This window comes from Balaenoptera ricei, chromosome 1 (assembly GCF_028023285.1).
Source record: "Balaenoptera ricei isolate mBalRic1 chromosome 1, mBalRic1.hap2, whole genome shotgun sequence".
Taxonomy (NCBI): Eukaryota; Metazoa; Chordata; class Mammalia; order Artiodactyla; family Balaenopteridae; genus Balaenoptera; species Balaenoptera ricei.
The window spans coordinates 117,070,787-117,128,425 of NC_082639.1; the positions used below are offsets into that span (position 1 = coordinate 117,070,787).

Genomic DNA, 57,639 nt, shown 5'->3' on the forward strand with positions numbered 1-57,639 from the left:
GAAGGGCACCTCAGCAAAAGCACACACACACACAGACTGCCTGCTTTATTTTTTGAGTCAGCTATCTAGGGTACCTCTGAGTCTCGGAAGTCAGCAGGACCAGACTGGGACTTTGTTCTAGCCTTGCCGTCAGACTGCAGTTCTCTCTGTGGCAGAAACTTCTCCAATCATTCTCAAACCCAGAGACTGAGACTCGTGGATTCTCAGTTAGAACTTTCCTGAGGCCTTTGTGACAACAGGCCTGGGTGTTGCCTCGGTGCTGGGGGGCGCTCCCAGCGTGCCCTGAAGCCCACTGCACTTCCCACCTGCTCCGGCCCCTGCAGCATCTTCATCACTTAGGCACATAGTACTCTCCACACTTCATTTCCTGACTCCCTCTCTTCACCCCTCTCCTTCCTGTACCTCAGGCCCCAGGCTCCTCTCATCCCTCCGTGCCCTCCTTCCTGACACCTCCTCCTCCCCCATCTAGGGCTTCACCGCTGCCCCCCCGCCCGCCCTCCCTCTCTCTCTCCTTCAGTCCTTCCCCCACCCCTCAGCCATTCTTCCTCTCACCCCTCTCCCCCTCCTTCCACCTGATTCCCTCACCCCCCTCACTCTCTTTGCTTTCTTCCCACCAGTTGATCTGGGGCAGCCATATCCAGGGAAAGCCATGGGGCTTGGAGGGAGAAAAGGGACCGTGACACCTCATGAGCAGAATCCAAGCCCAAGACCTAAGGGTCCTAAAATGAGTAAAAGAAAGTTGAAGAGGAAAAACGAGAGATGGAGGAGCTGAAGAAGGAAGTGGTCATGGTAAGAACACCCAAAATGGGTGCTGACCAACTGCCCTCCAGAAATCTCTCTCAACCCTCAGGCTTCTAACATCTCACCTTGAAAACTGATCACAAAGGCCAGTGCCACCTCTCTTCCCCAAAATGTTTCCCCTAGAAATGATGCGCCACCCCCTGTCCCTCAATGACTCTACTGTCCCCTCAGGATGATCACAAATTAACCTTGGACGAGCTGAGCACCAAATATTCTGTGGACCTAACCAAGGTGAGTGAAGGAACTCCCTGAGGGAGGCAGAGGGTCTCCATTCCCGACCTTGAGGCTGCCAGGACAAAAGCAGGGCTAGAAATCTAACCCCTAAATTCAAGGTCAATGCTCTTACCCTTAACCTGCGCCCAGCCAAGGACACACACTCAGAAAAAGATGAAATGATAACTACCCAAAGAGAGTTCAGGATTAGACGAGAGAATGAGGATGGGTTAGGGCGGCACTTCTCAAACCTCTGTCCTCGGGACCCATCAAGGACCCCAAAGAGCTTTTGCTTATGTGGATTACATCTGCTTATATTTATCATATTAGAAATTAAAATTGGGAAAATTAAAAAGTATTTCCTAACTCATTTATAAACAGCCATTATATATTAGTACAGATAATATTTTTATGACAAATAACTATGTTTTTCAAAACAAAAAAATATTAGTGGCATTTTACATTTTTGCAAATCTCTTTAATGTCTAGCTTTTTAATAGAAGACAGCTAGATTCTCATATATTTTCAGCATTAACTCTATTGTGCTATCATGTGCCCTGTAGCCTTGGGAAAACTCTACCCTGAAAGGGTCTCAGGACCCCATGGGTCCCCAGACCACACTTTGAGAACTGCTGGTTCAACAGCAAAATCATTTATTACTGCTATTATCACTATTACTGCTGCTGCTGCTACTATAACCACTAATACAATGACCACAAATAAACTTAAATAAAAGCCCTCAAAGTGTAAGTTCCTCTTAGCTCTAGAATTTCTTCATTGGAGGGGCTTGGGATGACCATCTGGTAACCAAGGAGGAGCATGGGAGACTGGTCCGGTTTTTATTAAAATTGCATGTTTTTCCGGGGGAGGTTGGGCAGTGGCTGTTGGGAATTAAGGATCGTTTTGGTTTTCTTTTTTTACTATCCTCTGGTAGGTTCTACTCTCATTTTCACTAAGAGGAAAAAGCACACAAGCTTATGCACAAGGCTAGAGCGAGGATCTACACATTCATGTTGGATTTAGTTGGTATTTTTTTCCTATTTCTAAGTTAAAGAGTCAAAGTGTGGAGGTCCATATGTTATCAACATTATGTATCGTATCTCATCATTCCATTAGCCTGGCACACTATATTATAAATCGTTTATATGTATCTCCTCATTAGAGCTGGAGCTCCATAAGGGTAGGGATCATTCTTACTCGCTTTGGTACCCTACCACAGTACCAGGCCCAAGATAGGTGTTCAAAAGATTTGTGAGTCAACTCATAAACTAAAAAGTCTTCCTATGTAAGGAGACTAAATGAGATCCTTCTATAATGCAAATTTTAGAATCCCACTTATGTAGGAAGAACTTCCAGGATGACCTTCAGAGAACTTCACTGGTCTCTAGACTTATCCTAGCGCAATAAATGGCAGGCCTGAGTTTTGAAGCCAGGTTTTCCTTTGTTACAGTTGCTTTTCTTTTCATGGTTCTCCATCCATTCCTATTTCTTTTCCACACAGGGCCATAGCCCTGAAGAGGCACAGGAAATCCTGGCTCGAGATGGACCCGATACACTTAGCCCACCCACTACCACTCCAGGGTGGGTTAAGTTCTGTAAACAACTGTTTGGTGGCTTTTCCCTCCTACTGTGGACTGGTGCCAGTCTCTGCTTCGTGGCCTATGGCATCCAGTTATATTTCCATGAAGACCCTACCAAAGATAATGTGAGTCTGTTCAACTACTACTGCCAAGCCCAGTGTCTGCTTAGCCCTTGAAACTCTTCTGCTCAGCAACCTAGCACTCCTGAAGTCCTCTGACCCAAATCCCTATACTCCCAGGATTTTCTAAGGAAGCTTTGGTCCTTCCTGGTTTCCCTGTTATCTAGATAGCTCCTGATTCAGCTCCCTGAGATATAACGTTCCCCCCAGAAACTTGCTGTCCTTTGATTATCTTCCCAACTGGTCATCAAAGCACTTTGCTGTCCATTCTCTTTCATAGAATTTTAATCTCTTCCTATCCTTCCTCTCCATCTCCCTCAATAGCCACACTCGACCCCATGAATAGCCTTCCTGGAGAGGAAGATATAGGCTTCCTCGGGCCTGGGATTTTGCTGGCCCCTCACTGTAGCTCCGGGTTCCTTCACAAGGAAGCCCAGAGAACCGGGCCTGTCTCAGACTCTTCTCAGCCCCTGTGCTCTCCCACCGAGTCCCATGGTTTCTTCCACCTGGAAAAACAGCTGTTACCCTTGCAAGCTGACTTTCTGAGGATGAAGAGGAAGAAAAGAACCTACTGATGAGCCCTTTGTTTCCCAACCCCCAGCTGTACCTCGGCATTGTACTAACCGTCGTGGTCATAATCACCGGCTGCTTCCCCTATTACCAGGAGGCCAAGAGCTCCAAGATCATGGAATCTTTTAAGACCATGGTACCTCAGGTAGGATTCATGTGGAAGGATAGAGTGGGAGGATGTGTAGAATGTAGCCAAATACATGATTTGTATGTCCCCTGAAGAATTATTTCCTACGGTGAGTGAACTGAGGGAGGCTGGTAATGAGAGTGACATTCACTTAGGTTTTACTCTATCAGGCCTTAAAAGTACCCTGAGAAAAACACAATAACATCCATGAAGTGGTCTGGTCTGGAATGCATGATCTGAATCTAATGAGCATAATCTGAAACCCCAAATCTTTTGGGGTTCTATTCCAAAAAGAGGGGGTGGGGGCAAAGGGAGGGTGGATTCTTCGAATGTCGATGGCCTTAAAGACAAAGAACAGCGATGGAAGTGATCCAGATTGAAGGAGGCTAAAGAGACACGACAGCTAAATGTAATATCTGACCCTAGACCAAATCCTGTGCTGGAGCAGAAAATAATGCTGTAAAGGACATATTGGGTCAATTGACAAAACTGGAATGCAGACAGCAGGTGAAAGTATTGTGTCAATGTGAAATTTACTGAATTTGATAACTGTATTATGGTTATTTAATATCCTAATTCTTGGGAAATGCACATTGAAGTATGTACAATAAAAGATCATGATGTGTGTAACTTGCCCTCAAATAGTTCAGGAAAAAAAGTATTTACATACACACATATATAGAGACAGGGAACAAACGACAAAGCAAATGGGGTAAAATGCTAACAGATGAATCTGGGTACAGGTTATATGGGTGTTCTTGGTACAATTTTTATTCTTGCAACTCTTTTGAAAGTTTAGATTTTTTTCAAATAAAACTTTTCTAAAGAACCTGGAAATAATATGACAGTAGAAGAGGGTTCCTAGGCACAGGGCTTGAAAACTTGGAAAGGGATAGGCTCCAAAGTTTCCCAATGACACGATCATGTTCTAGCATTATAGCCCAGGAGCTTCTTCTCCCTTTGGTGTCAACATATCTTAATTCCTTCCCTGGGTAAGAGTTCAGTGGGAAACGTTTTGGTAGAATGAAGTAGGAGTTTGGAGACTATCAGTTTTTGCTGCTAAACAAGCCACCCCGAAACATAGTGGCTCAAAACAATGAACATAGTATTTCTCACAATTCTGTGGCTGGGCTGTTCTTCTGATCTGGGCTGACCTTGGCTGGTGCTGGGTGGCCTTGGAAGACTTCATTCCATTGTCTGGGGCCTCAGCTGAGATGTCATGGACAGATGGGGCCTCTCTCCTTATCATCTTTCTCCCTCCAGGAGGGTAGCTTGAGCACATTCAATATGGTGGCAGAGGGCAAGCCCCAGTGTGCAAGCACTTTCTATGCGCCTGCTTGCACTACATTTGCTAATGTCCTATGGGCCAAAGCAAGCCATACAGCCAAGCCCAAGTGTAGGAATGGAAAGATAGACCTCATAGTTTAGTGAGAGGAGCATCAAGGGGCCCTGTAGACAGCGATGGTAAGGATTTGCAATCTACCCAAGAGACCTTTGAGAATGATGTGGTGACAGTGTAAGAAAGGAGAATCAGAGGGAAAGAGACCAGGAACTGGATGAGGGGAGCAAAAAGCTTTGGAAATGACCCTACACTATCTTCCCACAGCAAGCTCTGGTAATCCGAGGCGGAGACAAGATTCAGATCCCTGTACAAGACCTGGTGGTAGGAGACCTGGTAGAAGTGAAGGGGGGAGACCGGATCCCTGCTGACATCTGGCTTATCTCTTCACAAGGATGTAAGGTGAGGGGATGTGAAATGCTGTGGAAGGGGGCCAAGTACGGTCTTAGAGCACTGCAGTGACCTGGACTCAGTTCAAAAAAATATGATCTTATTGTTCAGAACCTTGAGAAGTCACAAGTGCAGATTTGAGGTTACAGTGGTGTGTAAGTTTATGCTTCTCTCTGCATGTCAATAATGATGATGCGGGTGCTTTTTTCCCATGACCTGTCCTCTCTCCCATCCCAGGTGGACAACTCATCCTTGACAGGAGAGTCAGAACCCCAATCCCGCTCCTCTGATTTCACCAATGAGAACCCTCTGGAGACCCAAAATATCTGCTTCTTCGCCACCAACTGTGTGGGAGGTGAATATTGCATCATAAGTAGCCTAGATTCAAAAGCAAAGATTGAAACAAAGATTTCCAGACCTTTCTATCTTCTAAAGGCAGAAGGGAAGGTAACAGCCAGTAAATAGTCTACGTTCTTCATCCCTCATGAGCTATACAAACTTTGATGAAAGGTCAAAGCCATCATTTCCACATTTGTACACTGATGATACTAAAAGTCACTACTCCATAGATTTTTATGTGGGTTAAAGGAGATAATACATAATAAAATGCTTAACGCAAGACATAACACACTGTAAGTGCCCTATAATTGTAGCTATTTTTATTCTATCTAGTGAATGGACTATGCTCTATGAGCTGAAAATAGCACAGAAGGGAGGAAAATTATTCAGCTCTGCTAGGTCACTCTTCTCCTGAAGTAAGCCCTAACTTCTCACTGTCCCAAGAGAGGGTACTGGCATTGGAAATCTGAGTTAGCAGAGGTGCCACTCACACCTTTGGCTTTGTTCCTAGAATCTAGGGCATCCTTGAACTGGGAGGCAGCTCTGGCCAAAGTGGTACCAATGGGCTCAATATCATTATGTCAACCTCTCCTTCATCCTTTCTGCTTAAGAAGGCCTGCAAAACTCTCTGGAACACACATGAAAACCATCATTTATGCTTAAGAATAAATGTTTGGGTGTCTAAGAAATAGCTATTCTTTAATTGAATGCCTAGTATGTGTCAAGTGCCACAGAAATCTCTGATTCTAACAAGACTATACAACAGATATTATTCCTATTTTACACATGGAAGACCAAGGTTCAAAGAAATTAAATGCCGCACCCAAGAGCACAACTCAACAGAAAAAAGGGGGATCAAGTATTCTAATGTAGGTCTGTCTCCAAAGCCCATGCTCTTTCCACAGAACCTCCCCTGGAATAAAGCTTGCTAATGACCCCTCTGGTAATAAAATTATTTAATTTGGAAATAGCTTAAAGGAGTAGAGTACCATTAAGACTGAAGAAGAATCCAACTAGAAAATAAAATATATATTAAAAAAAATTTTTTTAACTTGATTGAACAGAAAGATGCAAGTTAGCAAGCTTCCCCCAAAAACATGAGATTCCTATTATTAAATTTTAGGAAGAAATTTGCTCAGATTTGTCCTTCCAATGTAGGCTTTTCATCAACAAATTATATGCTTCAAATAACAGGGAAAGTGGATGATGGAATTCCATCTAAGAAACAGCGATCTGACTAGAATAGAGAAGGCTTTAATAGGAGACTAGAGGGACCCAAGACGTGACCAAGAGGGTGGCGCTAGGTTGAAGGAGCTCTTGACTCTTAAACTGAGGAACGCCTGTGCAATCTGCGAACAGGTAGCGTCACTTTAACCTTTATCCTAGGCCCTTGCCTCTCTGCTTTCATCACTGTGGCCCTTGACGGGGCTGCTGGTACAAACATCTCTCTTTGGGTTCTCATGCATCTTCACGGAGGGTAGGGGGGAGATGGTAAGCTATTTCTCTGGCATTATATAGAAGGCGTAGGAAGAAGTCAGTCTAGCCTGGAATATGGGAGGCTTGGCCTTCTTAACCTTCCCCAAAGTTGACATCAACCTTCCCCCTCCCTAGACACATTGGGATTAGTTATTAAATTCTGTCTCTCCAAGCATGGGGAAACCATAGCAGAAGGAAGAAAAATGAAGAACTAGATTAAACCATGGCACAAAATGACTATAAGTGACACCATACCCTAACCACCCCTACCCCCTGCCAAAATAAACCCTCTCAGCAACTCTCAATTATTTTAGGATCTTCCTGCTCACCTGCAGAGTGCCTCATACTGTGAGGCGTTCCAGAACCACTCTTCACATAACAGTGACCTCGCTCGTCTGCTGTCGGTCGGAGCAGAACCTGCTCTCAGACTCATAATGCTGAAGGTGACCTTGAAAATGGACTGGCCGCTCCATGCTATGATGTTTGTGGGAGCTGCCAGATTAGAGCTACCCTGCAAGGCATATGTGTGATTTTCTAGCCATCCTTCTGGAGACCTTAAATTCATCTAAATGGAGAAAAGAAAGAAACAAATATTTGAGTGCCTACTGTGTGCCCAACCCTGTTCTAGGCTCTTTTAAAAACATTTAATTCTCACAGCTTTGTAGATGCTTTTATCCCATTTTAAAGATGAGGAAACCTGAGTCTCAGAGAGTTTAAGTAACTTGCCCCAGGGTGAACAGCTAGTACATTGGAAGTTGAACTTCTAGCCCTGAGTCCTTCTGATTCGAAAATAAGTGCTATTTCTATAATATGTTGCTTTTCTGGGTGATTCTGACTGTAACTTTAATGGTAGGAATTTCAGCCATTATGGTAAAGCAGGTAGAATTATTTTGAGCAAAGAACCTTGTGGGGGTCCCTCATTTCAAGCTACACGAGTGTCCTACATCCTGGGTGTGTCAAGTTCCCCTTCTGATTCAGGGGCCGTGTTATGGCCTGTACCACCCAGCAGGGGGCAGACTGGCTCCAGCCAGCAAAACAGGGAAGAGGCTCGGTCAGAGCAGAGTTTCTCAGCTTCGACACTACTGACAATTGTGCCGCGTTGCTCTTCGTGGTAGCGGGAGAGGAGGGCTGTCCTGGGAGTTGCAGGATGCCTGGCAGCACCCCTGCTCTCTGCCCACTAGGTGCCAGTAGCAACCTCAGTCGTGACAACCAAAGATGCCTCCAGACCTTGCCAGATGTCTCCTGGGGATGGGGGCGGCAAATTGAGTAGCCCTGTGTTAGAGGACGGGGAGATACTGGAACATAGGATTCTAGCAGAAGGGTAACCACTATTCCTGGGGCTCGAGAAGCTCTTCAGCTGCTGAGGACAAAATAAGAAACGTATAGGCAATGGAAGAGATTTAGATTAAGTGTAACAAAGACCTTCTTGACAGTGAAGGCAATTAGGCAATAAAATTGGGTATCTCTGGAGAACTGTGAAACCTCTTCAGAGATTTTTCAGATGAGGAGACCTTCACTTGCATAAACGAAATGTAAAGACAGTAGAACATTATAACCTCTCAGAGGACCTTGAGTTTCCACCTTGTTTTTGACTGTTGACAGTTTTCTCTTTGTAGCAACCAAACCCAACAGCCTTTCCAATTCAGACTTCCCCCTTCATCCACAGGGACAGACCGGGGCATCGTGATTGCCACAGAGGACTCCACGGTGATGGGCCGAATTGCCTCGCTGACCTCCGGCCTGGCAGTGGGCCAGACCCCCATTGCTGCGGAGATCGAACACTTCATCCATCTGATCACAGCAGTGGCCGTCTTCCCCGGTGTCACTTTCTTTGGCCTCTCGCTTATCTTGGGCTACTCCTGGCTGGAGGCTGTTACTTTTCTTATTGGCATCATTGTGACCAACGTGCCTGAGGGGCTGCTGGCCACCGTCACTGTGAGTAGCTAGGGTGGAGTGTGGCCCCAGGGCAGACAAACAACCCCAAGGGAATGAAATCACTAGTACCTCTTTCGTGGCTGAACCTCTCCAGTGCAGAATACTCTGATGCGTATACAAGATGTCAAATCATTGAGCTCCCAAATTACACTGACTTCCTTCACCCCTATTTTCTGGTGCCTTCTCTCTTTAATGAGAAAAGAAGTGAGTTACGATGCAGAAAGCATAGATTATCAATCACCGGGAGTGAGTTCCAGTCCTGGGTGTACTGGCTGGAGAACCTGGCCAACTCACTGCACTCCGGGCCTCAATTTATTCATCGGTTCATAGAAGAAGATTAATTTAGGATTATAGAATCTTACTGGAAAGGACTTCCAAGCCCATATAAATTCAACCTTTCAACCAATGCCGAATATCCTGTATAAAATCTGTAGGCGATGATGATGATTTCTAGTCATGGGAAGCCCACCCCTTTTTATCTGACCTCATTTCATTGTTGGATTGCTCTAGTTAGATTTCATTATGTTGGGCAGACATATGATTCCCTGTTTGGTTCCAGTTCTCCCATCTGAAGAAATACAAAATAAGTCAAATCTCTCTCTTCTACAAACCTACCTTTAGATCTTTGACAGTAGCCATTATGTCCCCTCAAACTCTCCAGGGGAGAGGTCATATAATCCCTTTTCCCTTAGCCCTTCTTCCTGTGACACGATCTTCAGACCCCTTGTCTTGCGGATCACCTGTTTGGGGTATGCTCTCTTTTATCAATACCCTTCTTAAAATGGAAATGAGAATAATACCCAGGGTGTGGTTGGACTAGCACAAAAACATTAGTACTCATGATATTGTGTAAATAAATAATAACTCCATGATTAGAATTCTGTACATAACCGCAGCCTAAGAATTCATTCGTTTTTAAAATAACCTTGCCCCACACCTGACTTTCACTGGATTTATGGTCAACAAAAATCTTTTGGTTTAAGTGACTTCTCAAGTCATTTTCAGCGCTGCAACAGTCCTTCTCAGTTTCATCATTCTCTCCTCCCCATTCCTTTTTTAAACTACTGGTACAACCCTCCTCCACACAGAGCAACTTATGCCACAATCAAAGGTTAGCTCTCACCGAGGTCCCTGGAAAGACTGGACTTGAGAAAGAAGTGTGGCTTGAACTTGAGTGGAGAAGAGGCTGCAGAATAGAAAAGATGAAAGGATCGAGGGGGAGAGGAATATTCCAGGAGGAATAGGAGATCATTCTCTATGATACCCTGGTAAAGGAAAGCACTCTTTTTTTGAAACTCTGCCATAAAGTACAAACCGAAATCACTTTCCTAATTTCCTTTCCCATAGCCACAGATGGGGTTTCTAAAGACTAGGTGGTAACAAAAGGGAAATAAATATAAAAAATTAAAAGAGCAGTAAAAACGATCAGATTTCCAAAAACACAAAGTGCTGTGAGCAGCCGAGCTCTCCTCTCCGTGTCCCCTCTCCCCTGTTCATGGCCTTAGGTGTGTCTGACCCTGACAGCCAAGCGCATGGCTCGGAAGAACTGCCTGGTGAAGAACCTGGAGGCGGTGGAGACATTGGGCTCCACCTCCACCATCTGCTCCGACAAGACGGGCACCCTCACCCAGAACCGCATGACCGTCGCCCACCTGTGGTTCGACAGGACCATCTATGAGGCCGACACCAGCGAAGAACAGACTGGTGACTAGTGGCGTTGGCGGTCGGAGAGTGGAAGGATGTGGGGAATGTGATGAGTAGCTGAGAGGGCGTGGTGAGTCCAGACAGCAAGAAGGTAGCTGCAAAGTGAGAGGAGAGCAGGGGGGCGTGGAGGAGATGGAATGTTGTCTCTGAGAAGCATCTGGGCGCAGAAGGGGTGTGAATAAACTCCTGCTTTAAGCTCTCCTATCCCTGCTCACTGTTCTGTTCTCTCTCCCTAGGGAATTCATTTGCCAAGGGCTCTGATACCTGGTGCATCCTGGCCCGAATCGCTGGCCTCTGCAACCGGGCTGATTTTAAGGCTAATCAGGAGTACCTTCCCATAGCTAAGGTGTCAGGCCCAAGGGAGTAAAGCATACCTCAGTGTTCAGGGTATAACCTGCCCTCTCCCCTCAATATCTCTTTCCTGGCCCTCGGTGATGCCCCCAGCACCCCTCCCCATTCTGTTCCTCTCCTTGACACCACCGGCAAGCCCAGGTGCCTTGCCTCTCGGGCTCATTATACCAACCCCATCCCTGCAGCGGGCAACAGCAGGGGATGCTTCTGAGTCAGCCCTCCTCAAGTTCATCGAGCAGTCTTACAGCTCTGTGAAGGAGATGAGAGAGAAAAGCCCCAAGGTGGCAGAAATTCCCTTTAATTCTACCAACAAGTACCAGGTACAGAACCGACAAAGGTAGGAAAATAGCAGCGGGGGATGGGCTTGTCATCTGGGGAAACGGGAGCTTTGCCTTTGCCTTTATGTCTGAGCTGTAGAACAGATACGGTGGATAATCAGCACCCCAGTTAGGAGGAAGGTTCACCTTAAGGGAAAGTGGCAAACAGGTAAATGCAGGCATAGATGATAAAGGAAGAGGCATTCAGTCGTAAGCAGACTTGAGGCTACGCCACTTGTGCAGAGAGCAAGTCATAAAGTGCTCTCTGAAATGTCCATAGGCAGCAAAACCTGGCTGGGGAAAGTCACGTTAAAGGCTAGCTGGGGAAAGTCACGTTAGAGGCGTCTCTGTGGCAACTGTGAAATTTGCTGCTGCAGAATATGTTGGATTTGCCGGCCACTTCCCTGAGGCATCTTATCTCACTAGTCATCAAATATTTCTTTTCATTCCATGCCTGCAGTTCTAGCAGCTGCCGTCAGGTAGGCGGTCAGGGCTTTCCAGAGTGTTTGCGAAGCTGTTTTCCCAGGGCCATTTTGTCCATGATCCAGGGAGGACTGAGAAGGGAAGGAGAAATGCTGAGGGAGGGACAGTGGTGGCCCTAACAGTAAAATCCATGTGAGGGACAAGAAACCCAGTACTTCCCTCCCACGTGAGAACCCTGGCACACTGAGGAAAGTGTGGAAAGGAGGGAACGGTGGCATCACCATGATGGGAGCTCTAGCAGCTAAGCTTTGACTCGTACGGGACAATCGTGATTTACTTAGGGTAGTGGAATTCTCCAAATTCATACACTACCGTAAAGGTCAGACATCATGTGTGGGTAACAGAGAAGAAATTCAACTCCCAAAAGTCAGTTTTGGTTTTGTGTCTTTTTTTTTTTTTTTAATTTAATTTATTTATTTATTTATTTATGGCTGTGTTGGGTCTTCATTTCTGTGCAAGGGCTTTCTCTAGTTGCGGCAAGTGGGGGCCACTCTTCATCGCGGTGCGCGGGCCTCTCACTATCACGGCCTCTCTTGCTGTGGAGCACAGGCTCCAGACTCGCAGGCTCAGTAATTGTGGCTCACGGGCCCAGTTGCTCCGCGGCATGTGGGATCTTCCCAGACCAGGGCTCGAACCCGTGTCCCCTGCATTGGCAGGCAGATTCTCAACCACTGCGCCACCAGGGAAGCCTTGGTTTTGTGTCTTAAAAAACACATAATAGTGCTCACTTCAGCAGCACATACACTAAAACTAGAACAATACAGAGAAGATCAGCATGGCCCCCGCATGACAGGCAAATTCATGAGGCGGTCCATACCTTTATATTTGAAAGTTGCTTAAGAGAATAGATCTTAAAAGTTTTCGTCACAAGAAAAAACAATTTTTGTAACTAAAAAAAGCCATAATAATAAAAGCTATATAGATCTTTTTAAACCAAATTACCTATATTTTCACCCTGAATGCTGAACGAGTAAAAGTTAAAGAAACAGATTCATAGTTTTTTGTCTCATCTGACTTTTCGTCAGTGTAATAAGATAGGTCCCCTAGGCCCAAACTGCCAACTTATTTCCACTTTTTCCTGACGTTTAGTGACCTCACTAACCAGACAGGAATTTTGTGCTTGGCAGGGCCCAATTAAAGCCTTCGACTGGAAAGAATTAGGTACCTCTCCTTCCACAAGATTCAAAATAAAAGTAAAACATACCCATGACATTTGACGGGACGTCCAACAAAATAGCAACCTTTCCCCCAAATGACAACGTTAGTGCCTTTTCTGAGCTATTGAATATCAAGTTCAAACAGCAAAATCCTCCTCTGCACCAAATGTGCTCGGCCAGCCTGCAAGCTACCCAGCTCTGGCGGGGCTTGCTTAGGGGGCCAAGAAAACCCCTCTGGCTCCTTTTGCTCTGTACCCAAGAGCAACCTGCCTTAATCAGCTTGTTCTTGGGGCAGTCAGAGGCTCCGGTCTGCAAGGGACATCTTAGCCTGGCGGTCGTTTGCAAGGCCTGGTCTCTTTCCGTCTCTGAGATCAAAATGAAAGGAAGAAGTTTCTCTGTTCTGATATTTCCAGATTTCTCCCATCTTTTTCACCTGTAATTTTCTATCAAGATGTGATGTTTCTGTGTCCAAATTACTAGCTTAAGCAGGTCTTGCTGTCATCTCTGATAATCTCCAATAAATAGTCAACAAATAGGTTTTAAGTGCTCAGAAAATTTTTTTAAAATTTTTTTACAGATTTCTGCTTACATGAGTTAAGGTTTTCCCTCTTAACTGCTTAAGCATATTTTGAATATCACAGTTTTGGGAAAGTTTCCAAAGAAGCCGTTTTAACCACATTTTACACCCAGGTTTCCCACCCAGCTTCTCCTTGGGCCAGTACAGTCTGGTCCCCTTGGTACCACAGGCTCAATTCCTCTCAATGTGCTGATTTTGTTACCCAACAGGCTACGTAGCAGGAATTTCCTGTCGATCATAAGAGGAAACCCAGAGACAGTTCCTTTTCCCAGATCAGAGATCACAGGAAAATGAAAAATGAAACTGATCTTATTTCTCTGTCCTCAAGTGGTCTCCTCTGGTTCCCTTCCTGACTACGCCCTCCCCTCCCCAGCTGAGCCACAGGGACCCCCAACTTGCACCATCAAGCCCCTCTCAGGGGCCGTGCCGTGTTTCCAGGAGACAGGGGGCTAGAATGGCTAACCAATTTTTGCATTGTGCTTCACAGTTTTCGATATATTCTTTTTTTTTTTCTTTTGGTTTTGAGACGTGTTCTGTTTATTGGTAAAAAAACAAATTCATAAACACAAAATAACAGTACATTCAACATATAAACAAAATTATTAAAGATGTGATTATACAAATTCTACTGGCAACACTTGGAAAACAGTTTATTCATCAGTCCCAAAAATGAACATAAAAATATAAGAGGCAACCACAGTTCAGTGTCAAACTAAACAAGTCAGAATGCCTAAAGGGTTTGGTAACTCAAAGTGAATAGATAACTTTATTCTTTTGGGAAAAAATAAAAGACAGTATTAATAAAAACAAAGCAACAATCATAAATTTTAAGTAGACTTCATCACTAAATATGTGATGACAGAGTTAACAAAGAACTTAGAGCATAGGTTGGTTAAGAGAGTGTGTTCTAAAGTGAGTCTATTTGGGTTCTTTCCTTGACAGCCTCTACTTTCTAGCTGTGTGATTCTGATCACAGCTTAACCTTAGTTTTGTCATCTATAAAATAAAGAAATTGATAGTACTACTACAGGGTAGTAGCTGAGAGGATTAAATGACAATTCATGTAAAGCACTTGGAACAGTGGCTGGCACATAGTAAGTGCTCAATAAGTGTTGTTATTACTATTCGTCCTAATCCCGTCCTTCAGGCTCAAACAACCATGGTAAAGAACTGTCAGTGTTTTTCAATATATTCTTTACAAATACTATCTTTCTTTTATAAAAACCCAATGAAGTGGGCAACGCAGAACCTTTTACATTTTATCAAAGGAGCTAAGGTTTGGAGAGGTTAAGTGGACTGACCTGAGGTCATAAAGCTAAGAAAGCATTCCTGCTGGCCCTAGAGAACAGGTGTTTGACTCTAAGTTTTCTTTCCTGTCTACTCTGCTGTCTCTGTGGCCCCATGACTTCTGCTTCTAGCCACCCAGGTAGAGAGGAAGCAGGGATGGGAGAGTGCCTGGGCTGCCCTTAACTTCCAGTCTGGCTGAGAAGATAACAGATTCCTGTACAAATAATACCAGGCTGGGGGTTCCTGCAAGGGAGGAGGGGTGGGCTCAACCAAAGGTCAGATTTGGCTGGAGGGAGGGGGGCTGCACTGGTTTAGGGGACAAAGGAAATGGAGGTATGACACAGCTTGCCTGTCGCCTTTACCCTCAAAAACCTTACCCTTGCTTTTTTGCCCCAACTCTCGCTCTCTCCTCCTGTTCCTCTCCTCTCCCTAGATGTCCATCCACCTTCGGGAGGACGGCTCCCAGACCCACGTACTGATGATGAAGGGGGCGCCTGAGAGAATCTTGGAGTTTTGCTCTATTTACCTTCTGAAAGGGCAGGAGTACCCAATGGATGATGAAATGAAGGAAGCCTTCCAGAATGCCTACTTGGAAATGGGAGGTCTGGGGGAACGCGTGCTAGGTGAGGGGGCTGTGGGAGAAGCCTTTGAAGAGTGGCATCAAAACAGTCATTATTTGTGGGGTGAAAAATCTAGGAGGTTGGGGCAAGCAGGATAGAGACATAGACAGTGGAATGACGACTGGTCGGTCCTTTCTTCTGTCTCTCTCCAGGGTTCTGCTTCTTGAATCTGCCGAACACTTACTCCAAGGGATTCAAGTTTAACACCGATGAAATCAATTTTCCCATGGATAACCTTTGTTTTGTGGGGCTCATCTCCATGACTGACCCTCCCCGAGCTGCAGTGCCTGATGCCGTGGGCAAGTGTCGGAGTGCCGGGATTAAGGTAAACACTGGAGCATCCCAGATGCCCCTCACTTGTCATAAACTGGATCAACAGTAGAAAACCTCGGACAGAGTAGGTTCTTCATTTAACTGAACTGATTTCTGCTTCCTGAGCTTGTGAGTTGCAGTCTTAAGAGAGAACTTAATAATAAGTGTCCTCTGTAGTTAGAATCCTGCCTTGCATTGAACATTAGAATCACCAGGGGACGAACACAACATTGTAGATCAACTATACGTCAATAAAATTAAAAAATAAAATGGGATCACCAGGGGAGCTTTAAAGATCTGATGCCTTGGCCATACTCCAGACCCATTCAATTAGAAACGCTCAGGGTGGGACCCAGGCATCTGTATTTGTAAAAACTTTCCTAGAGATTCTGATGTGCAGACAAATTTGAGAACCATCACCCTAGGACAGTGCTTCTCAAACTAATGTGCATGTGAATCACCTGGGGGTTTTGTTGGAATGCAAATCCTAATTCAGTAGGACTAGGACACCCCAAGATTCTGCATTTGTAACACGCTCCCAGCTGATGCCATTGCTGCTGGTCTGCAGGCCACACTAGGAGTAGCAAAGTGGTAGAAGGTGTCATATAAATGTACTGCTGGATGGGTTGTAAAAAGGTTGAGGCCAAGAGGGCTGGGGGCCTGGAGCAGGCAATAGTGAGAAAGAGAGATTGAGAGCTGGGGGCCCTCAACGGATCTGACTTCAGGGTGAGCAGCTGCCCTAACAAGTGTACGTCCAGGAGTAAAAGCTAGAAACCAAAACGAAGTGGTCCAAGAGTAAAACGCAGCAGAACAAACCCAGAGATGGGAATTCCTCTTTCATCAGGGTGGGCTTTGGACTTCATGGGGTAGCAGCAGTAAAATTCCTCTAATTCTGAGATGTTCTGTATCCCACATTTCAAATTCTAAGACTCCTATACATCTTCATAGATTAGGTATTGTCACCTTCCCTGCTCATACTTGATATTCTGGGAATATCTGGGAGGGCAGGTTGGAGGGGGTGGGGCTAGATGTATTTAAGGGGAACTGGATGCTGTCTGTTAGAGATGGCTTCATCTTGACCTTTGACTGTTGGCAGTTTGTCTCGGGGCAGCCTGGGCTACACTAAGTACAATGATTGGTCACTACAGTGGGAACCAAGAAATGGATATAGGAAATTATTCTGAGTGAATTCCCTAATTACTACAAGATATTTGGGGTGGTACAGTTCTTTGCGGAGACAGCATTATTATAACACGTCTGCACAGGATAACACATATCTTGATACTCCTCCGTGGTTCTATAAGCTACCACGTCATACATACTGTGGGAGGTAAATGGAGAAGGGGTTCATTTGCATTTTCTCAGCTTTGAGGTGGGCTGCCAGCATGAGGAATAACATTGTGGTTATTATTGTGCATTGTGTTATTGCTGTGCACATAATAACACAGCCTAAAATTTATCTCATCTGGGAATTTATGGATCCCTTTAGCAAGAAGGAGAGTTACAATTGTGCCTACTGTTGGGGGGGAGGCCCAACCAGGAGACAAAGAGGTGATTTAAGCCAGGTGGCCTGCCAGAGCAGGACACGGTCACAGCCTGAGGCAGAGTGAGCTGTAATAGGTAACGGTGGAGGAGGATTCCGGCTGGCCTGGAGCTGACACCTGAAGCAGGAGGCCTGGTGCTTTCTGGGCCAGCCCTTGTTCTGGGAACAGGTTTACATTTTAATTTCTTACTTCTTCTGGACCTGAAGCTGACAGAAATTTGGCAGACTTGGTGAGGAATTTTGAATCACCCCCTTTTCCCTCTAGGGAACTGTAAGACGTACACGTGAGGCCATCCTTCAAGGAGGACAAAATGTAATGGTTATACAAACGGTTGTCCCATAGGGGAGACCCTTCCAAGGTCAACTCCAAAATGGTGTTGATGCCAAGCTGATGGATATGATGAGGCTGCTGAAAGAGGCTGGCAAAGATTTTACAATTGACTGTGGGACTGGTATTTCTCAGAGCCACGTGTTCAGACCTTTTGGAATAAACTTAATTTTAAAAAACTAAAATAGGACTTCCCTGGTGGCGCAGCAGTTAAGAATCCGCCTGCCAATGCAGGGGACACGGGTTCAAGCCTTGGTCCGGGAAGATCCCACATGCTACAGAGCAACTAAGCCCGTGCGCCACAACTACTGAGCCTGCGCTCTAGAGCCTGCATGCCACAACTACTGAGCCCACGCACTGCAACTACTGAAGCCTGTGCACCTAGAGCCCATGCTCTGCAACAAGAGAAGCCACCACAATAAGAAGCCCACGCACCACAACAAAGAATAGCCCCTTAAACTGTATTGCAAAATTGTCAGTCTTCCCTCAAGTAATCTATAAATTTGATATGATTTCAATAAAATCTCCACAGGAAATTAAAAAAAAAAAAAAACTAAAATAAGGGACTTCCCTGGCAGTCCAGTGGTTAAGACCACCCTTCTAGAGCAGGGGGCACGGGTTTGATCCCCGGTTGGGGAACTAAGAGCCCACATGCTGCCTGGAGTGGTCAAAAAAAAAACCAAAAAACTAAAACTAAAATAAAATGATGCCATCCTATTTGCCACTACCTGAGGCCCTTAGTAGTACGAAGATACTTGGCCCCTGCTATGAACGCAGCCCCCTCTAAGAACTGCAGCTGAGCCGTGAGGGCCTACAGAATGGTCACCAACACTGGAACGTTTCTCTCAGATGGGTCTGATCTGGGGGAAGAGAGTCCAAGGGAACAAGAGGGCAGCTGGCAAGACTGCGTGGGAACACCAGAGGTACAGTCAGCACCGAGAAGTTGGAAATGAAATTCCTTTAGTACTTGACAAATTCCAGAAACTACTAGATGCTCTTTACTTCAAAGGGAGCCATTCTTTGTAGAACTGCGCTTCTATTGTATGTATGCGTCTCAATGTTCTGTGAAATTGTGTCCTAGGAACTCACTCTTGGGGTGACTGACTTTGTTTTTATTTCTCCGGCCTGGCATGGAGGTGATACTTCCAGAAACTACTGTAGATCGGCCCATCTGAGTGGTCAAGCTGGGCTAGCTACCACGCATGTCCTACAGGTCATTACTGATGAACCAGTAGGAAACGTTCAGGGCACTGTAAGCCTGGAAAGGCATCACTGAGGGCTCAATCTGAACCACCTCTGGAATCTTCTAATCTTCTGTGCAGTTCCCTCTAAGATCCTCACCAGTTACCTCGTGCCCCACAGACCGAGCTTGGTGAGGACGCAGTGCCCCACAACCAAGCCAGGGCACTTGAAACCAGTGGTGTGGGTAACTGCTCACAGCACACCTTTCCTGAGTCTCTGGTAATCCCAGCTTAGTTAGCACTCCTTCCAGCAAGCCCGCTGTGCCAGTGTGGAATGAGGAGGGCTCATGGGAAAACTCCTTCAAGGCTTATTTCCACGCTCTGGAAGTAAGCAGACTGATCTTTCCAGGACCTCTGCTCTTAGTTCAGCCACAGTCAGATAGTTCCCTTCTCCCTCCCACCAGAGCCTGAGAATTATGTGCTTGGAGGGCACTTGGGAACCATGGGCAGTGGTTCCCAGGAAGCGATCCTTCCTTCATTCTGTAATTGCTTGCTGATGGATTACTATGTGCTAGGAATTACACTAGGGCCGGAAACTTAACAAGGAATCATAGGCACAGCCCCACTCTCTCCAGCAGGGGAGAGAGACAGACAAGCCATCACACAGAGATGTGAGAAGGACTAAAAGAACAGAAGGCTAGAAGAGCACAGAGCACGAGCATCTGATCTTTGGGGAGGAAAGGGACAGGACTAGGGCTGGCCCCAGGTATCCAGAAAAGGGCTGGAACCCAGGGGCACGAGGAGGCAGTGGGAAGAAGAGAGGTAGACTGAGGACCGAAATGCACCTGGGTCTAGATGAAATTTTGCTAGGCAGATGGATTATTCCAGACGTTCCTTTATTACCACTGTTCTGTGGGTAGGTGTTTCTGTCTTTGAGCTTAAAGAGGCAGAATAGCTTCTGGAGCAATTAAATGAAATTCTGAATACAGTAAATACACCCAAATCCCTGATTTATTCCTGGGAAAACTAGAGCTCAAATTGTCCTATGTTTTATGGTCTGATGGCCCTGACCCACTCCCATGGGTTGAAGCCACCGTAGCAAGATTTTTGATTGACAGCACAAGTTCTTGGGAATGAGCTACTTAAACCCCTGTGGAATGATAGCAGTGATCTGTTAGTTCTTAGAGAGAGAAGTGAAGGACCCGGGACCTCCCTGAAGACGATTCTGCTCCTTTTCCCTCCCCTTCCAACCCAGGTGATTATGGTAACAGGGGATCATCCCATTACAGCCAAGGCCATTGCCAAGGGTGTGGGCATCATCTCAGAAGGCACCGAGACAGCAGAGGACATTGCTGCCCGGCTCAAGATCCCTGTCAGCCAGGTCAATGCCAGGTGAGATCCCTGAAAGAACTCAGATCTGCCATTTTTTCCCTCCATCCTTAGCCTGCCCCACCCACTAACATTTTCGGAGGTTCTTTCTATAGGTAGGATGTGCAGAGTTTACTTACTGCAAAGTAAATCATAATAGGAAAATGACCAAGCAACTATGTCCGTGGGTTTTCCGATGAAGGTGGGACAAAGAAGGAGGTAGAGAAGAGGGAGGAGGAGGTGGGAGAGGAGGGAGGGAATGCAATGTGCCAATCTGGGGACAGTGCGTGGCTGGGGACAAGTGAGGAGATGGGGTTGAAAGGAGAAACAAGGAGGTTATAGCAAAGATGGCTTAGAGGGCACCAGGACACCTGGTGAATTCTCAACACTCTGAACTAGCCTTTTGAAATTCCTCTCCCTCAGGGATGTCAAAGCCATTGTGGTACACGGCTCAGAACTAAAAAATATGAACTCAGAGCAGCTTGATGAGATCCTCCAAAACCACACTGAGATCGTGTTTGCTCGGACCTCCCCCCAGCAGAAGCTCATCACTGTAGAGGGATGTCAGAGGCTGGTAAGGGAGACCAAGGAGGCTTGGAGAATCTGGAGGGAATCACGTGGCACAGCCCAGCCCCAAACCAAGCATAGGAATGTGTGGGCTGGGCTAGAGGAGGCTCTAGAGAGCATCCCTTCATGAACCCCTGAGACAGGCATCCATCTGGGGACTCCCTGTGAGTTTTGCTATCTCAGGAGGTGCAGGAGAAGGAAGGGCCAAGAGGCCTAAACCAAGCATGATTACATCAAGAAACAAAGGATGATGGAATGAAACTGACCTTTGGGATGGGTCCTGAATCTGAGACAATAATTATTTCACTCCCTCTGTGCTTCACCCAGGGAGCCATTGTGGCGGTGACAGGGGACGGGGTGAACGACTCCCCCGCGCTGAAGAAGGCAGACATCGGCATTGCCATGGGCATCGCTGGCTCTGATGTGTCTAAGCAGGCAGCCGACATGATCCTGCTGGACGACAACTTTGCCTCCATCGTCACAGGAATGGAGGAGGGTGAGGAAGCAGGGTGCCCAGGGTAGGGACTTGGCCCTCAGACTCAGGTGAGAGTTGGTATACATTATTCTCATTCCCTTTGCCCATCCTCCAATCTCCTGTACAGACTGGGAGAAATCACTGTAAGTCAAAATTTTGCAAATTAGATTCAGCTGGTACTTAGAACATCACTATCTGGAGCCCTTATGAGATTGGAGGGAAGTCCAGATTTTCTAGGAAGAGTGGGGGCTCTAGTGCAGCATAGCATTGTTTTTCTTCTCTCATGGGGATTCAAGTGGGTCTACAGTAAGTTTCAGGGTGTAGCTATACCATGAGACTACTCTGTACTCCACAACCTCAGGAGGACTTTCTAGCAACCTGTTGTCTGAATGATGTTGACATGTCAAGATCAGCTGGAGTCTGATCTATGAATTGACTGCATGAGCTAAATTAAGCCCCCTCTTTCCCAGAGACAATACCCATTGGCGTACAGGAGAACCCCAGAATTCTGCTTCCCAGGCTCCCTGATTTCTGATTTCTGCCTGGAGCTATGTTATTAAAATCTGTGACAATCCACATAATAGTAATAGTTAACATTTTATTGAGACCTTGTATGATCCTCAGTATTTTATATCCACTCAATTCAGTAAACTTTCTGAGTATCAACTATGTACCAGGCACCATTCTTGATGCTGGGGATACTACAATTGGGAATAAAAACACACATCCCTGCCCTTGTGTAACTTAATTTCCAGTGGAGACAGACAGACAATAAAGTAAACTGAACAGTATAATAAAAGAAGACAAGTGCAATGGAAAAAAATAAGTAAAGCAGGGAGTGGAGGGAGGGATGACAATATTAGAAAAGGTTGTCAGGGAAGGACTCAAGCCATCTTGCAAGGCAGGAGGAATGAAGGTGAGGGGTGCCCAAGATCACAAGCTAGTTATGGCAGAAAATGGAATTGGAACCCAAGCCCAGGCTCTTTCCACTTCAGACTTTATTTAAATTGAAGTATAGTTGAGTTACAATGTTGTGTTGGTTTCTGGTGTATAACAAAGTGATTCAGATACAGATAGATAGATACATACATATATATGTATACACATATATATACATATATATGCTTTTTCATATTCTTTTCACATTATAGTATATTACAAGATATTGAATATAGTTTTCTCTGCTATACAGTAGGACCTTGTTGTTTTTCTATTTTACATACAGTAGGTTGTATCTGCTAATCCCAAACTCCTAATTTATCTCTTCCCTGCCTCCCCCTTTTCCCCTTTGGTAACCCTAAATTTGTTTTCTATGTCTGTGAGTCTGCTTCTGTTTTGTAAATAAGTTTATTTGTGTCATATTTTAGATTCCACATATAAGCAATACCATATGATATTTGTCTTTCTCTGTTTGACTTACTTCACTTAGTATGATAACCTCTAGGTCCATCCATGTTACTGTGAATCAGCCTTAATCTTCTAATGGCTTTTATATTGGCATTCTCAGACATCTCTAAGTATTAACAGGCCCCACCCTGCTTAATTTTCAGAGATCAGATGATAGTAGCCATGTTGAACCCAAGAACAAAGAGTATACAGATATGGCACGTTAATAAATCACGGCTTTAATTAATAGTCACACAATTTAGAAACAATACTGGGGCTGCCGAGGCCTGAGACCTTCGGACCCTTTCATGGACCGCGACACTGCTTTGTAGTGGTCTCTCTGTCCAGGAGCTGCTTTGTGGGAGGTGTGAACTCTCTGTGCTTCTCACAGAAGTTTGACCATCCTTCCCAGGCCGCCTGATCTTTGACAACCTGAAGAAATCCATCGCCTACACCCTGACCAGCAACATCCCCGAGATCACCCCCTTCCTGCTCTTCATCATCCTCAGTATCCCCCTGCCTCTGGGCACCATAACCATCCTCTGCATTGACCTGGGCACTGACATGGTGAGGACTAAGCTGGGATCCAGCTCATGGAACTCCTGTGAAACGGACTGAGGAGTAGGAAAAATCTGTGTCCAGGGAGAGGGGCAGAGCTCGAGTTACTTCTGAGTTTCCTTCTGAACTGTATGTTCCCTGTCACTTCCACCCTCCATCCTCCAGGTCCCTGCTATCTCCTTGGCTTATGAGTCAGCTGAAAGTGACCTCATGAAGAGGGCTCCACGGAATCCAAAGACTGATAAGCTGGTGAATGACCGTCTCATTGGCATGGCCTACGGACAGATTGGTGCGGCCAGAGGAATGAGGGGTGAAGGGAACGGGGAGCGGCTGCACCGGCGTGGCCACTGGACCAATCTTGGTTTGGAAGTCAGGGAGATATTTTCTTAACAACAAACTGTGCTGGGCCCTGGGACACAAAAAAAACATTGATCTCTGATCTGCCCTTGACTTAAGAGTCTAGTCAAAAAGGAGCAAAAATACATAAAATGATGGCAAGTTGTTCTCCAAGTGCCAAATGAGTATAGATAGGACATACTGCAGGAGTACAAAGCAAGAGGACTCACCAATCTTGAGGACAGTTGGAGAGGCCTTATGGAGGAAACAGGACTTAAACTTGGTGCTGGAAGATAGGGCTTAGACTAGTAAATGGATAGTCCAGTGTGGGGGACCAGAGGATACCTGATTGTTGAAGAGTGAATAAACCAGTTTGGTGGAGCGCTTATTCCTGATAAAGAAGTAGTGGGAAATGAGGCTGTGGACACAGGTAGCATTTATAGCGGGGCCAGCCTTGAAAGACATTTGAGAGCCATTAGAGGTCTTTGTTCTTGAGTTGCTAGATATGATAGGGGTACAGGAAAGAGATGGGGACAGAGGAGACAATCCAAATATCTAGAGATGGAAACACATAGAAAAAAAGCACAGATTTAGGAGCCATACCTATGTTTGAATCCCAATTTCAAGACCTGTATGATCCTGGACAATGACTGAGTCTTTTTCGTGCTTCAGTTTTCCCACTTACGAAATGTAAATGATACTGCGGAATTGTTGTAAGAATCAATGTCCACCGGTACCTACACAGTGCACAGATCTGTGGTCAGTAGGTAAACATTAACGTCAGCCATAGCCGTGGTCCAGGCATGAGGGGGTGGAGGTTTTGACCAAGGGAGAGGCAAGGGGCAGATGGGAGAGACGCGAGGGGAGGAGAGGACTTGATGAGTGTCCTGGTGTCAGAGAGAATGGACAGCGAGGAGCCCAGCACTCACTCAGTAGGGAGAGGGAATAAATCCCCTCTAAGGTCCTTTCCAGTTTTAAGCTTATATGATTTAAAGATGACTCTAGATTACAGCTTAGAAAGAAATGTCAGAGTTTGGAGGCAAGTCCTATAGAGATGGTGGGATCAGATCATTAATGGCATGAATCTTCAGCAATACAGCTCAGACACACATCAACCCTGCTAGAAGCAAGCCCCAGGCACCACCCCTTCCATGATCTGCCTTTTGAGATCCTTCTCTGAATCAGGTTCCCCTGACCTGTGACTCTATCACTCACAGGGATGATCCAGGCTCTGGCAGGATTCTTCACCTACTTTGTGATCTTGGCTGAGAATGGTTTTAAACCTACTGATCTGCTGGGCATCCGCATCAGCTGGGAAAATCGATACCTCAATGACCTGGAGGACAGCTATGGACAACAGTGGGTGAGTAAAAGGTAGGGTAGTAGATTGTGACCAGTAAGAGTGAAGAAGTAATGAGGAAGAGTGAGTTTAGCAAGTTTTTGCAGAGTAGGAGAATGGAGGCACCAGGCAGACAGAGATGATCATCATCTCCAGTCCTACAGGAGCTTTCTAACATTTGTCCTCAATCTCCAATCACATCAGCAAATATTCTTCTCTTTGTTTACGATGACTTCATTTCTGTTAATTCCTACTGTCTGTTGTCTGTCCTTATCTTCCTGGGTCTTTTTGGCTTCCTTGGACCTGGAAGTCTACTTTGTCAATCAACTTTTTGGGGCTGATTTCTGGTTTTCCAGGTTCTAATCATCGTTGTCCCAGAAATGAGTGCTGGGTCCACTTTCTCCTGTTATGCTCTTTTTCCAAGGATAGTCAAAGAGTATGATTTTAAATCTGAAAATGTATTTTCTTTGTATATCTCTTCCTTGTTCTTCTAAACTTTTTAAACTTAGAGGATGCGTCTCTGTATTAGTCATTCCTAACACCCAAAATGAATAAGGTCCAAACCAAAGCCCTCCAACCAACAATATTTGTTTAAGAATTTTAGTGAATATGCTTGTTTGCATCTGTGAACACTCCCATCTCAATTTCTAAGACAGTGGGAGATGTGACGCCAATTTTTGCTAGAATCATAGGACCATAGAGTTCACACAGTCTACAGAGGTCATTATGGTCTACTGGAAAGATTTAGTGACTTGCTTAAAGTCCCACAATGAATCTCTATAACAGTTGGACTAGAAATCTGGACTGATTCCTGCCCGGCACTTTCCCACTTCACCATGATGTCTCCAAACCAAGCTAACTGCAGGTCTCTCAAAAGTATGTTAAAATCGGGGCTGTTGGAACATTGGCCCTCATACACAGTAGGCTTCCACTGTCTGAGCCTCATGAGGCCAACAGATGTCAATGTTCCCAGCTACCAACACTGCTCCAGGGTCCAAAGATGCCCAGAGTCCTCATTGCTATGTACCTTGTCAACATCTCCTCAGTCCTCAGATCAAGCCCCTTGTTAGTTTTATATCTTGATACCATCTCCCTGCTACCAAGATGAAGCTTGACACATGTTTATTTACAATAAATTAAAGATAATTAACTTGAATTAACATCAAATTACATCAGCAACATCTTGAGACATTGCAAAACGGGTTGAGAACAATTGCCCTGCGGAATAAATGCCATAAAGGCAAGGTCTCCGCCTATTCCACTGCTGTAATCTTCAGATAATCGAATATAGAGCTGCCCACCCAGGGAGTACCCTACATACCGCTAGATAGCTCCTTATCTTCTAAATACCTCTAGCAGTAATTCCATTGATCACCATTCTTTCATTCATTCATTCAGCAAGTATTTGTTGAGCATCTTCTATGCACCAGGTACTGTTTTGTCCCTGGAATATAGTAGTGAGCAAAAATGGCCAAGTTACTGCTCTCATGGAGCTTATATTCTAGTTAGGGGCACAGAGTGGGAGGGGAGAAAGATAATAGCCAAATATATAACATATTGGGTCCATGGATTTTAAGTCCAAGTCCAAGAAGTGTTGGAATTGGGATACTAGAGTAGGTGAGGTGGAAAGATAAAGACAGTGATCAGAGAGAAAAGAGGTGCTTGAAATTAAAATCACAGAAAAATTGTGGCTATTGGAAAAGACAATGTCTGGAGTTTAACCATGGAAGTAAGCAGCCGGGTGGGGAGTAGAGGATACAGTTGGAGGAGAAGATCAAGACTGTGAGACCATGGTACGGGAAGGATCATCAACATGTATATTTAAATCTCCAAAACCGAGGACAAAGTAGTTAGAGTGATGGTGAGTCAGGAGCTAAAATTTTCAAGTGATGTTGGGAGTGGCTCAGTTTTGGTAGCTGGCTGCAGGGGATAGTGGTGGTATGATCTGATGCACAGAAATGTGCTGACAGGTCTCATTCTAAATTCAATGCTTGGCTCATCGATTTCCAGCCTTTGTTTTCTAATTGTTTAGGGCTCTATATTTCCCTCCAAGTACAACATTGACCACATCCCATGAGGTTGTCTGTACTATCTCATTATTGTTTAGTCCTACATATTTTCAAATTCTTTATTTGATCTACAAGTTATTTATAAACATGCTGTTTTATTTTTTTTTAAATGGGCTTTTTCTCCAGTCTAATTTAGACGCTCTTCTCCTGTGTTTCCATAGCCCTCTGTGATCTCCCTCTTGTAACCTACCTACTGTGCTGACATAGCATATTTATCTTCCCCACCGGACTCTAAGTTCCTCCTGTGTAAAATGTGAATGAAAGAATGAACACATGGATGAGTGAATGCCTCCCATCTGGTACCACTCTTCGGGTATCCCTTTCCCCTCTGCATGCAGATTCCCCTCTGGCCCCATCTTCCTTACCTATTTCCTCTGACCCTGTTTTCCGCTTGAAGTCCACCTTCTTCTCTCACACCACCCTTCTTCTTAGTAAATATTTATTGAGCCATAGTACCTACCACTCACTGAACGAAGCATGGGGAGAGGAGACACAGAGATAAATAAGACAAGGTGCTTGCCCTTGAGGGGCTCTCAGTCAGGGAAGGCAAACATATAAACAACTCACAATTACAACATGGAAAGTGCTAAGACAGAGATACATGTGAAGGGCTGCAGGAATCTAAATAGGGGACCTATCTCAGCCTTGGGGTCTGGGGAGGCAGGAGAAGGAAGAAGCCTTTGAGGCATATATGAATCCCTCCTGACACTGACGGCTCCCCTCTGCCCACCCTCCCCCAGACCTACGAGCAGCGCAAGGTGTTGGAGTTCACGTGCCAAACGGCCTTTGTCAGCATCGTGGTTGTGCAGTGGGTTGACCTCATCATCTGCAAGACCCGCAGAAACTCTGTCTTCCAGCAGGGCATGACGTGAGCACTGCCCACCGGCCCCAACACTCTCCCAAACTGCACCCCTAACTCTCCCTCCCGACCTCCAACACACCCTTAAACATTTCCTCTCAGAAACAAGATCCTAATATTTGGGATCCTGGAGGAGACATTCCTGGCTGCTTTTCTGTCCTACACTCCAGGCATGGACGTGGCCCTGCGAATGTACCCACTCAAGTGAGTAAGGGGAGGGTTGCAAGGCGGGGCGTCTCTGGGCACAGGGAGAGCACATGGGAGGAGGCATGTTTGAGCGGGGAAGTCAAGAGGGGAGCAGGCCCCACTCAGTGATGTAGAGAGAACCGCCTGTGCTCCCACAAGCGCATCTTATCCAGGGAGGAATTAGGGACTGTACCAAGTGATCGCAACCCACTAGACATGCAAACTTAGCAGATTTGCCAGTGCTTAACAGAGTGGTACCTTTTCTTTGATAATGTGTGGTATAGCTGTCCCAGGCTACACATTGCTTGGAGCTGGTGTAATCATAAAACAGCCTAATCTATGCATGGCTAAATCTGCTGTACTTCTGCAAATCCGTTTTAATGTGCATATAGGTGGGTGGGCATACTGAAATTCTTATTGTCTGCTACCTTGTTTGGTTCAAGTCCCAAGTTTTTGTTTCTTTGTTTTTTACATTAGTATATGCTTGTGAAACTTTTCCATTTAACATTTTTATAAAGAAAAAAGCAAAACTCCCATTTCATTCCCACCCCTCCCCCGCCCTGCATTGGTAACCTCTATTAATAATTTAGTGTGTGGTCTTCCAACTGATTTTCTATGTGTTTACACACTTTGCTCACCTTTCTGTCCCTTGCAGTGTTTTACACAATGCTTTGTATTCTGTAGCTTCTCAATTAATGTTTAATAAAAGACATTGGTACTGCCCTTAGATACTGACAATTCCAGGTTTGAATTTTGGCTGTACTGTATATTATTCTATGACCTTGGACGAGCTGGTAACCTCTCTGAGCCTGAGCTTCACCTGCAAAGTCTCGATAACACACACCTGGCAGATTGTTCTGATAATTACAAGTAGAAATGCATATAATACATTAAGCATGGCATTTGGGTCCTGGTGGGCATTTGGTTAATAGTAGCTCAGTTGCTGCTACTATTAATGTCAACACATAAATGATAGTAAACGTGGTTGAGCATTAACTGTGCTCCCAAACACTCTTGTACATACCTTGACCATAAAACTCATCACCTAATACTGTGATTATCTATTTTGTGTGTTTATCTAACCTCTTTTCCCTGATTGCTTGAGCTTCTTTAGATCAAAGACCATCATGTCATCATTTTTATTTCCCCAGGACCTAGCACATACACAGAGTAGACATGATAATTGTTGTTGAATGAATGTATGACTGTATGTCTATAACTGTTTATATTGGTTGAGGGGTGTGTGTGTGTGTGTAATGAACCATGGCCTAGGCCTGCCCTGTCCAATATGGTAGCCACCATCCTTATACAACTATTGAGCTCTTGAAATATGGCTAGTGAGACTGAGAAATTGAATTTATAATTTTAGTTAACTGAATGTTAAAAACTAAACCAGTGTCAAATATTTTTCAATTAAATACAACTTTATTGTTTTGGTTAGACTACATTTTCCTTTAACCACTGAAAATTTAGTGTCTGACTTGAGATACACTGTCAGTGTAAAATGCTCACTGGATTTCGAGGACTCGGGATAAAAAGAAGAATGTAAAATAACTCATTAATTATGTTTATATTGATTACATGTTGAAACAATAATATTTTGGATAGTTGGGGTTAAATAAAATATTAAAATTAATTGCACTTGTTTCTTTTTACTTATTTTCATGTGGCTACTAGAAAATATTAACTATCACATGAGGCTCACAGTGTATTTCTATTGGACAATGCTGCTCTATGCCATCTCTCTATCATCCAAGGGACAAATGTGGTCCTGATTCAACCCCTCCCCAGAGTCCATCTTCCTGGTCTATAGAAGAGATTCAGGAAGAAAAAGATTTCCCCATCTTTGCAATATGGAAGAGTGTATATATTCCCTGGCAAGATATACCCCACATCTAGTCTCAGACCCATCCTGCTTGGAGTTTGTGGGTGCAAGGTCTAGAGAACCCAGAAAGCAAAGGAAGTCTCCCTCAGCGACTCCACAAAAGCTGGTAGACAATCTCTGTGAACACCGTATGTCCCTCTAATATGGCATGTATCCCTTTCTGTTCTCACTGGCTTTTTATGCTCCTGTCTTGGGCCCCTCCGCCCTCACTCCCCAGGCTCTGACCTCCTCAAAGTTAGGGATCAACCTCCCACACAACAAACGAAACACTCGATTCCCGGGCGCTGTTCTCTGCACCTGCCTTTCACTGACCCCTCTATCTCCTCTCCTGCTGACCAGCTTTTGCTCTCTTCAGGATAACCTGGTGGCTCTGTGCCACTCCTTACAGCATCCTCATCCTTGTCTATGATGAAATCAGAAAACTCATCATCCGTCGTCATCCTGGCGGTGAGGGTCCCCTGCACCCTGGCCTGAGAGTTCGCCAGCCTCCTGACCAGCTCCCCCATTCCCCCTGGCTCCTCCAGGCCCACTGCCCTTCTCCCCAGCTCACTGCCCAGCCTGTGCTGTGCCTGGACCCTGCCCTCTGGTCCTTGACCCCAGCACGCTGCTCGTTCCAATCCTCAGGGCCCTGCCTTCTACCCTCAAGCCTCCCACCTTGTCCGGGCTCACCCTTCTGTTTTTCTCCCCTCGATGCCTTCCCCAGTTCACTCTGGTCTCTTCTCTTCCACAGGCTGGCTGGAGAAGGAGACCTACTACTAAACTCAACAGAGGAAGATCTTCACATGACATCAGGGTGTCCTGAGCGCCAGGTGGGGGAGGGTTGGGGTAATGAGTTTGGGAAAACATCTGAGAGTGCACATTAGTTGGGGCAGGGAGATGCCAGGAGGAAGAACCTTGGATGAGAGAGACAGGTGATCCTAGGGCTGGGTTGAGGGCACCATGGATAGGAGATGTGGTGGGTTAAGGGGAGCCCTGCCTGCATCTGACTGGAGCCCAGCAGGGGGCTCAGTAGCCAGTCAAGAGAGTAAATGTTTGCAACAGCCCTTAGCTCCTGGATGTGTCGCATCTGATTTTTGGAGAATGGGGATTACTGTGATGCTCTCTCCCTAGATCTTCATGGGAGCCAAGCAGGGGAAGTCTTTCAGGGACCAGAGTCGAGGCTGGGAAGGGATCAGAATCAAGCATCCTTGCCCCTTGAAGGCTACCCCCTCAAAGTCACTCTCCAACGCAGCAGAGAGCAAGGACAGGACAAGTCCTGGGATCAGAGAAACAGAGGAGGTGAGAGAGGAGCAGGGGAGCCACACCTTACAGAGGGGCCACAGCGCCCACTCAGTTCCTCAGATCAACTTACAGACTCATAGGCTTTTCGTGCTAGACCTTATTTCATCATGAAAAACCTGAGGTCTAGAGAGGTTAAATGACTTGGAAGGGGCCACGTGGTGAGTGGTGAAAGTCAGGCCACTGACCCGCCTCTGAGGAAGGGATTGGTGTTCCCGTAGCCCCAGTCATTAGGGCATCTCGACCCCAGCCCAGCCCTCAGCTGTTTTCTCTGGCGTAACCTTGAAACAGAGGCTGGAACAACGCTGAATGGATCCCTGTAGCCTTTACTCTAGGCAAAGCACCCGCCCCCTCATGCCCCAGCTCCACACAGGTGATGGATGATCCCCAAAGCCTGGCCTCCGAGCCTGGGCTCAGCACTTGCTGCGTCTCAGGCAGGTGAGGAGTCCGCGGGAGCCTTTCTCTCCTGCCCACCCTTGGCGGCAGCTCTTCCTTCCTCTTCACCCACTCGCTGGCTTTTGCTCTGTGAGCTGGTCCACTTTACCCTGTAGATCGGTTCACTCTCAGGCTTCTTTTAGAGGAGAGGGTTGGCTGTGCCGAACAGCATACAGAGAGAGAGAAATGCTGAGAAAAGCTGGTGGAAATCGTAGACTGTCACCAAAAACAAAGCACATGTGTTAAGTGACTGCACATTCTGTCTGGCGGTAGACAAAGGCCTTACTCACACCATCCATTAATCCATACAACAAATACATTCTTACCACCCCGCCCGGTTTTATAGATGAGGAAACCAAGGTCTGTCTGACTGCAGAACTTGTGCCCTCAACCACTTTTCAGGCTAGTCTTACAATGAAGGCTGGGCCAAAAATATACAAATGCAAAAGAAAAAAATATAGGATAGTGATAGAGGAAGGGCCGTGGGCGAGTCTGGAGGATGACAGGCCATGAACTAGCAAAGGGAAGGCTGTCGTAAGGTACACCAGCCACTGTCCCCCTACATCGGGCCCTCCTAGACGTCTCTCTCCCACCTGCTCCCCTCCCTCCTCCAACACAAGGTCTCCTAGGGACAGGGCTATATCAGTCTGGGGTCCTTCCCCGATGCTGACAGGGCTGAACCAACCCTGGAAGACGGAGGGGCCAGGGTGTGTGTGAGTGAGGTGGGGAGGGGGAGAATGGTGGGGCCAGCTCCTCAAGTTTCAGTAGCAGGAGCTTTGGGTGTCTGGTGGGTTAAAAATACAGAGGCCCCAACTTAGGGTCATTTGATATCGGTGGCTGAGCCTGAAGGCAGGGGCCTAGAGGGAAGGATTTGAATAGAAAGTATAGAGCAAAATATGGGAGAGGAGGACAGGGAGGAGGGGAGGGGTGCAGCTGCTGGAAAGGATCCGGGTGGCTCTGGAGAGCCAGGGCCAAGGAGAGGGAGCAGGATGGGATGAAACAGCCCGGTAGCTGCAGAAGAGGAGAGGGAATGGAGCAGGCCTGGGTCACCATTTCGTCCCATCTCACACCCTGGGGGTACGAAAGGTCAGATTCAGGATGGAATGAGTCTAAGGTCCCAATGTCTCTGTCCCAGTGTTCCCCCCTCCTCCAGAGTGCAGCAGAAGGAGTAGCTGGGGCTGGACGTCATCTAGGTCATATATGTCTGGGTGGGTCCACCTGTCTATCCTGCTGTCTTTGCTCTGGTCATGGGGCTGTGGGCATGTTGGTCGCTCTCTTGAGATGGGTTCTGAGGTCTCTCCAGCTCCAGCATGCCCTGCCTAGCTACCTCTGGCCTCTCCTGTGCCAATGACAGCTGTCTCTCTTGGACCCACTCCTGCCACGTTCTTGAGATTTTCCCTGGCCTTCCTTGCTTAGCCGTTTAAGGTCCGCCCTGTGGGAGTGCGGAAAGGTCATTCCTCTAACATAACTTCATGGTGCAAAACACCCGCTGTGCCTCCAACATCGGAGACACCTCAGGGTGGGCATGGGGGCTTCTGACTTTGATCTAGCCTCTCTCTGGTCTCCCTCGTGCCTCAGCTTACCTGTGCATGAGCCCTGGAGGGCCGTGAAGAGGGTCCTTGAAGGTACCCAGAGCTGAGCCCATCCACTCCGCCCTCAGCCCCAAGCTGGGATCCAGGAAGTTAGAGCCCCTCCGCACCAGCTCTGCTTTGGCTCTCAGTGCACAGAATTAAGCAGCATCCTTGGTTCAGGGCACAGGGCCCCACCTCTTCATGTTTCCCAGTGTTAATTTTTTCCCCTACCGTTGATACCTGATCCTTTTTGTCTTGTCAAAGACGTAGGAATGAATAGTCACAATGCGCTCTCCTTGGAATCATTCAGCCAGGGGAATCCTTCTTCCCACTGTGCCCTAGAAAACCAGTCCCGTAGGATCAGAGTAGAGAGTACAAGCAGGAGGCAGCAGCCAAACGACTTTGTCCTTCTCCTCTCGGGTCTGTGGGCAGAGAAGCCCCAGATCCGCATCTCCAAGGATGGATGTGGGCCAGCACTTCACGCCCCACGCCCCGTCCTTCCTCTGCATACTCCAGTTAGGAGTGTTGAGTGAAGCAAAGGAAACTGGCTGGAGCTGAGCCAGGGCGCCAGTCCTGGACTCGGCTCCATCTTTTATTCAGAGAATGACCTCATCCTTGGTCTTGGTTCTTTAAAGGGAAGTGCAGGGGGTCTCTTTCCTGCAGCCTGGATTGCATTTGTACTCCCCCTGACTTCCTCCACAGGATCAAAGAAACAGACTTGACCTAGAGGAGAGTCCCAGGTTTTAGGACTTAGAGGCAATACCACATTTGCCCCCCTTTTTACAAATGGACTACAAATTTAACCTCTGACCCAGAATACCTCCTCCTCTGCAGCCCCATTTCCCTCTGTCTGAGTACCCTTGCCCTCCCTCAACTCTCCCTAATTACCCCCAAGCCTCCCCTCCCCCAGACCCAGCTTCATTTACCTCCGACTCATCTGGTCTTATTTTTAGCTCCAGCTTTTTCCTTTCTTAATATGGCGATGAGCTCCTAGGCTGGTGTGGGGACAGGGGCCGAGGAGCCCTGGACATTGGGGGGGAAGGGGAGGGGGGAGGCTCTGGGAGCCTGGGTGAGAGGTGTTGGAGGTAGGAGGATCCCGGCCCTCACGGGGCCATCCTGGCCTCAGAAGGTTATCCATCTCTCCTGCCAATCCTGGAGACATATTTAGACAGGACCAGGTGGGGGCCAAGGGGTGTCAACCTCAAGGGCAGCTCCGGTTGCCTCCCCGCCCCCTGCTCCTATTCCTCCTCCTGACCCTTTTTCTCTTGGCTCTGTCGGCAGTTTCTCCAGGACCTAGCAGTGTCCTCTGTCCACTGCTCTGGGCCGTTCCCCACCCCACCCCCACTGTGAGCCCCTAACTCAGGATTTGGGACCCAGGGGCCCCTCCCTACCCCAGCTAACCTCTTCTGGACCAGGAGAGCCGACCCAGATCCCACTACCTCCATGAGTGCTGCAGACAGGATGGGGGCCAGAGCTGTGCCCGGCCTGCGGCTGGCACTGCTGTTACTGCTGGTGCTAGGGACACCCAAGTCAGGGGTGCAGGGGGAGGACGGGCTGGACTTCCCCGAGTATGATGGTGTGGACCGTGTGGTCAATGTCAACGCAAAGAACTACAAGAATGTGTTCAAGAAGTATGAGGTGCTGGCACTGCTCTACCACGAACACCCCGAGGACGACAAGGCCTCACAAAGACAGTTTGAGATGGAGGAGCTGATCCTGGAGGTGAGTGGCGGGGTCTGCAGGCCTGCAGAACAGCCCAGTCCCTCTCTGTACCCCCCTATCCTGCAACTCCATGTAGATCTTTAAGAATGGGATCTGGGCGTGAGGGGCAGGGCAGCAGGACCCTGTCTCGACCAACAGGACCAACAGGACCCAAGTGGCATATGACCTTAGCCAGAAGAGAAACAGAGATTCAGGAACCCCCAAAGTACCACCGTAGTCAGGCAATTTTAGGAGGGAGGGGGTGCTGCAGGGGGAATCTCTCCTCCATGCTAGAGGAGGGTGGTAGTACTAGGTTTGGCTAGGACTGGGGTGACCTTGGAAGGGTGACAAAAAAGGAAAAGAGAGGTTCTTCAGGGGAAGGTGAAGAACTGCAGTACACCCCCAAATCTACTTTCCTAACCAAAACGTACCCTCTCTCCATACACTTTAGGGGCTGCACCCCAAAGAGATCCAAACTGAGTATAAATTTAAATGTTATTGACATTTTACTTGCAAGTCATCGATTTAATGGCTAAAGGTTTAATAGAGGCCACCGTGCCTCCCACTGGCCTCTCAGTCCCCTCCCCTTGCCATCTGCCCCTATTGGATCAAGCTGGGCACCCCGATTGGAAAATTCTTGTGTTTGGAGGAGGCTTCACCATGCCTTCCCCAATTTGTCTTTGTGGGAAGATTCTCCTCACCCCCAAGCTTACCTCGGGCGCAAAGGAGAGAGAGAGCCTATTGTTACAAGAAAAAAGCCCATGTTTGGAGATGACTGGAAAATGTGGTCACACAGCCCTCCAGGAGCCGGGATGTGTTGGAGTCTCCTTGTCCAAGCTGCTGCAGCCCCTCCTCTAGTATGGCAGGACAGAGAGGCCCCAGCTTGCCCAGAGCTTGGAGTATTTCAGGGCAAGACACCAGGACTGTAGGCTCTCATTTCTGTGTGCCCCTGCCGGGTGCTGGAACCCGCCGCCTGATTAATGAGCTGAGTATTTTTATCCTGAGTGCTCAGCATCTCTGGCCATCCACCTGTCCCAACCTCCTGAGAATCCGAGCGCCCCGAGCCTGTGTTAGGTGGGGTAAAGCTGCAAACCATGCCCAAGGCAGAGTGCATCAGGGTTGAGAGCCCCGCTGGGAGACCCATGAGGACAGGGACCTAGGGTGTGACTCTCCATAGCCTAAGGACAGCTTGAAGTAGAGAGTGAAAGGGAAAGTCCCACCCCATTGAGGAAGACCGGGCCTATTTCATCTCTAATCTCTTTGTCAGTCTCTCTGCCTCTGAGGGTGACCAGTGGTGGCCACGGTGACCTCTACTCTCAGCTCTCCAGCTCTCCCTGCTCCTCAGCAACATGAACAGAGCCCCACGCCCCCCACCCTCTTGCCCTCCAAAATTCTCCCCATTGGGACTCACTCAGAAGAACCCCAGGGACGTGTAACATCACCCCCACACTGAGCGTGGTCTTTGATCAGTATGGAGTACAGGGCTCAGCTCCAAAGGAGGAAAGAGCCTCAGTCATCCTGAAGCTAGACCCCTCAGCATCCCTAAGGAACCTGGAAGTACATGCACAGTGCCTTAAAGTTCAACATAATAAGCACATTGTAAATGAGCAATAGGTGTTCAGGAATTAAAATTGGACCACAGACCAAAAGGGTGGAGGGGGGCGTGGCAGGGAAAGTGGAGATATCCTGCATCCTAGCACAGTGTCAAGGTTAACTCATATTCCCTGCATCCCAAATGACCCAGCTCGAAAGCATGAGATCGGGAATAGTGGTTACTAAGAATTCCAGAGGCTGATTTTAACCCTAACTCTCCCTTCAGTTAGCAGCCCAAGTCCTAGAAGACAAGGGTGTTGGCTTCGGGATGGTGGACTCTGAGAAGGACACGGTTGTAGCCAAGAAACTAGGTAAGGGAGGGGTGGGAGGAGCAGGGAGGGGAAGGTGACGGGTGAGAAAATACTGAAATTTGGAGGGTTATGGCTGGGGGTTCCAGCCTCTCCTTTATTCCTTATAGAGACCCATGCTCAAATCCCAGAAAGAGGTGAAGGTGGCCTTCTTTATACCTACCTAAAAAACGGGTCTAGGTTCTGGAGGAAAGGGGGAATCAGGGAACACAAGTGGGGCTGGAGAGACCTCTGCAAACTCCTCTTCCAACCCCTCCCCCTCCAGCGCCGGGGGCTGGGTGTTACAGCACCAGCCACCAGGGGGCAGCACAGGCCTGAGACTGGACTCCGGATGTGGATGGGGGAGGGGTGGCCAGTAATGAAGTCATCTGGTCAGTAATAGCTGAAGGTTAAAGGGCTGGACTGGGAATCAGCAACTAGAGTCCTCAGAGGAGGTAACAGGAAGATCTGTCTCTGGTTATGGCAGGCAGAGAAAGGGGGGAGACATCTTGCTAGGACCTATATCTCCCTGCGTCCTCCCCTAGCATCCCCACCTGATCCCAGCTTCCCCCTGGAGAGCCCCTGGGGCCAGACTAGCCACCTAGGCTAAATCCAGGGGCACAGACACCGGGGATGTAGGGGCTGAGAGGCAGTGGAGGTGAGCAGGGCCAGGGCCAGGGGAGGTGAAGGATGTGGTGTCTAGTGGGATTATGAAATGGGCTGCAACCCTGGATTTGGACCCTTGGACCTGTGGGAAGGTTGCAATCATGGCACACCTCTGGCTCACTCCCTAGGACTAACTGAAGAGGACAGCATTTACGTATTCAAGGAAGATGAAGTCATTGAGTATGATGGCGAGTTCTCTGCTGACACCCTGGTGGAGTTTCTGCTTGATGTGAGGACTCCGCTGGACCTAGTGGCCTTGCTTTAAGACCTCACGCCCTTCCGACCAACTGCAGCCCCCCCCACACACACACACACAGGCAACAGAGAGCCCCTTCCTCCCCATTTCCCAGCCCTCTTTTCCCTGATCCCTCTCCTTGCCTCTACCACTGAGTTCAGAAACTCACTCTCTTCCTTCAATGTCCTTGCTCTTCCAGGTCCTAGAGGACCCTGTGGAATTTATTGAGGGTGAACGAGAGCTGCAGGCATTTGAGAATATCGAAGATGAGAACAAACTCATTGGCTACTTCAAGAGCAAAGACTCAGAGCGTGGGTAACCCTCAGACTCCACTGTCCCCTCCGCTGGTCCCCCACTTCACCTGTCCTCCTACCTCCCCACTTCACCCACTGGCTCAGCATCCCTACCTCCTCACTCCTCTTGCCATCGTGGGTCCATCGACTGCTCTGATCTCCCTGCACTCTGCGGGTTTCACAGACAGGCACCAAGGCATTCCCCTTCCCCCGAGCCCACCACTGTATGTAACCACTCTCAGAGGACTAGAGGGGGTGAGTCTCAGAATGAACCCCATCTGCCAAAGAAGAATTGGGGAGAGACAGAGGGGGGATGGTTCCCTGGAAGACCCTGTTTCCCCCAGAGACTGACTCTGCATTCCCCCCTCAGATTACAAAGCCTACGAGGACGCAGCGGAGGAGTTTCATCCCTACATCCCCTTCTTCGCCACCTTCGACAGCAAGGTTCTCCTCCCTGCTGCTGCATTGGGTCTCCCTCACTCCCCTCAGCTGCCCTCCAGCCCCCTCTCCCAGAATCGATGGGGGACCTCCTCCCTCCCTACACACCAGTAGTCCCCAACCCCACCCCACCTCGGGCCTCCCCCACCCCACAGATTTTAAATTATCTAACCCACCCCTCTCTCATCTTCAACCAAAGTCCAGAGAAGTTAAGACACGTGTCCAGTGTCACAGAGGCAGTGACGAGGGCCCAGGTTGTCTCACTCCCTGTCTGACATCTGCTCCCCCATAATACTTCTTCTCACCATGACCCCGTGTCCCCTGCCCCACTCCCCCATCCCCTCCCCCAAAAGGTGGCAAAGAAGCTGACCCTGAAGCTGAACGAGATCGATTTCTACGAGGCCTTCATGGAAGAGCCTGTGACCATCCCGGACAAGCCCAATAGTGAAGAGGAGATTGTCAGCTTCGTGGAGGAGCACAGGAGGTGGGGGGCAGGGGCAACCCTCTGGGCAGGGTAGGCACCTCCCCAGGCTAGAACACATGTCTGCGAGATGGGCTAGGGGAATCTCAGCCAACCAGGAGGCTGGTCTCTCCTAGAGATGAACACACTTCTGGTATCAGTTCTTATTGATATACTGACCATTTTGCACAATATTTTGCACCCCAGCACTTAGCCCAGAGCCTGGAGCACACATAGAATGTGCTCCATCAATGTGTATGGTTCATTGTGATGTGGACTGAGACCAGTGTTGAGTGCCTGTGGTCTGCCAGGAACTCCGAGGTGCTATCTCTCTTATTATATTTAATCCTTTTAACAGCCTCAGTTAAAAAGAGTCCACGAGTAGTGTCAGAACTGGATTCTAATCCAGATCTGGCCTGTCTTCTTTCTCATACATTACCTACACCAGTGGTTCTCAACAGGGGTGGAGGGAGTGGCGACGTAGGGGGAGGATTTTGTCTTCTGGCGGATATTTGGCAATGGCTGGAGACATTTTTGGTTGGAGAGAGAGCTACTGGTATTTAGTGGGTAGAGGCCAGGGGTGCTGCTAAATATCCTACAGTGCACAGGACAGCCCTCCCACAATGAAGAATTATCTGGCCCCAAATGTCAGTAGTGCTGAGGTTGAGAAACCCTGCCCTATGCTCACACATAATTCTCTTCCTTCACAGTACTCCACAACTGGAAATACCCATTCATCAGTGTAAACACTACTTCTCTCACTCTCTCCCGCTAGATTATGGTCTGCTTCATCAGGGCAGGAATATGTTTGCCTTGTCCAACTCTGTCTACACAGCACCTAGCACAGCGCTTAGATCATCTCCAACGCTCAGTGTTATTGAATGAATGAGTGAATGAAAGAATGAATGAATGAACACCCAGATGTCCAGTTCTTTCTCCCGAAAGTCTCTCTTCCAGTCCCCTTGCCCACGCTCCTCTCTCCTACCTGCTTTAACCATGCAATTATCTGGGCCTGGTGCCCAGAGCTTAGACTTTGCCAGATGGCTTTGTTCAGGGCTGCAAGCTGTCTATGCCCTAGGCATGACCCTGTGGCAGCCTCTGCTATGGGGACCCTCTGAAGCCACGGGTGTCCTTCTTGCCCACTGAGTAGTGACTTTCTTTCTCTTCTAGATCAACCCTGAGGAAACTTAAGCCTGAGAGTATGTATGAGACCTGGGTGAGTGCCCTGGATGGGGCCCAGGCCCTTGCAGGAGCATGGGAAAACTCAAGTCCCAGAAACACCCAACCCTGCTGCTCCTCATGTCTTGCTTATAGGAAAGACAGTGCACCAGCAAAGGTGGAGGGTTTCTGTTCTGAAGAACGTGTCAGGAGTTGGGGGACACACATAACTTGATGACGATGACAAGGGAGGAGCTCTAAGCTCTGGGGCTGAAGGGTTTGCCAGCGGAGGTGTGGGGACCCTGGAGTGAAGGGGGCAGTGTACTTGGAAAAGGGTCACCACCACAAGAATACACCCACTCCAGAAGCTGGATTTCCACAAAAGTTAGGTCCAAGGAAGATCTAGGGCCTGTTCTGGGCTCTCTAACTTCAGTGAGTATAGCTAAGGTCTCCCCTCCCTGCCCCCCACAGGAGGACGATCTGGATGGAATCCATATTGTGGCCTTTGCAGAGGAAGCTGATCCTGGTGAGGGAGGAATACTGGATTGGATTTGGGGCAGGGGCGGGGGCACTGGTGAGAGAGGGAGATGGGGTATTTATCAGAGCATAGGCCTTTTTATTTATTTATTTATTTATTTATTTGGTTGTGCTGGGTCCTAGTTGTGGCAGGCGGGCTCCTTGGTTGCAGCACATGGGCTCCTTAGCTGTGGTATGCGAACTCTTAGTTGTGGCATGCATGTGGGATCCAGTTCCCCGACCAGGGATCGAACCCGGGCCCCCTGCATTGGGAGCGTGGAGTCTTAACCACTGCGCCACTAGGGAGGTCCCCAGAGCATAGGCTTTTAACACATAAGATGGGTTTTTTTAGAGCACAGTTTACAAGCAGCCTGGGGCTAGACATGCGGAGTTGTGGGAGGCGGGAAAAGAGAGCTGGACTCCTGTTTCCTCTGTGCCCCACCGTGCATTTATCACCTGTGTTCCCTCCAAGATGGCTATGAGTTCTTAGAGATTCTCAAGTCTGTGGCCCAAGATAACACTGAAAACCCTGACCTGAGCATCATCTGGATTGACCCTGATGACTTCCCCCTGGTAAGAGATATCACTCAGGCACTGCTATCCGAGGCAGGGCACACCCCAGTGGGGAGCCTGTTTCAGAGCTCCTATCCCCATCTCCTAGTGAAGGAGCCTGTCGCATGCCCAGGGGCACTGAGCGCATCCTGAGAAAGGGGACACAGGATGATGGGAAGTGTGGGAACAACAGGATTCCCAGAGCAGAGGCTGAGCAGATAGCTCATGTGCCCAGGGCTGGCTCCTTCTAGAGAAATCCAGAGTTTGGGGGAGCAGAAGGGCACATTAACCCTGCATGTGGGTGTCCACAATCACAGAATCAAAGCACAGAGATTCCATGTCTCAGGGCACGGCTCTGTTCCCAGCTGAATCCCCAACACCTAACACTCTTCGTTGAAAGAGGAACTAGATGAACAAACAGAAATGTGAGGACCATTGGCAATTACAGAGTATAACTACCTTAGTTTAGAGATATAGAAACTGAGGTCCAGGGAGAAGTGATTGCCCAAAGTCACAAGGCCAATCAGTAGCAGATCCAGGATCAGAATAAGGTTTCCTATCAAGTTTTCCTCGGAAAGGAGGGACCAATGTCCCCAGCTGACCCTCTTGATAACTTTCCTTTTGGGATATCTACTCTTTAACTGCTTAGTTCTACCCATTCCCTTCAGGCACTATAGCTGGACCTATCCACCAATCTACCGTGGGTTCAGCGTCCTTCCTCTACCCCTGGCTGACCCGCACACTCACACTCACCCTGCTGGACTCAGGTGTTCCTAGCCTCCATTAAGTTGCTATTTGTGGTCTCTCCACAGCTGGTTCCATACTGGGAGAAGACGTTTAACATCGACCTGTCAGCCCCACAAATAGGAGTCGTCAATGTTACTGATGTGAGTTTCCTTCCCTCATCCCCGTTTGACCCCCAACTCTCCTTCCCAACATAGCTAGTCCTCCTCTGCTCTGCTAACTAGGAATTGAGCCCTCCCCAGAGGAATTAGACATGCCCCGTCTAATGGCTGGAAAGAGGGAGAGATTCCTGCCCTGAACACACCCCTGCCTCTACCTGTTGGAACTGGCTGCTCGTCCTTCAAAGCCCAGTTCAAATCCTCTCTTCTCCATGAAGTCTTTCCAGATCTCCCATTTGGAATTGTTCCCTCCTTGGCACTCCCAGAGCCCATTTGGCATTGAGAACATGACTTTTATATGGCTATTTATGTATCATGTCTGTCTCTTCCAGTAGACTTTGAGCTTTTTGAGGGCAGAAATCTTCTCATTCACACACAGATAGATGCTTCAAAAATATTTGTTGAGTTGAATTGAATAAGTCACAGCCTGCTTTCATATAATTCTCAGTCTAACTGAGGAGGTAGGTATTCCGTTAACTACCAGGCCAAATCTGATAAATTCTATAATAGAGATACAAATAAAACACCAGGAAGGCACAGAAATCAAAGTGACTTCTGCTTGAGAATCAGAGAGGGTTTAAGAGGAGTAGAGTTTAAAGTGGAGAGTGTTGTAAATCAACTATACCTCAATTTTAAAATATAAAAAATTAATTAAATCTAAACAATTAAAAACATTAAAACACACTGGAGATTGTACTGTGTGTAAGAGCTCTACAAGTGAAAATTATATGAGTCATTTCCAAACTGATGGAAAAGTTAGTGCAAAAGGTCAAAAAGTAGGAAAATGAATATCAGATTTGGGAAAAGGCAAGTCGTTTCTGATGGCTTGAGAGTCTAGAGATCTCTGAGGATGGTGCTAGAAAAGCAGGTATTGGAAAGTCTTGAATGCTAAAGAGTTGCTGACTTTATTCTCCAGGCCATGAAGAGCCACCAGTGGTTTTGCATTAAGGGCATGATAGAGAGGTCTGTTTTAGGAAGCTCAGCATGGCAAGAGCTTGTAAGAAAGACTGAAGGGAGAAGGTCTATTTGCTGATCCAGCAATTCTTTCTACTCCCACTGTCACTATTCCAACCTAGACCCCCACCTGGACAGTTTTCCTGCCCACTGACAGATGAAGAGAAGGGACAGAGGATGTACAGAGTCCAGTGAGTGGGAGGACAGGTCTAAAGACCTGAATCGGGCTTAGTTCTGATCCCTCATCTGTGCCATGTCCTAGGCGGACAGCATATGGATGGACATGGATGATGAAGAGGACCTGCCTTCTGCTGAGGAGCTGGAGGACTGGCTGGAGGATGTACTGGAGGGCGAGATCAACACAGAGGATGATGATGACGATGATGACGATGACTAGTTGCCGTGGCAGCCATCTCCTAGCCCCACCTGCTCTCCTCCTGCTCCCTCCTCCTTCCCTGTACTTCCCTGAGCTCCTCCAGGGACACTAGGTCATTCTCTGACATGGGGCCCATTGGGGTCTATATGCTGGGTGCTGAGATTCAAGGAGCTACTTTTCCCTACACACCAGCCCAGCTATCTCATCTGACTTCTGTTTCCTGTCCCACCATGCCCCTGTATCAATTATTTGTTTCTTCCATCACTCCCTACATGCTTTCTTGTGACTTCCCTCTTGCCGTATCTATGGGCCCCCATCTCTCTTCTGCTCCCTCCACCTGAGCACACTCTTCCCCCACTCTCTCAAGTCCTCTACCCTTCTGACTGTCCTATCCCTGGCCAGGGGGACGGGAGGGTACTGTGTTTGGGACTATATCTTAGCAATCTCTTGTTAATGTACTTGGGTCAAATGAGAGACCTCAATAAAGGATCTGGGGCAACAGGAGCAAGTGTCTGCTGATGAGGTCTCACCCCTATGGCAGGAGGGAGGCAGCCAGAGGATGGGGGATTTAAGGGGTGGGTACCTCATTAGGGGACTGTGATAGCAGGGGGGTGGGGCTCCTCCCTCCAGGCAGTTATCCCAGAGAAGCTTGGATTATTTATCTGCTGCAAGTCAAAAAGGCTTTTCTGAACACATGGTGTTTGTCCAGCACCACTGTCAGGCTTTGGGAGAACAGAGAGTGCTGGGCCTGTCCCTGCTCTCGAGCTGATTAGCCTCACTGGGAAGTCAAGACAAGCACACTAAAGAACTGAAGAAAAATACAAAGCAATATGTAATTAAGTGATTATGTGCTGCTTGATAGCACCCTCCCTTGCAGCTCTTATTTGAATGGCAAGACTGAGCCCAAAAAACACTTCCTCGGTGCGGCCTTCCCAGAGGTGGCCCCTCCTGCAGCTCCCTCCTCTGGGCTCCCACTGCACTCTCTCTGTCCACCTCTATTCTAGTACTAGCTCTTCATTTACATGTCTGTCTTCCCCACCAGACTGTGAGCCCCTTGAAGGCAGGACCCCAGGCTTTTTCTCTGTGTCCACAGGGCTTGGCACACCAAAAGTAGTCCCTAATAAATGTTTGTTAAAAGAAGGAACAAATGAATAGAATGGCCTCAGAAGAGAGAGATGAGAGTGGGCTTTGATGGCTTCATAAAGGAAGTGAGCATTTTCTAGGCCTTAAATGAATAGTGGGATTTGATTAGGGCAAAGGAATTGGGGAGGAGACATTTCAAGTGGTGAAAACATCAAAAGCACTGCCAGAATGCGTGTGCCATGTTAGGGCACAGAGGAGACCAAAGAGACAAGAAGAGAGGTTCAAGTGGTGGCCACGAGGTTGGGTGGGCATCCGGGGCTAGGTCGCAGAGGTGTTTGGATTTAGTCCTGTGAGCTGGGGAGGAAGGGCAACGTTTAATCTGGCAGTGATGAGCAGGATGGATAGAGGGAAGGAAGCTGATGGAGATACCAGAGGCAGGGAGTCCAACTCTTATCAGACAGGTATAATAATCTGGTGGAGGTGGGAGAACACGGATCAGAGTGGTGGTCATGGGAATGCAGAGGAGACGCTGAGTTTTGTTCAAAGGGCATCCCCCAGACCTGAGCCTGCTGGCGATCTTGGCAGGAAGGACCCACATTCTCTCCAGCACAGGCCCAGGCTGGGGTAAGTGTAAAGGAGTCAGGAGTAGGGGGGGAGGAACCAAACAACTGAACAAGCCCATAACTAACAGATGTTACAGCTTTCATGGATTGGGTGTAAACGTGTTGCTGGACAACTTAGAGGATCTCTGAGTATGGAAGAATGAGACCTGAGGTGAGAGAAGTTTTCACCCTCCACAGACAAATCCAGGAAGTCTTCCTGGAATTGGTGGCAGGAGTATAGAGTAGAAACCACATATTCATCCAACTTGCACCCATTTAATAAATGTTTAATACATAGTATGGGCACTGGGCCAATACAAAAATATTATGGAACTTACTGTCTAGCGTAGGTCAGTGGAAGGCCCCAGACTAAATAATAGCTCCCATGTTTTAATCACCCATCTGTGCCAGTCACTGGAGACTTACAATTTCTAAAACTCAGACGAACACTGTGAGATAGGCATCAGTGTCCCCGTCTTGCCCTTAATAAGGCTCAGAGGCATAACCTGCCTAAGAAAGGAGCAGAGTCAGCATGAAGCCCAAATCCCCTGTACCTGAAAGACCTGGACCTTTCACTGACTGTAGATAAGTCATTCAGCTTCTCTGAGTCTCAAAGATGGGTCAACAAAATGGGTTTTGGCCCTACAACTCAGAACAAATGAGATATATGCAAAGGCAAATTATGAGGGTGTGTTGCTATCAAAGGGGCAGTGACATGGCACACTGGGGGAAGAGGATGGCGAAAGCAAAGAGAAGGGCTGTGAAATCCAAAGCAGCAGCAGCCTGAGCCTCTTCTAGGGGCAGTGTAGACTCAAGAAAGGAGGGGCCCACCTGAGGCTTCCTGAGGGGTCTCTGCCAGGCTGGAACTGAAGTGAAGCAGGGGCGTTCCTGGAGGTGGCACAGACACTGATGGGGCTCAGACCTCGTCCCCGGGCCAGGCTCTGCCAGAGTTGAGGAGAGACCTCTTAGGCTGGAGATGAAAACAGATCATCTTCTTCCTTCCCTCTTTCAGTCTGGCTGAGAATCTGGGGGAGGAAAGTCCCTGGGGTAGAAGGGAAGTGAGAGCTGCCATGCTGGGCCTGGGCAGAGGGGCAGAGCTAGGGGACAGAGCTGAGCGTGGCTCTGCAAGTTGTCTATAATTTGCATGCTGAGCTCACTGCTGCTCTTTTTCTCCCCAGAAATAAAATTACATCATGGTGGGGGGAAGGCGGGAGGGTGGTATATTTGGGAAAGGTGAGAGGAACACAAGGGGCCAGATGGCATCATCCTGGAGAGAGAAGATCTGTGGCTCCAGGGCAGGCGAAAAAGGCCCCCATTTTGCTTCTTGCCCCTACTCCTCCCTCCCCACCCCCCCCTTCCAAGGTGGATAAGTCTGAGCAGTCATTTACTACGGCTCCCTTGACCCATAAGGGGAAAAGGTTTTTGCAAATACTGAGTCAAGCACCTACGAGGATCCAGAGGCCAAAGGACTTCCAAACCCTTAAACCCTAACTTACTCTTTGCCTCCCAGGGTCCCAGCCACTGTGGTCACCGAAGGGTCGTAAGGGGAGGAGTGTGTCCCTTTGGGAGGAACTAAATCTGAGAATTGGGGTTCGCTGTTTAGGGGAGGAGGCGGCGTCGCTACTCCAGCCCTCCCGCACTTCTGCCCCCGTCCCAGGAGTCTTCCAGAACCCCAGCCCCCTGCTGCCTCCCCTCCCCCTCTCCCACCGCTCCCCGCCCCCCGCCCCTCCCCGGCTCTGACATCACAGGCCAGCCGGGTGGGGTGAGGCGGCGCTGGGCTCGGGCTCTGGCTCCGCGGGCGGAAGAGGCGGCGGCGGCAGCAGAAGCGGCGGCGGCGGCGGCGGCGGGAGCCGAGGAGGAGGTTCCGGACGCTGCTCAGGAACCGGGGACGCCGGAGTGCCCGCTCCCCGAGCGCTCAGCCCCGGAGGCGGTGAGAGGGCCGAGAGGGGACGTGTCGCGGGCAGGGGCAGATTTGGGGGTCTGGGCTTGGAGGGGCGTCGATCCGGGACGCCTGGGGACAGATGCGGAGCGTGGGGGCCCCGGAGGGGTCCGCTCCGTGTCAGGGCCCACGGGCTCCGTCTCTGTCGGTGCGCTCCGAGCGCGGTGTGTGCTGGAGGCGGCGTGGCTCCGGCCGCCCGTTCCACTCTGACCAGCAGTTTGGGAGTCGGACCGGGGCCTGGGGATTAGGATGGAGCCTGCTTCCCGCCCAGCCGGCTCGGCCGGGCCAGCTCCCGCCCCTCCCTCCCGTTCTCTGGCTTCGGACTCGCCTCGGCTGGCGGTCTCCCGGCCCAGCCCTGCCTCAGTTCCGCCGGCAGCCGCCCCTGCTCCGAGGGCTCAAACCTGGCGGCTGGCACCACGTGCCCTCACCCAGTCCTCTGCACCTGGGGTAGAGGTGGGATTGTGAAGGCTTGTCCAGAGGGAAGGAGTCGGGAGCTGGGGGGTGTACAGGAGAGAAGTAGCTAACGTAAAGCCCCTAATTAATTTCATATAATCTGTGTCAAAACTGACAGGGACACACACACCTACAAGAGACACGCCCGCACACACGGTGACACACACCCATGTGACTCTTACACACATCCACTGCACACAGCAAATCACAAAGGGCCCTGCACTACGCATCCAAGCCCCCACCTCACTCCCACTGTCTCCCATGTGCAAGTCTCCTGATAGAATATCAGTCTAACAGGACAGCTGAGTGGGGGCCACCGTCCCCAAGTCCACCCTGATTTCCTGGGCATCTTCTCCCAGCCCTGGGCTTCAGATCGCCCCTCTTTAAAACAGTGAGAAAACATGGTAGAAAATCCTGGTCTCAATCCAGGACAGGGAGACAGGATCTTGAGGGCGAGTGAGCCTGGTGCTTTGAAACGGGGTGAGTAGTGAGGGTAGGGGTTGCTGGTGGCCTCTCTTGCTGGGTCCAGTTGGAGCTTAGGGTGCTAGGAGTGGCTGGCTTCTGGGCATCTGAGTGGCCAAGGGATGGAGGGGGGATGGAAGAAAGGGAGAGAGAGAAAAAGAAAGAATGACTATGAGTCAGCCAAGGATGGAGGCCCAAGTCAGAGAGAGAGAATGAGGGGAATGTGTGTGAGAGGCAGACAGACATCAAGAGAAGGACACAGAGGGACAGAGATACAGTCAGGGAATGGGGAGGGGAAGGAAGTGAGAGTCAGAGATGGTCAGATGAGTGGGGAGAGTGCTGGGGAATGGATGACAGAGGCTCAGAAATTAGGGAGGATGAAAGCAGGATGGTGGTGAGACCACTGGGAGTTAGGGGAAACATGCTGAATATGTGTGTTTTGTTGCCCTATGTGTCTGGTCTCCAGGCTGTCAGAGCGATTAGCTTTAATTGCTCTTCCCTTTGTGGTTAAACACTCCGTTGGGGAAATTGCCAGAGATGCCCTAGGCTGCCAGCTGCCCTGGTTGCCTACTTCCTCACTTCCCTGACACCTGTGCCCATCATGTGTGCATGTGTTGTCATGCATGAAGAAGAGGACCAGAGTCACACCCTGCCATGCCATCCCCTCACTCTCTCACACAGAGCCTCCACCACAGTGCAATGGTGGACATCACCAACCTGTACGCAGCCAACCAATCCAGGCCCCTCCTCACTAAACTTACTCTATCTCTTTATAGCAGGGACACTCACTCCTTTCTAGTATAGCTAGTATAGTAGCTCTGAGGACTGAAATGGGGACACCAAGTCACAGAACCCAGGAGTCCTAAGTATTCTTGGCTACCACCAGGTGGGAAAGGATGAAAGCCCATTGAAAGGAAAGGAGGAAAAGAGAGACTGAAAGACTAGGGAGAGAGGTAATAGATGAGGAAGAGATAGAGAGATGGGAAAGAAACAGGAGGAAGACAGAGAACCAGATGAGTAGAGAGCAGTAGAGGCCCCATTCCCTCTTCTCTGCCCGGCCTGATCCAATGCCAGGTATCTTCTGACGCTCTCATCCTGGGTCCGATCCTTCTTCTCTTGACTAAGGGCTTAAAGCTTAACCCTGTCTTTGTAGCCAGGGGTAACCCATTTTGCTTCTTGGACTGAACATTTTGAGGTCCAGGTGTCCTATCCCACCCCCTCATTCCCAGGCTGACTCTGGAGCCTTAGAACCCTCTTCCTACTTTATAGAAAAAAAGGCATCCTCCCCCCACGCTCCCCCCCAAAAAGCTGAATAGAAGCTATGGGAAGAAGTCAGTTGAGTATGATAGTAAAGGAATAATTAGGGACGAACTACAGGACTGCTTGAATTTGGGGCCAGATAAAATTTAAAGTAGGAACCCTGCTCTCTCCCTTCCCAGCCCTCTGCTTTGCTGTGATTACCACCCTCCCACCCCAAACCCCAGGCAACAAGACTGACAGACTTGAGTGCCTACAGGCCGCCTCCTGCCCACTGCAGGGATCTCCAGGTCCTTGCAGTTCCCTTCAGCCTTAGGCAGCTGCAGCCGATGTGAGGGAGGGAGGAATAGCACCTCCTAATCCTCAGGCTTCATTAAATTTACTGAGGATTTGGAACCAAATGCTAGGGAGAGGATAATCATAAATTAATGTCCAAATGCACAGAAATTCTTTTGGTGCTACCACCTCCTCCACAGGTGGTTATCCCATTTTGCTAGGCTCTCGAAGTGTTCCCAGGGCCCGCCCCTTCCTCCCCCAGTGCCCATGGAGCACCCACCTGTCATGCTCCCAACTACTACCCTAGAAGGTCAGAATATAATCCTTACCTCCTGCCCCTCTTCCTCAGCATCCTCAGTTGGTTTGACTTTTGTGAGGGCCCCACCTGGGGCCAGCTCGGAAGGAGAGGGAGGAAGGAAGGAAGGTGTGAGGAAGCGGTGAGCAGAGCACAGAATGATCTGGGAGGGAAGGGGACTGACTTCCTGGCAGCCTCAGCCCCGGTTCCCGGTTCCTGCCCAAGTATCCTGTCCCAAGAGTGGCCTCCGCCCAGGCTGCCTGGTGTTCCCTGGGCAGCCTCTGCACTGTTCCAGAGATCAGGAGGACTCTTCAGAGCTATGAGGGCAGGAGACTTCTCTATAGGCCCTATGGAATTCTAAATCTTAGGTGAGGAAAGCAACATGGAGGGTGAAGGAGCCAAGCTTCTGCCAAGCCCCACCTACCATAGCCAGACTACAACTGGACAATGGTTGACCAGGGAAGCTTGAGAACCAAGTAAGGAAATTTCCCCCAAACTCCCCTGCCCTTGGCCCTGCTGCCACACCCAGGCCTGGGCAAATGGGATCTCTCCAGGGAGGCAGGACACTAGGCTGCCTTTCCCTGCTCCCTTACCGGGCCTTTCTCCTATCCCTTCTGTCTCTTCTTACTCACCACTCCCCACATCCCTCCTTATCCAGTGGTGTCATTGTCCTGACAACTGAATGGGGGGGGGCACCCAGAACTGAGGTTGCCATGGTAACCACTGAGCTGAGGCTGCAGCCTTCTCATCGTGGACTCTGTGTGCTCCCTGTGCGCCTCCCCCCCACCAGGATTCCTCATTTGCAGCCTCAGTCTCTTTCCCTCTCCCAACACCAGTTCTCTTCCTCCATTCTGTAGGCTCCCCTTACCCTTCCTCTTTTCTCTGGATGTGAGCCTGTGATTATCTGCCTTCTTACACATACTCTCAGCTGGTCAGACACATACACACAGACCACATACACTCAAAGCCACACATCCAGCCCTGGCACATACACATCCATTACCAGAACATCCAAACACACCCACAGATACCAGCACTGCCTCCTCCCTGTACCTGTGCCCACACCCAGGGATCAGCATCCATACAGAGGATTCTGGCACACACACATTCCCACCCCCATTTCTCTTACGGGCCTCACTGTATCTGTTTCACTCTCACAGAGAGCTCCTACTCACCGCCCCCAGCCTTTGTGGGTGGGTGTCTAATACACATTAATCCCTTCCCGCCCACCTCCCCTGTAAGTCTGTGTTTTCAATTCAGAGTCCTAAATCTTAACTCCTCCCAGGAGATACACACACACACACACTCACACACACACACTCTCCTCCCACAGGATCTCTGTATTTACAAACTCTTCTTCTATGTGAAAGCAGGGCACTATGGTCCTAAATCCTGTCCCATTTTCCAGCTAAGGGTTTGGTTGCAGGGTCTCCTCGACTGAGGCAGCCTTCTTGAGGGCATCTTGCCTCCTTCCCATGCTGGCCTTTTCTCTTCAGCTCTCTTCACACCCCCCCCTCCATTATTATCCCCATCTCTGAAGCCTGTCCCCATCATTCCCCTTGTCTACATTACCCCCCCCCCCACCGCTTTTCTGTCCTTGGATTATCAGTGGAGGGGGGCGGGGGCTGGGCTCCAGAGCCTGCTGCTGTGACCTAGATTTCAAGGCGAGACGGTTCCTGGTGCTGACAGTCAGAGAGCATTGTTTCTGGCCCAGCCTGGCAGGGCCACCGCTGGGCCCTCTGTCTGGTTGCACCTGGGTGTGCAAGTGAGCATGTGTATAAGTGCCTGTTTCTTGTGGGGCTCATGCTGGCCCTGCTGCCTGGCTTATTGTGTGTTTGTGTCACAGTGCCTGCCACCAAGGGAGGCTTGTTTGTTCTGGTCCAAGTAGGGGGCTGGGAATGGGGCCTCCTGGGTGCATGCTTCCCTCCCTCAGTTTCCCTGCATGTAAGTGGAAATAAGGAATATGGGGTGTGTCAACTAGTCCCTTTCTGCTATATTCCCAGCCCATTGTTGGGGTGATTTGTGGGCAGTCTCAGTCAAGTACAAGGTCATCTAGCTCCTTGCCCCACCCCTTAGTCTAGCCACAGAGTGTTTATGGCATAATTTACTTTTTAAAATGCTTTACTTTTCTAATTATAAAAGAAATACATAGTCATTGTGGGGAAAAAAAAGCCCCTTTTTAAAACTCACCACTAGAGTTTCACATTTTATCAAATCCAGAAAGTTCATTCTAAGGTCTGACCTTCTTTCTTCCTGTCTTAGCCACAGTCCCTATCTTAGTGGAAGGAGGGCCTTGAATGTCCTCTCCCTTTTCACCTAAAAATCTTCATAGAAGAGGGATGGGGTGAAGGCCTAGATGAGATCCAGCCTTCCCCAGCCCCCTGTGGGAGGTCACGCTGAAGGTAGTGCCAGCCGGATGTTGATGCAAGCAGAAGTGGCAGCCCCCTTCCTGACAGACTTTCCCAAAGCTGCATCTGAACCCCTTCTCCCTGCCACCCAGCCAGCCTGGGAACTGGGCAGGGGGCCAGAGCCAGCCGCTTGGTATTCTTGGGCGCGGGGGCTGTAGGCATAGCACAAAGGCTAGGAGAAAGGGCTGTGTAGAGGCCCAGCAGCAATCAAGGGAGAAAATGGGCTCCGCAAAGGTGGGGGGAGCCCACTGCTTCACCCTCCCCACCCCCATCCCGAGACCTAATGACTGAATACAGGGCTGAGCACGGAGGGGCCAGGGGACCATTTGACCAGGCAACTAGGCATCTATCCAAAATGAGTCATTAGTGGGGTGGTGGGGAGTTGAAGTGAGGGACCCCCTTTGCTTCTGGGAAAGAATGGAAGCTAGAACATGAGCTCCAATCAACCTCCCCCAGCCCCTTCTTTTTAGCTTCTCACTGCCACAGCAAGCCTCTCCCCGGTCGTCGTTTTGGTGTGTTTTGTTTTGTATGACAGGGGGAGGGGTTGCAGGTGGGTGGGGCGATTCTGGGGGGGACTTGGAGACTGCGGGTGAGAAAGTCGGGAGCAGGTTGCTATGGTAACCGCCTCCTCAGTCGGGGAGCTGTTGCCAGGGTTACTGTTGGGGGGGGGAAGGAAGAAAAAAGATGGTGGGGAGAAGGAGGTGTGACTTTTCACTCTGGACTCCAGCCTGGGCCCTAGCTTCCCAGTTTCTTCCTGTCTACTCCTACCTCCCTTAGGTCTTCCTTTTCTCCCTTCAGTCTTAGCCTCCCCAACCTCTGTGTTCCAGGCACTTGCCTGGTAGGGTAGAGGAGAGGTGGGTCGTGCCAGTGAGTGAACCAAACCCTGAACCTCAAGCTCAGCCTCCTCTCCCTTTGTTCTCCCCAACCCCAGTCATGGCTGAGTACGGGACCCTCCTCCAGGACCTGACCAACAACATCACCCTTGAAGATCTGGAACAGCTCAAGTCAGCCTGCAAGGAGGACATCCCCAGTGAGAAGAGCGAGGAGATCACTACTGGCAGTGCCTGGTTTAGCTTCCTGGAGAGCCACAACAAGCTGGACAAAGGTGGGGGAGGGGGACACAGGCATCCTACCATCAGCCATTCAGGCTCAGTTCATTCAGCAAATAGAAATGAGCTCAGAGCTCCTATACAAAGTGCACTCCTTTCTGACAAGGCAGGATAAGAGGGGTGCTCTAAGAGAGTAGAGGGGCTCTAGGGCAGTGGTCTTTACATTCTTCACGGTGCCCTTCTCAGTAAAAATATTATTCAGCAAAAAATGTTACTCAGATCCTACTGTGCTATCATATATATAATAGAACATTAAAATAGAACTTAAAAGTGATGAAACTTTAAAAAGTTCTAACATTTTCTTATTCACTTTTAGAGACCATTGCTCTGGAAAGGCCTTTGGGGAGGAACTGGTATTTAAGATGGCCCAGAAGGGCAAGTGGGATTTCAAAGGCAGGATCCAAAGGAGGACATGCTAGGCAGAGGAACATAGTATGTTTAGAAGTGGCTGGAAAGGTAAGTTAAGACTGTGTTGTGGAGGGCCTTGAGTGATAGGGTATTTGATAGGTGAGGTGAGTGACCTGAGAGCGCTTCAGAGATACTAATTTGTAGCATGGAATGAAGGGAGGGAGGCTGAAGGAGGACATGCTACACTTAGGACAGGGGTCCCTAGCGGTCCTATTAGGAACCAGGCCGCACAGCAAGAGGTGAGGAGCGGGCGCGAGTGAGCGAAGCTTCATCTACTGCTCACTCCCCATTGCTCGAATTACAGCTTGAACCATCCCACACCCCCCGCCCACCCTGTCCATGGAAAAATTGTCTTCCACGAAACCGGTCCCTGGTGCTAAAAAGGTTGGGAACCGCTGACTTAGGGGACTGCTGTAGTAGAGGGGAGGAGCCAGGCAAGAAGGCATCTGCAATCTCTTAGAACTGGCCAACCCATGGACATCATCCCTCTGGTCATGTCTGTGCCTTCTCATTCAGAATTACCCTTCTCACTAGGCCCAGAATCTCTCCTGGGTTGTCTACAGATCCCACCCTTCTGGTCCCACATGTGCTGCTGGGAAATTCTGATGCTTGCTTGGAGGAAAAGTGAAAGAGGGACAGGGTGGATGTTGGGTATTTGGAAGCCCGGTTAATTTTTCTCTTCTCCCCTCCACTCAATGTGGAACCTGGTATTTAACCTAAATCCCTCATTCTAAATCTGTAATCTAGAAACTTCACTCATCAATGATCTGCCCTTCCTGGGAATAGTCCTCTGTACTGTTTTTTGGTGCTTTAGCTTTCTTTTCCTGGCTTAGTTGCCCCTCTTCTTCCAGTGTTGCCTCCTCCAATAACCAATGTGAGCAACTCAGTCTTGGTTCCTGAAGCCTAATCCAGCAGTGTAGGGGAAGCTGACCTCTACAGCCTAGCTCTGACCCTCAGTCTCCTGCCTTCCTCCAGACAACCTCTCTTATATCGAGCACATCTTTGAGATCTCCCGCCGTCCTGACCTACTCACTATGGTGGTTGACTACAGAACCCGTGTTCTGAAGATCTCTGAGGAAGATGAGCTGGACACCAAGCTAACCCGTATCCCCAGTGCCAAGAAGTACAAAGGTAAGAGGCCATGCCTTTAATATGTACCTCTGCCCCTCCCATGGATTATCTGTGGAATACCTGAATTTGGGGAGAACAGAGGCTTATGCTCAGTTAGCCTGCCTGCTGCCTCCCATGACTTCTGTCCCTGGACACATCCCTTTTTGCCCCCAGACATTATCCGGCAGCCCTCTGAGGAAGAGATCATCAAATTGGCTCCTCCACCGAAGAAAGCCTGAGCAAGGGGGAGGAAGAGGAGGAAGGTTGGACCTTCATCAGACCATTCTCTTCCCCCATCCTCCAGGGGAGGGGGCAAGGGCATCCCCCCCCCCATCTACCCACTTACTAACCTGGTCCTAACCCCCTTACTGTGCGCGTGTGTGTGCGTGTGCGCACGCCCTGGCTGTCTGTCTATATGTCTAGCTCATCTAGTTCCTCCTCCTTGTGAGGGGATGGGGGTCAGGGGCTGGGGGTGGGGGAGCTCAGTTTCCCCACTCTAGGGGGAGTTGGGGGCTATTTCTATGCAAATAGAAATGGGCACATTCCTCCTACCTCCCTTTCCTCCACTCTTCCCCCACCTCTCTAAAGTGTGGGAGCAGAAAAGGGCCTGTATTTTCCTACAGTGAGGCGGCGAGGTAGGAGTGAGGCATGGGAGAGGTGGGTGAATCTAATGAAAAGCAGTGAGAGGGAAGATGAAGAGGCTACCCAACCCCCACCTGGAAGGGGCAAAGAAAAGCCAGAGTTTGTGTTTGTACCCCAAAGCTGAACTGGCTGAGGAGTCCAGTTTCCAGTTGTTCCTCAGGTTGGAGGGCCTGGGCACCAGCAGGTCCCTTTTTGCTCCCCTCTCATGGGCCTACGGTGGGTATGAGCCAGGGACCTAAAGAGAGAGGATCACTGGATCCTTCCCTGGCCCCAAAGTTCAAACCCCATGGAGAACCCAGCATTAGATACCCTCTACCCACCTCTGCTCTGGAGAGACTGTGCTGGGAACATGCCCCATCACTGAGCCTGAGTGGGGATGAAGGCAGAGAGGAGTTCCCTGTTCCACTCCTTTACTCCTACTCAGACTGTTGCACAGGAGTCCCCTGAACCTAGGGAGGTTGGGGGATCGAGATCCTTAGGTTTTAACTCCAATCCTGCTCCCACTTACAGAGTCCCAACGTGGTTATCGCAGGCAACCTTCCCTCTCTCCATGATCTAGAACCCCCTCTCCCCCAAGCCAGAGAGAAGGGAAGAAGCTAACTACAGTGTTTTCCGTTGCACTGATCCCCAATTCAGTCCAGGAGGGGACTCGGTAACCCCTCTCCCTCAATATCCTGGCACCTTGGGCTTGTGAACGCCTCCTAGCCAAATCACTGGAGTACAGTGACCCCAGCCTCCTGCCTGTCCCAAGATAGCCCTCCCCACCCTGACCGTGCTAACTGTGTGTACATATATATTCTACATATATGTATATTAAACCCGCACTGCCATGTCTGCCCTTTTTTGTGGTGTCTAGCATTAACTTATTGTCTAGGCCAGGACGGGGGTGGAAGGGGAATGCTACAGTGAAGGGAGTGGCAGAGTCAAATTGCTACGTAGTCAAAACAAAAAAAAACTTTTTTAAACTTTAAATTCACATGCAATCTCAAGAGGCTATTTAGAGAAAGTTTAAGCTAGGAGCTTCTAGGATGTGGGAGCAAAACTTTAGTGGAGGGGAGAGCTGGCTGCTGGAAGAGGGAAGAAGCCAGACTGGTTGGAGAGCACCCTCTAATCCTAGCCTAGCCCAGCCCAACCTGCCTGTCCCCTCTGGCCACTGCTGCGGACACCTGCCTTAACACATACACCTCGAGTACTCCACAGTTTTGCCTTAAAGGACCTTCCCAAGTTTCCCCAGTCCTGTCTGGCTTCTCCCTCAAGGAGAGAGAGATACTTGTAGAATTGGGAGGGGGGAAATAAGCAGGAATTATCCTTCCAAGCCAGGATATGTTATGTGAGAACAAGTCTGAGAGAGAAAGGGGGTGGAGGGAGGGAATATATAAAGAGCCTTCCTTTGAAGAGAGAAGAGGATGAGATGGGAGAAGGGAGACAGGGTCATTTTCAGCGGAGTCTAGCAATTTCTCTGTGAGGCAAAATAATCTAAAAAGACTAACCTGCCCTCCCGCCCCCTATACTGCTGTGAGATTGCCCCTATCCTGTGCTCCTCTGTCTGCAGTGTGCACGGCCTTGTTCTAACCCTGGAATAAAGGTGATTGATTGTACTGTACCTAACTGATTCTAAATTTGTGTGAATGACCGGGATTTTTAAGCCTTTGGATGACTGGGGAGGGAGAGCAAAATTTACCCCCAAATCCTTAACTGCAGCCTGGAACAGAAGCCAGGAAAATACCCCTAGTAGGATCTCTGCCCTCTCTCATTTTCTAAGTATCACTGAACTGTGGGGCCTATTCCACTTACACAGTCTCCCATTGGAACCCAACCACTGGAAACATGGATATCCCAGACTGGACTTCCTAAAATTGTAATAAGACCAGGGCCAGGCACCTATACTGAAAGGAACAAAAATAGCCCATCATGAATGAATGGCGTGCTCGCTTCGGCAGCACATATACTAAAAATGAATGAATGGCTCACATATCACACACACAGCAGCAGTCAGGAAAAAAAAAAAAAAAAAAAAAAGGCTTTACTGAGAGAAAATACACAACAAATTCCAGAGTGCATGGTTTCAGCCCACTCCATCACCCCACCAGCAATAAGAATACAGACCACTCACGGTCACCACACATCCACTACCTCAGGGAGGAAGTACAGCAGCTAACATCTGGTCTGAGAGCTGCTAGGAAAAGGGGCAGGAGGAAGGAGTATCTGAAATTCCACCCTTTCACTCCTCCCTTCCTTCCTGGCCTGTTCTAGTAGAATCTGACTGTCCCAGGATGCAGAATTCCTGGTTGGGGGCAAAGAAATAGCAGCAAAAGCATTTAAGGGCAAGAATTCAACTGGGACTTTCATAATTAGTGACCAGTGATACAACAGGTGTCTGAGCCCCAGCCACCTTACTCAATC

General features: G+C 48.8%; 3 protein-coding genes, 1 long non-coding RNA gene and 1 pseudogene across 5 annotated transcripts; 4 read left to right on the forward strand and 1 right to left on the reverse strand.

The window, feature by feature from the left end:
• Positions 1 to 649: 649 nt before the first annotated feature.
• LOC132372480 (sodium/potassium-transporting ATPase subunit alpha-4-like) lies at positions 650 to 30,536 on the forward strand. Its single transcript, XM_059934550.1, is given in 23 exon segments — positions 650 to 746; positions 749 to 789; positions 973 to 1,032; positions 2,516 to 2,719; positions 3,315 to 3,428; positions 5,017 to 5,151; positions 5,377 to 5,494; positions 8,621 to 8,889; positions 10,395 to 10,593; positions 10,830 to 10,939; positions 11,130 to 11,264; positions 15,199 to 15,388; positions 15,538 to 15,710; positions 20,005 to 20,141; positions 20,541 to 20,691; positions 21,012 to 21,180; positions 22,958 to 23,112; positions 23,269 to 23,392; positions 24,657 to 24,802; positions 27,588 to 27,715; positions 27,809 to 27,910; positions 30,133 to 30,224; positions 30,508 to 30,536. Coding segments are annotated over 23 exon segments (3,078 nt in total).
• Positions 12,465 to 12,565, forward strand: LOC132354637 (U6 spliceosomal RNA; annotated as a pseudogene).
• Positions 29,375 to 34,171, reverse strand: LOC132372499 (uncharacterized). Its single transcript, XR_009505203.1, has 3 exons — positions 33,988 to 34,171; positions 33,074 to 33,784; positions 29,375 to 31,706 (listed from the first exon to the last, which is right to left on the reverse strand). It is a non-coding gene; the product is annotated as an uncharacterized LOC132372499 (long non-coding RNA).
• Positions 34,172 to 34,306: 135 nt separating this feature from the next.
• Positions 34,307 to 43,696, forward strand: CASQ1 (calsequestrin 1). The gene is made up of 11 exons (XM_059934562.1): positions 34,307 to 34,783; positions 36,582 to 36,666; positions 37,437 to 37,537; positions 37,743 to 37,854; positions 38,207 to 38,280; positions 38,628 to 38,758; positions 39,905 to 39,950; positions 40,364 to 40,418; positions 40,881 to 40,981; positions 41,773 to 41,847; positions 43,079 to 43,696. The coding sequence occupies exons 1-11, from the start codon at positions 34,505 to 34,507 to the stop codon at positions 43,211 to 43,213; spliced, it is 1,194 nt and encodes a 397-aa protein (XP_059790545.1). The 5' UTR covers positions 34,307 to 34,504; the 3' UTR covers positions 43,214 to 43,696.
• Positions 43,697 to 46,657: 2,961 nt separating this feature from the next.
• Positions 46,658 to 56,036, forward strand: PEA15 (proliferation and apoptosis adaptor protein 15). Of its 2 annotated transcripts, none has more exons than XM_059934574.1 (4): positions 46,658 to 46,807; positions 52,899 to 53,072; positions 54,460 to 54,615; positions 54,769 to 56,036. In XM_059934574.1, exons 2-4 carry the CDS (start codon positions 52,901 to 52,903, stop codon positions 54,831 to 54,833), a joined length of 393 nt encoding a protein of 130 aa, XP_059790557.1. In that variant the 5' UTR covers positions 46,658 to 46,807; positions 52,899 to 52,900; the 3' UTR covers positions 54,834 to 56,036. The 2 variants fall into 2 exon arrangements, with proteins under 2 accessions (XP_059790557.1, XP_059790565.1); XM_059934582.1 differs by lacking the exon at positions 46,658 to 46,807 and adding an exon at positions 49,871 to 50,035.
• The last annotated feature ends 1,603 nt before the right edge of the window (positions 56,037 to 57,639 follow it).

What these genes read in the sequence shown, in the direction of transcription:
- CASQ1 (XM_059934562.1), top strand. Translation starts at nt 34,505, where the DNA reads ATGAGTGCTGCAGACAGGATGGGGGCCAGAGCTGTGCCCGGCCTGCGG. An exon ending in CAAGAGCAAAGACTCAGAGC is followed by an intron (nt 37,855 to 38,206) that starts GTGGGTAACCCT and finishes TTCCCCCCTCAG; the next exon opens with ATTACAAAGCCTACGAGGAC. An exon ending in TTCGTGGAGGAGCACAGGAG is followed by an intron (nt 38,759 to 39,904) that starts GTGGGGGGCAGG and finishes TTTCTCTTCTAG; the next exon opens with ATCAACCCTGAGGAAACTTA.
- PEA15 (XM_059934574.1), top strand. Translation starts at nt 52,901, where the DNA reads ATGGCTGAGTACGGGACCCTCCTCCAGGACCTGACCAACAACATCACC. An exon ending in CCACAACAAGCTGGACAAAG is followed by an intron (nt 53,073 to 54,459) that starts GTGGGGGAGGGG and finishes GCCTTCCTCCAG; the next exon opens with ACAACCTCTCTTATATCGAG. An exon ending in CAGTGCCAAGAAGTACAAAG is followed by an intron (nt 54,616 to 54,768) that starts GTAAGAGGCCAT and finishes TTTTGCCCCCAG; the next exon opens with ACATTATCCGGCAGCCCTCT.